Source organism: Glycine max, chromosome 19, assembly GCF_000004515.6.
Source record: "Glycine max cultivar Williams 82 chromosome 19, Glycine_max_v4.0, whole genome shotgun sequence".
Lineage (NCBI taxonomy): Eukaryota > Viridiplantae > Streptophyta > Magnoliopsida > Fabales > Fabaceae > Glycine > Glycine max.
In genome coordinates, this window is record NC_038255.2 from 44,691,558 (window position 1) to 44,763,646 (window position 72,089).

A 72,089-nucleotide genomic window follows, 5' to 3' on the forward strand; every position below is an offset into this window, starting at 1 on the left:
TTAACTTGAATATTGTGTGTGTGTGTGTGAATTTTTAAAATAAACTAAAATAACTTATCAAATATACTTGAAATAGTGTGCACAATTAATTCAAAGATAAACTTTAAAATAGGTAGGTGTGGTGAATGCCGAAAATGGCAGTTGTTGTGATGTTGCAGAAAGGAAGTCATTTTGGATTATAGCTAGCACCCTTGTTCATAACTTCATTCTCCATTCTCCATAAATGTCTTATATGCAATTATATTCACCTAATTGATTAGGTCATGGCGAACAGTATTCACCTGATACTCTTGGGAGCTCATATATGTGGCTTAATTGTGTTTATAAACATAATTAATCAACTCATAGTCTTAGATCATTTTTCCACTTGAAAAAAGGAATTTAAAAACAATGGGTTGAGCTAGGTGGGCTTGTAGTTGTAGCTTCGAGGCCCACTCCACGCATTCATTTGCAAACCATGACACAGAAGCTAACGGGAAACGCAAACGCATGACTCAGCTAGGCACCGTCGGTGGAATTGGAACGTTGTCGATTGTAATTTTAAGTCATTTTAATTTTGGAAACGTGAAACAGTTTCAGTGAAAATAATTCAACTAAGAACTTAAAGGCTTATTTGTGTACCTGAGTTCACCTCCTATGTTCGTTTGCAGTGAATATGTGATGGAAGAGAGTTGAATTCCATGGGTTCCAATGTCCACATTGAGGTGAAAGTTAATGAAAGCTGTTGTGAAAAAAAAAAAAAAAGCAATTAAAAATGAGTTCCCAATTCCCAAATACCCCTTAATATCTTGTGCTGCTCATGGTAACACTCCACATGTTCACTTGGTTTTTTTAAGGCCAGAATCAATTATGTGTCCTGTTTTTCTTATAAAAAAAAATTACCACAAGGCATATGATTGATTATGCCATGACATAATCCATTATATACCTATTAAGTTTTTAAAAAAAATCATATATATATACACGTGGGACAAAATTGAAACTATACAGATACTTTTTTTTTATTTTCTTACCTACTAAATAACTTTAATTCATTTTTTTATCATTATTAAATAATCTCATTTTTTTATTCTCTTTCGTTCCTTTTTATTTTTTACGATCGAAATTCAAATTGTAAGATAATATCAAACTATATATATATACAATTTCTAGTAAAAAAATACTAATTAATAAATTTGGTAATAATACTAGTTATATAATATATTAATCTTTTTAATAAATTTTGTTATCACTTATTATAATCTAATCCAACAAGATATATATAAAATTTAATAAATTCGATAAGAATATCATATCTATGACTTTTCATCAATTTTATTACCAAGACTAACTATACTTTGTGTATTCTTAAGTCTCATTTATCTATCCATATATATCTAATTATTAACATTATATTATAAATATTTATATATTGAGTAATATTATATCTTTTAATGGAAAGTATATACATTCTTTTTTGTTTTCTTACCGTAAATAACTTTAATTCATTTTTTTATCATTATCAAATAATCTCATCTTTTATTTTCTTTTATCTCTTTTTTATTCATTTTCATTTTCACTACCGAAATCCAAATTTTAATATCAAAGTATATATATATATATATGTGTGTGTGTGTCATTTCTAGTAAAAATAATAATAATTAATAATAAATTTGGTAGTAATACTAATTATATAATATATTAATCTTTTAATAAATTTTGTTGTCGCTGATTATAATCTAATCCTACAAAATATATATAATAATTAATAGATTTAATAAGAATAACATATCTATGACTTTTCATCAATTTTATTGACAACACTAACTATGATTTGTGTATTATTAAGTCTCATTTATCTATCTAATTATTAATATTATATTATAAACATATTTATATCTGGAGTAATACTATATCCTTTTACTTCATCCTCCTACAAATATTCCTATTATCTTTTATTTGAATAAAAAGTAAATGCATTTAATGCAGTAGGAGGATTTGTATGACATTGGAATACGAGCATTTAGAATTATTCTTAAAGTAAAAAAATAAATAAAAAACCACCCCTCCCTTCTTGATAGTATCTTAGACCCATCCTTTATCCTAACTATTGAATATTGTTGAGCTTATCAAGTCATCTGAATGTCTGATATTGAAATGTAATTGTTTTATAAGATTAAGTTACCTTCACTCCTAAATTCTAACAATTTTAACTTAGATAAATTAAATAGTTATTAGTATAATTTAAGTTTAATATTAGGATAAAATATATTTTTTACCCCTCTAAAATTTTCTAAATTTGATTTTAGTCCTCTAAAATTTCATGTATTATTTTCACCTCTCTAATTTAGAAATACTTCAATTTTAGTCTTCAAATATGATTATAGTTATTAACATTTAGTGACGAGTATAGCCACATATGTAAGATAAATAAAAAAGGAGAATGGATTAAAAAGATATATGTAAGATGCATAATATAACCACTAATGAATACAATGCTATTATTAAATGACATGAAATAGAAATAAAGAATTGGTTTTTTTTTTCTTGTTTGGTTAGTATGAATTGAAGATAGGTAAAGAGAGTTTACAACTCACATATTATACTTAATTAATTAAATTAGACTCCTCGATAAATAATTGGTTATTTGGTTTGAAGATTAATTTCCTAACTTAACACAAAAGCCCCCATCAAATATTGGAGGCTAGGATATGTTTAGTCATGCTGAAACTAAAAAAACAAGACAAATGTAGATCTTCACTCCTTACTTATGTTTTAATACATCAATGCTAGGAAATTAAATGCTCAAGATGGATCATCCGATAAAGAATACAAATGTTTGAGCTCGATCAAGATTTTGTATCACAGAACAAAGTTGAAAAGGATGATTAAGTATCCAATACATGCAACAATATTCAATTAGACAAATAAGTCTAACTCTTCCAGCATTTTACTTTTTTTCAGCAATAAGTTGCAATTCATTCACTTTTAGGAAGTATTTGACTTTTTTTGTTTTACTTCTTAAAAATAAAAGTTGGGTCAAACATTCTTTGTAAAAGCTCTTAATTTTTTTTAAAAAAAAAATGAGAATAAGGACCTTTTTAAAAAATAATTGAAAAAGTTTTTAAAGAGCTTTCGCAGAGTTTTTTCTTACATCGGGGGCCATTGGAACTATGCCAGTAGTATCCGGAAAAAGGAGTAGGATTGGGAAATGTTCTTCTATTGGCTTATTACAAAATTGGGATCATTTGATAAAGACATTCAAAAATAATAATGAATATACATGATAGTGTATTATTGGAGGTTGTGATGATAGATAACAACTATGGAAGAAACGAACGTGGGTTGCCATTGCCAAGGAGAACAAGAAACAAACATGGAATGAAGAATGCTCCTCTCACAAAGTTAATTCTCTGTTAAAACTAATGAAATTAGTGACATAGACTCAATAATTGATGTCGCTAATTCTAATTGGGAATTAAATAAGGAACTGAAATTCAAGAGAGAAAAATGTGAGTTGGTAAGAAAACACAAAAATGTAGAACATTATTTCTTAAATCGTTGGTCAAATAAGTAATTTTAACAATCAATGGCTAAAACAAATCTCTGTCAGGAAATTGTTTTAAAACAGATTCATATTAATATTTATTTTTTTATAAAAATGATCCAGAATGACCAATTAGCCGCCGGAAAGAAGATTGAGAATGAAATAAAGAAATGGGATGCAAGATTTTGATTCGATATAAAACTTTGTAATCATAATTTGACAGAATTAACAACTTACCACAATATTAGGTAACAATCTGGCTAATAAAGATTCTATACCACAATTACAATGACGTCAGTCCACCCAGGCACGACCATTTGGAGCGAAACCATAGGCTCAATCTCTAAAAAAACCCTACTTTGACAAGATCTGCGAATTTATTTACGATAACTTGAAAAGTTTCTGGAAATGATTTGTACATTAGTTATCAAATTTTCATAATAATAAATAAAATTATAGAACACAAAAAGGAAGCAGAACAAACAAAAAGAGGCTACAACAAAAAGTTACATGAACCGGATTTGTCAAGCCAGCCGGCCGTACCGCTCTCTACGTCATTAACCATGCGTTAATACAAAACTCTCTTTACGAATTTTATATAAAAATTGTTATTTACAGCCTGTCTATACATGAAAAATATTGAGAAACAAGACGTTGGCTCACATCACGGAACACGCATTGGGATTCTCATCGCTGAACATCTGTGGAGGAGGATGGTGAGGATTCAAGTAGAACGGGGGTGGTGGTTGTGCCATCATGTAATTATTATTATACCCTTGGTAATGGTAATTCCCGTAATTACCATCATACCCTTGATTCGAATACGAATTATACCCTGGTTGAACCTCTGCCTCGTAGCTACTACTTTCACCAGGTGCGTATCCACCGTGACCGTACCAGTACATAGGGGGAGGTGGGTACCCGTACCCGTACCCGTAGTGCTCCATTTTGTTAACCTCCACCTTCGCTGCACCGTCTTCACCTTCTTGTTTTTTTCCACCCTCTTTCTTACTATCTCCACCACCACCTTCCTTGTTCTCTTTCTTATTATCACCACCCTCTTTCTTGGGCGGGACCACTTCAACGTTCCGCTTCAACTTGTCGTTCAAATACGGTACTATTTCCTTCACGTCCATCGTCCCCTTTACGCTCACCAAATCCTTCCCTCCCTCAATGTTCACCGATTCAACTCCTGCACACCAAATGCGTCGCATTAATTAATAATTTTTATTGTGCCGCTTAGTTGAATATATAACATACGAATTTAAATTTTATATGGAGTATAAACTAGTGGGCTCCGGTATCATCATCCAATTATACTTAACTTGTATATTTTAATTAAAATAGTTAGGATAACGATTAAAAATGTAGGTCAAAATACACGCACGCCTAACCTTTGCTTTTGAGGATAATCTTTCGAATCTTCTGAACGCAACCGTCACAGTGCAATCTGATCTTCAACACCACCGTGCTCTGAATCAACCAAAATTAATTAATATAAAAATTGAACAAGTCACTCTAATTAATTAACTAAAATAACTCGATCAACACGGTAAAATTTAAGTTTCAATTAATTCGCGTTCTGCTTATTGACGAAGGTGAGAAAATTCGAAACTACGCACCTCTTTCGGAGCTTTCTCTTCTGCCTTTTTATCTTCCGATTTCTTCTCTTCGGTTTTTTTCTCTTCGGTCTTCTTCTCCGGCGGCTTATCGCCGGCGGAATCCTTCTTAGGCTGAGGAGAAACGAGTTCGACCTTCTTCCTAGTTTTCTCCGCTAGTTTATCTCGCACTTCGGCAGGGTCGAGTTTTCCAATAACCGTTAGTTTGTTACTTGATAGATCGGCCTTAACGTCTTCAACACCTGCATATGCATCCACAATCGTTAACGAATGCTCTGATCTCATTTTCAATTATCTCAACAAATTAGGAAAAAAAACTCGTAATCGTCTAATCGAGATATGAATAGTGATCGAGTACCTTCGAAATGGCGAACGGCGCGGTTGATCTTCTTGACACATCCCTCGCAATGCATGTCGAGTTTCAAAACGACAGGTACTGGTTCGTCGTTTTGCTTTGCTCCTGATTCAGGCTTCTTATCTGCTTCATTCTTCGCCGCTTCTTTTTTCTGCCACACAAGGAAAAGAAAAGGGAAAAATAAAATCAGCGATAACTGAAGTGAATGTGATTCGTGAAATACTGAACAGTGAATAGTGTACTGTGGTGTTTTGAGATAGAGAAGAGTATTAGAACTAACCTCTCCCATGTTATGGTGTTTTTGTGTTTTGAGGAACAAGAAAATGGAAGGAATGCTTTATAAAGAGAGGAAGAGTCGAGGGAGTAAGGATGAGACACACTCATGTAAGGGGTTGCGTCATGTGGCATGTATGTATGTATGTGAACAATGATATCGACATGACATGGCATGATTTTTCATTATTTTTGTTTTTATCTTTGATTCATTTGGTGTTTGGAGGAATATGCTTTTATGTGAAAACCTTGTTGCCGGTGTTGGCGCGTGGTAGGACTTGTAGTTGTCGAGAAAATTATAAATTTGACCAAACCCTGACTTGACAGGGAAGTGACTGATTTGCCCTTGGCTTTGCGGTGTGTAACTAGAAAAAAAAAAAAAAAAAAGTCAGTGACCTTTTGAGTATCCGTAGGAACCGGTGAAAACTAGAAAAAATAACCGTTGGGTTGGCGATAGGACGCAGATTTTGGAAAAAGCAGGAGTAGCTGGTATAATGTGCTGCAGTGCCCAATTAATAAAGGTCAATCCCGTTGGCTTTCCCCAAGGAAAGGGTCGCGGTTTTTCCAGTTTCTTAGATATTAGTTATTAGTTAAGAATTGGGCTTCGACGACCATTTTGCTCATAAAAAAATTTATTAGTTAAGAAGGAATGTTTTTAACACCCAGCATTCCTAAAGTATTCTGACAATTATTATGATAATATTTATTTAGGTAGAAATGGCAATGATTAATTTTTATTATTATATTTAAATAATTATAAATCTAAATTAAAATATTGTGTAATCATTAAATTTTTACGAGATTTATCTAATAAAAGTCAGTTTTTTTAAAATTTTTAATTATTACATCTTTAAGATATAATATTATTTTAGTGAGATCTTAAAATATTATTCTATTACGTGTCACAATATTCACATTGGTGTGTGTCAAGTAACATACTCGTTGCACGATACTTGTTTTCATTTCTTTAATTAACATCTCATTTTGTGATGTAAGGGAAGGGCATCCCTTGTTCCCATTATTCTCTTTCTCAGTAAAACTTGTTTGCTTATAAAAAACAAAGATTAAATGTAGAATGATTATGAGATTTTTTTTTAGTGTAAGTTTGCTGATTAAAAAAAGTAGCGTAAACTTAGACTTTGGTTCCCATGGTGTTTGAAGAGATTATAAATGAATGATTCTATCAAGTTATGGTAAGTAATTGCTTTTAATAACCTAAAATGTTTTATTGACAATAACTATAAAAGTAAAATTTGAGGTGAAATTATCTTAGTCTCGGTTAACTTCAAATGAAATGACACTTTTTTATATCTTTAAGTAAGATTGAAGATGTTTAAAGATGAATTAACAGGAGGATGATAAGAGTAAATAATAAACATCACTAAAAATGATTAATCAGGTTTTCAGTATTTTTTATCTATAAAAATCAAATAAATTTATAATAAATCACTTCCCCTCTTAACAAATAGTGATTAGTTTTTATATGTGTTATTTCACACAAATAACATGTAAAAAAACCTAAAAATGGCATGCATGGTGGACCACTGAAAAGTGATCCATTTTACAGCATTATTTTTAGCCGTAAGATCAATTAAGGTGTAGAATTTTATTCTACATCATCCTCCATCAGAACTTTCCTCTTCTTCTTCTTCATTGTACTCTCCCTCCCTCTCCCGCAGCCTTCAACAGTGCCTCCGACGCCCTCCGCCGTGAACCGCCGCTGGAGACGATTTTCGGTGGCTACACCATTCCCCCCTCCTTTTTTGCTTGCTCTCCCTCTTCTTTCGTCCCTCCATCCACAAAGACAATGAACTAAATTCCTTAATGAACTGCAACTGGATGCGCCGCCTGTCAAGATTAAATATGTTCTGTTTCTGTTTCTGTTTCTATTTGCAGTTGCAGTTCTATTTTTTAGGAAGGATAAGTGTTAGTTCCTATTATGTAGGGATCACATCCTAGGCATGTAAATGTGATCCGGTGCAGTTTAACGTTTCAAAATTCAGCTATATATAGCCTCTGTTCTTTGAAGATTAATGAGAGAGCATTCGTGCAGTTTCTTTTATACGCTTAGCTTGCTCTATCAGTTCCTCAAAATAGTTATAGGAATTTAACAATTGGTATCAGAGCTCCGCAAGGGGCCTGATAACCTAGTGAGAGTGTGTGTGTGTTTCCATATCGCAGCCTGTCGAATCTCATTGTCAATCCAGTGAAGTCCATCCAGGAGTGATACCTTCGTTTATTATCACAAAATCAAAACAATGGCAACCTCTGAAAAATTTGTGCAACCATCTATTCCTAAGTTTAATGGCCATTATGATTTTTGGTCAATGAACATGGAGAATTTTCTTAGAAGCAAGGAGCTGTGGAGTGTGGTGGAAGAAGGCATTCCCGCACCAGTAATTGGATCAGGACCAGGCAGTGAGGCTCAGAAGAAAGCCATGGAGGAGGCCAAACTCAAGGATTTGAAGGTCAAGAATTTTCTATTCCAGGCAATTGATAGGGGGATTCTGGAAACAATTCTTGACAAAGGTACATCAAAGGCTATTTGGACTTCAATGAAACAGAAATATCAAGGATCCATGAGAGTCAAGAGAGCACAACTCCAAGCTTTACGAAGAGAGTTTGAATTGCTTACCATGAAAGAAGGTGAAAAAGTAGATAGTTTTTTGGGGGCGAACTTGACTGTGGTCACCAAAATGAAATCCAATGGAGAAACTATGGCAGAGAGTACAGTGGTGAGTAAAATACTGCGCTCCTTGACAGCTAAATTTAATTATGTAGCTTGTGCTATAGAGGAATCCAATGAGATAAGTGTTCTAACTATCGATGAGTTGCATGGGAGTTTACTTGTACATGAGAAAAGGATGCAAGGACTACAAATGGAGAAGCATGTGTTGAAGGCAACTCATGAAGATCACACTCGCCAAAACACTTAAGAGGATTGGCCCATCAGAGGCCGGGGTCGAGGAGGACGTGGCAGAGGGAGAGGTAGACAATCCTTCAATAGAGCCACTATTCAGTGTTTCAAATGTCACAAACTAGGACATTTCCAATATAAGTGTCCTACCTTGGAAAAGAAAGCAAATTATGTTGAATTAGATGAAGAAGAAGAGATTTTGCTGATGGCTTACAAGTAGTTACAACCAGCACGTCTAGAAGAACGATGGTATTTTGATTCAGGGTGCAGCAACCACATGACAGGAAATAAGGCATGGTTTTTAGATTTGGAGGATGAACACTGCAGAACAGTAAAGCTTGGGAATAACATGCACATGACTGTGGTAGCAAAGGGCAGCCTCAGGATGCAAATTAATGGTATAACTCAGGTACTGTCTGATGTTTACTATATTCCTGAACTTAAGAATAATTTGCTAAGTTTAGGGCAGCTGCAAGAGAAAGATTTAGCCATTCTGGTTTCAAATAGCTCCTGCAAAGTATTCAATCCCAGGAAAGGATTAATTATACAAACTGATATGAGCGGGAATAGAATCTTCTATGTGACAGCCTCTATGCATCCAAAACAGTCCTTTTGTTTGCAAACAAAAACTGTCTCAGCCAAAGAAGCATACATATGGCACTGCCGTTTTAGACACCTGAATTACAAGGGTCTGAACATGCTGTCTTGCAAGGAAATGGTGGTTGGTTTACCAGCATTGGAGCATCCACAGAAAACATGTCTTACATGTTTAACTGGGAAGCAAACCCGAAAGAGTTTTCCAAACAATAGCTCATGGAAAGCATCTAGACAACTTCAGCTTGTACATTCAGATATATGTGGTCCTATCCAGCCAACTTCAAACAGTAGTAAAAGGTATTTCCTAAGCTTCATTGATGACTTTGCTCGAAAAACTTGGGTGTATTTTTTACATGAAAAATCAGAAGCATTGGCGGTGTTCAAGAAATTCAAAGCACGTGTTGAGAAGGAGACAGGAACATCCATCACTTGCCTCAGAACAGATAGAGGAGGAGAATTTCTCTCAAGAGAATTTGAAGTATTTTGTCAAACACAGGGCATAAGAAGGCAGCTGACTACCTCCTACACTCCTAAGCAAAATGGCGTGGCTGAAAGAAAGAATAGAACGATCATGAATGTTGTTCGCTCCATGCTGAATGAGAAGTAGGTTCCTAAAATTTTATGCCCAGAAGCTGTGAGATGGTGTGTGCACATTCAGAATCGGTGTCCGACAGCAGCAGTAGAGAACAAGACTCCAGAAGAAGCCTGGAGTGGTACAAAGCCAGCGGTGGAGTATTTCAGAATTTTTGGATGCTTAGCACATGCACATGTACTGGATCAAAAGAGGACTAAAGTTGATGATAAGAGCAGAAAATGTGTCTTTATAGGAGTCAGTGATGAATCTAAGGCATGGAGGCTATTTGATCCAATCTCAAAAACTATCATTATCAGTCGAGACTTAGTGTTTGAAGAAGACGAAAGTTGGGATTGGAGCAACACTGAGTTGAAAATCCAGCAAGATGAACTAAGTTGTGACGATGAAGGCGACGTTGAAGGAGAGAATAACCACAACGGTGGTGAAGATGCAGACGATGGAAGTGAAGGTGAAGATGAAGATGACGGTGGTCATAGTACCTCACTTGATTCATCTCAAGGAAGGGGTGAACGAGCAAGGAGAGCACCAAGATGGATGGCCGATTATGCAATAGGGGAAGGTTTTTCTGAGGAAGAAAATCTGAATGTAATGATGATGATGACTGAAAATGATCCAGTCTCATTTGAAGAAGCTATGCTGCATAAACACTGGCATGAAGCAATGACGAAAGAAATTGCCACTATAGAAAAGAACCACACCTGGAAGCTCAGAGTATTACCAGATGGAGTCTAACCAATTGGAGTTAATTGGGTATTTAAAACAAAATTGGATACAGATGGGCAAGTAGAGAAATACAAAGCAAGGCTTATAGCAAAAGGGTATGCATAAAGGCATGGAATTGACTACACTGAAGTCTTTGCCCCAGTTGCAAGACTTGATACCATATGGGTAATATTGGCTATAGCTGCTCAATTCAGCTGGGAGGTGTTCCAACTTGATGTGAAGAGTGCTTTTCTCCATGGGGAACTCAAAGAAGACGTATTTGTACTGCAGCCGGAGGGATTTATAAAGAAAGGAGAGGAAGAGAAAGTTTATCGGCTAAAGAAGGCATTATATGGCCTTAAACAGGCACCACGAGCCTGGTACAATAAGATTGAAGCCTATTTTGCCCAAGAAAAGTTTTACAAGTGTCCTAGTGAACACACATTGTTCACAAAATCACCGGAAGTGATAAAACTATGTGTGATGAATTTAAGCACTCAATGATGTTGCATTTTGATATGTCTGATCTGGGACAAATGCGTCATTTTCTTGGAATTGAAGTCAAGCAATGTGCAAATGGAATATTTATTTGTCAAAGAAGGTATGCACAAGAGGTGTTATCAAGATTTGGAATGCAGAATAGCAATGCTGTGAAAAATCCAATGGTACCAGGAACGAGGCTATCTTAAGACAAAGGAGGAAGGAGTGCTGATGAAACATTATTTAAACAATTAGTTGGAAGCCTGATGTATCTAACTGTTACTAGGCCTGATCTGATGTATACAGTAAGTTTAATAAGCAGATTTATGACCAATCCTACCACGGCACACTGGCCTGCAGCAAAGAGAGTCTTACGGTATGTGAAAGGCACAACTAATCTTGGAATCTTGTATAAGAAAGGAGCAGGCAACCCAAAATTAGTAGCCTTTACAGATAGTGATTATGCTGTTGACTTGGATGGGAAAAGTACATCTGCATTTGTGTTTATGATGGGAACAGGAGCAGTTTATCGGAAAACTGAATATTCCTGTATGATGTTTTATTTGTAGAAGTTGAAATTCAATGATCTACACACATGACACACTGTTAACAGGAGAATATATATAGACAATATAGAGTACAGGAGGCTTCTCATCACTATCAGACTAACAGACTGCTAACAGTTTTAATGCTAATAAAAGAGTGTTCTAGTATATTACTATTGGGAAAAACCTAAGTCTCACATCTGCTAGTGATAGTGTCAAGATAAAATATATAAGTGGGAGACAATCCTCATCCTATGAACTAACTTTTGGGGTTGAGTTAGGTCCAAACCCGTATTCTAAGAATTACAAACAAGAGTACAGCTATACACTATTAAAGCTAGATATGGCGAATGCTACTGCATGCTTCACTGTGAAGAGGATAATAGTGTAAAGGTTATGTTTGTTACAGCCACACAATTTTGTGGCCTTTCAGCAGTATTACTGACACATTTGATGTGGTATAATCTGCTTAGAGGTTACCAATGTACTGACAATGTTGCTGTTAAAATAGGAGAAAACAGAGGTATTATGGACAGAAAACCGTGTATCAGAGTACACAACGGATACTCTATTATATAGTGGTCCTTACAATAAATACTAATAATGAGAGGATATTTTGTTTCCTCAAAATCAGGTTCCTCTTTCCTACTAATAATAAATGTATATTATTTTATCCTGATTTTCAACAGTTGCAATGTACGTTTAGGTGAAGCTGCATTCCTTATGCTCCTTCTAAATATGTCACTGTCATATGACTACGGTACTTTTTTAATCTGTTTATACTTGACCTTAAGAGGATTAAAGATTTATTTACGCTGATCTTCATTCCCTTCCTTCATGTGGCATAAAGTTCATTTTCATTTACCCTTGTAAGAATTCATAGAAATAGCAAGAGAGGGTGATAACTTGGGATTTGCCTCTCAGGCAGTGGTGAAATTTGATTGTCCAATAATTTGATAAATATTTTCAAAATTATGTTACCTTTTTATTTTAATATTTTGTTGTATTTAACACGTGTCTTTATCCTTTGTTGATCATGGAACTAGCTGGTTTTAGAAAAGATAGAAGCCTCACAAGGTGTTCCCCTGTTTATGTTCATGAATATAATACTTATAAAGTTGAAATGCAGAGCTGACAATAGATAAATTTAAGCTGCATATTATGGACATGTATATACACACACTTCGATTCTGCTTGTTATGCTAATACTTATAAAGTTGAAATGCAGAGCTGACAAAAGATAAATTTAAGCTGCATATTATGGACATGTATATACACACACTTCGATTCTGCTTGTTATGCAAGAGCAAAAAGAAGTCCTGATACATGTGGATTGGTTCTACTAAGTAGGTAGTTTTAGCTACTCTCACCACCATTTCTATACTTTGGATAGCACTAGTCAACTAGTTTTGCGAACTAACTGAGTAACATATGAATTTAATAATAGTCTGATCATTGCTTTAAGCTTTAGTAGGGTACAATTGTTCCCACTTGCCCAAATCCCATTGTAAAGAAAGCTCCTGCCTGCAACAACAGATAGATAAAGAAATGATCGTGTCCAAATAGCAGGTCGTAGATTGCACAGTGCAGCATATACATCCCCACTATGATCTCCAATGGGTGGACCCTGAAGATTTAAGAAAAGGGTTAAAATATGCATTGGATGAATTAATAGGGAGTAATAGTCAAATATTGTAACCACTTTCTTTACCTTGCAGTTTAATGTAATCTAAAACATCACTAAGTCTAAAATTTATAAAAAAAGAGTAATTAAAATATTGTAATTGTGTAGCTGTTGCTCTTTTTTTCTTCTCCTGCAGGCTTAAGTTTATTTTTCAATGGTTGTATTAAGTTTCCTGTATATAATTCTAGAGCATTTCAATGATAATTTGTCCTGTTGGTTGAATTAATTACTTTATTTAGACAGACTAGCAGCATAGCAGATGGTACCTGTCTATAATTCGGAACCATGAAGTTCTTGATGGCCGAGCATTCTTTCTCTGTTTCATGGCATTTCCAAGCTTCTCAGTCACAACCCATTCATTGACACGATTTGCTTCCAAGAGTCCAATAATTGCTGCTTTAGTTCGATGGAGGGACATGACATTCTCAAAGAGTATCCAGAGTACTAGTAGATGCATGGATCTGTCCCATGTATAAGTGGATGTAGAATAATTAGGGTAGCATATGGAAACTGATTTGATTGAGCATGAATAGATACATTCAGAGGGAAACTGGATAAATTTTACACTGTTGTTGTAGTCAGGACCAGTTACCTTGGGGTGGAGACTGCATTTAGAATTGTAATGGTTGCTGGGATGTATATGGCAATCTGCTTTTTGAGACTGACTTCAGGAACTATCACACAAGCTGGTATAACTATGCAGTAAAAGAAGAATGTGACCCAATGTGCAACTATTTTCCTCACAAAGAAGAAAGCATAGACAAGATGAAGTCTCTTGAGAAGCGGTACCCTCTGGATTATACATACAGGTTCAATCAATATAAGATTTTGTAAATCTTGGTTGAATTTGTAAGCTGTTTATGAGAAAATTAAGAGGTTACATACATGGCAATAGAGGATTCCATGGTCATTTTCTTAAAGAGATTAGCTGGACCACATGACCACCTGTGCTGCTGATATCGGTATGCTTTAAATGTACTTGGCAGTTCATTTTTTACCTAGGAAGCATCAAAATTGCCCCACATGGGTATGGGGTAGTTTATGAGTTATTCAAACTTACAAGATATTATATTAAAGGAATTAGATAAGTATGGATAACTCACTTTTATGTCACCCACAAAAACAAATTCCCAACCTTGCAGGCTTGCCCTAACTGCAAGGTCCATATCTTCCACTGTTGTTCGGTCTTTCCATCCTCCAGCATCTTTTATTGCTTGAATCCGCCAAATTCCTGCTGTCCCTGTATTTAATAGAGGAAATTTGAGCAAGCCCCATATGCAGAGGTACTTGTCTGAATTTTATTCTATTATGTAATAGAGGAAAGTTGAGTAAGCCTGTATGCAAAGGTGCTTGTCTAAATTTAATAAATGAGCTTTAACTGACCATTGAAACCAAAGAATGAGTATGTTGAAGAGCCCACTTCCTGTTCAACACTAAAGTGATAATCGAGTGACATCTCTTGAAGCCGTGTCATCATACATTCCTTGGAATTCACTGTATCAGCATGAAGAAATGATTTTAAAGAACTTTGATTTGCTGGACTCATTAATAAGGCATGCTGTCACATTGATGTGGTTGGAATAATTTAACAAGGTGTTATTGGAAGTTACGTACCAAATTTCCATCTTGCTTGAACCAATCCCAATTTTGGGTTCTCAAGCAGATAAGGAATTGTATTCCAAAGAAAATCTGCATCTGGCTGGAAATCTGCATCAAATATTGCTACAAACTCGCAATCCTCAACATATTCCTTCTCCAAACCCTCCTTCATGGCACCTGCCTTGTAACCATTGCGATTTGTTCTTGTTTCATATTTGACATTCACACCTTTCTGCATCCATCTCTGACACTCTATTTGGACACATTCCTGCATATTTGAAAACACATGATTACTATAAATTTGCACAGAACGCATGCATATGGAATCTGCAATGAAGCTTTACTGGATTAATTGGATACCCTTAAGGATTGATTTGTTGAGTCATCAAGAACCTGAACTATAAATCTGTCAGCTGGCCATGACAGCCCACATACTGCTCCAATTGAAAGCTTGTAGACCTGGAAGCAGAATTGAAATTTTTTTGATGAGGTAATTTGTCTTTGTTCTCTTATAGTTATGAAAATTATTGTGGCCATTTTATTCCACATTCCTAGTTTGGACAAACACAACCGATTTGTGTGTTCCTTTACTTTGTCAGTTTGCTGAGATTTATTATGAGTATGATTGTTCAGAATTTAGAATATATTAAAATAATGACAATCTGAAAGGACAACCTCAGTGGTGGATCTTTAAAAGATGCTAGATTTTTTTGTTAAACTGAATAGTGCAAAACAAACCCCATGAAAAAAGAATTAATAAAAATAAAATGTAGGATTGATGGGATAAATTAATGACATGTTTGAGAACAGAGAATCTAGTTGATTTTTTCCCATTTAAAGCCATTCTTAATTTTTTACTATTCACAAATTATTAAAGAATATGGTTGGAGTTGGTGTGGTCATTCAGAATTGTAAAACACTAGCACATGATTGGGCAACTTAAATAGCATTTTAGGATAATTTAAATGGTAACTATGTAGAAGCATCATGTAACACTAATTTGAGTCTGTACAAAACTTCCTAATAAAAAGCAAGTTACCTCTTTCTCATTATACATGGGTATTTGGATCAGAACCATGGGGAATCTTTTGTTTCTCTCAAGCTTCTGTTTCATGGCTTCCAAGTTGTACTTGGTGTATCTTTTTTTCCCCAGCACTTTGACAACTAAAATTACAATTGCCATTGCTACCCTTTCAACAAATAGCATGATTGACATAATTGAGCATAGTATGACAGCTAGTTTTAGGACTGGTATTATCACTGGGGCTCGTATTGATTCCCAGGCATAGCGCAGACTGCTTGAAGTGTCTCCTGGAACCCTGACTTCAGGCTCTTCAAAGATTAGGTTTCTCATGGTTTCTAGGGTTTGTAGTTAAGAAGGAATATTGAGCCTGAAGAGAATGTCACTGGGGACAGAGGAAATTGGAGGATGGATCTGTTATTCGTTGCAGGAGTGATCAAGTGGTTGTGATGTGTGTTGGAGATGAAACCTTTACTTTAAATAGGAATGAAATGCAAGGAAGGAAGATGAGGACATGCATTTGGGTTTAGGTGGAAGAAAGTAATGTGATGAGTGAGCTATTGAGAGGAGAGATATTGTTTTTGAGAGACACACGTTATTCATGCAAGCAATGGTGCTGCAACGTAGCTACTTGATAGCTGGACATGTCTTATGTTGCCGACAATTTGATCAAGAATTTTACTGTCAATGGTTTTGATCTGAGTCATAACTTTGCTCGTGTTTGATCAAATTTATGAAATTGTTATATTGCCAGTGAATATTGTATAAAAGCCCATGGAACCAAACTGGCATTTTTGGTACTTCTCCTAGGATTTAATAGTCTTTTTTTGTTGAATTAATTTTCACTCGTTTTCTATAAATCTTCTAAATAGGATGTTTCTGTTATTTCGTGAGCAGGAGCATATTCAGTCATATAAAACTTTATTTATTGGCTTTTGTGATTACTTTGTTTGGGAAAGGTCGATGAAAGATTTAAAGTACTTTACAGTTCACTACTAAATGCTTTGAATTCTTCATAATTTTTTTCTGACAAATTAATCATAAAAGAAAATCAACCAAGTTCTATGAGTAATTATGGTCTTGCTCTAAATGGTTTTACTGAAATTTTTCTTTCTGATGGAGCCAATGGTGGAACAATCCATATAAGCCAACCCTACATAGTAGCTTAGTGGTTGGTTTATAGTTCCATTTTTACTCTATGAAAAACTATAGGATTCTTGCATTTCCCGAGTTTATAAAACAGTCTGGTTAAAAAAGTTAAATATTGTTAATAGAAGAATATTTCTTTATTTAAAAGATGGGTATCATCAAGGTAGTTCTCAGGCTAAACAATATTTTTGAAACTGTGGTTTTTAACTGTGCCGGATGGCTTATGTGATCCGTGCAGCCGACCATACCTAGTGGAATAAGGCTTTGTTGTTGTTGAAAAGAGTGGAATCCCTTCTACTACTGTAATGAATGTGTTTGCTTGTTGCCATAGAATTGTAGCATCTTCATTTCTATCAAAACTTTTTAATGCATTTTCAAGCCAATATGGCTAGCTTTTTTCTTCCCCCCCACCCCCACTCCCACTCCCCACTTGGGTAGATACCTTATGTACTTCGTTGCTTTTATTTCAAATATATATATATATATATATATATATATTTCTTTTTTAAAGTATAACTTTGGCAAACAAGAGGTAATTAAAGGAAATGAGAGTGAAGTAGGAATGATGGAGACGGTGCCTTGTTAAAAAAGTTTGATCAAACTGAAAAGTGGGATAGATAAAAAGAAGAGGGTGTATATTTGTATTTTATATCAAAGTTTAGGAGTTTCGTGATGCTAACGTCTCTAGTAAGGAAATAATTGTAAAATAGAAAGCATGTAATCTCCTCTTGAACATTTGGCAGACAAAAAAAAAGTCCGTCTTTCCCGCAATAAATTCCTTATTAGATGAGATGGATGTCATTCTTTCCTTCTATTTTCTATATTAAAGTTTAGTTTCCCTAGACCTCCCTTTTCCTTTTAGAGATGGATGTCTTTTTGTTATTTACGTCTGGGATACTTTTGTAAAGTACTCATATTTATTTTCCTTTCTAATGTTTTCATAGTAAAGAAGGAAAGGCTAAACCGCTAAATTGATTGACTTCGGAAGACTGGAATTTAATGAGGCCAATTTTGAAGTTGAAGCTATTCCATAAAAGTAACCAAAGGATGTACTTTCCTTTCTAGATATTTTTAAATTGAAATTGCTTTACATTAATCCCAATTATAGTTGGATTATGCTCTCTGAAATGATATGAAGCAGATTAAGCTAAGAAATTACCACCAGAAAATCAGTCCTAAAAAATGACTTTTGTGTGTCTGGCTCAGATAGCATGTATTTCTTCTGCAACACATAATCATTTGGATTTATCAGAATTTTGGTGCACTCAAGTTCAATGTGGACAATGTTTTCTAGTATTTCAGCTATACTGTCGGCTTCCTTATCAATGGATTGTCCGTTACAAGTTATGATGGGGAAGGGGGAGTTATTTCCATGGTTGCTGCCCTCATTGTGCTAATTACTAAACACATCTCACTTCTGCTATTAGAGGTTGAAATAAAATATGAATTACCCAGATAATGTTTTGTGTCAGTTACAAAAGTAACGAGGCTTCCAAAATGTTTTGGTATGCAAGATGCATTGACAAGGTTGTTTCCTTTTCTGCTGTGAAGTTTATATGAATATATGTCTCCGTTATGAATGAAATGGTAGCCGTGGAACAATAAATATAGGAAGATGTTCCTGTGTCATTATTGAGCAATTATACTGTCAGGACTGTAGCACAGCCTCAGCTTAAGCTCTTGACATATAAACTTGATTAGCATGTGATTTGTTTGTGTATCAGTATCAGTTTTGATCAGTTTGTTATGCCTAGTACGAAACTATGAACTTCAGACAGTTTTATTATGTCTGTATCTTGATTTTGTGGTGCCGTTCAACTCTTTTACCTGTTTACTGTACCACAATTCATCCATGTATAAGTTTTTATCAGTTTTTCAGAGTTGTCATAGGCTTGTGTGTATCTGCAATATAGTATACTGTACCACATTTCAGCCACGTATCAGTTTTTGTTAGTTGTCATAGGTTTGCATGTATCTGCACTTTAGATATTTAGATATACTATTCACCAAAAAAAAAAAAAAGATATTTAGATGTACTATTCAATTCATATGCTACCCTACGGATATTAGTGGCTTGGCTACTAGAGTGTTCTTGCCTATACCTGCTTATACCTGAATTTAAACATGGATACATACTTGTGCAGGTAGCAATTTTAGTGTCTAATCCGGTACTCAATGGGAACTTATATATCCATACATGCATCTATTAAACTCATTTTTAGTTAAATGTGTCTTTTTTGGGACAACCTGGAAAATAAAATTATTATTTTAAAATTAAATTAACCATAAAAATTTTATAAAATAAAAAAATTAATTATATCTAACATAATTCAAAGATATTCAATGATCTTTTCAAACCTAAGTTAGAATACACACGTGCATGTGCACCTGTACATGTGCACACTGCGGCACACACACACAAGTTTAGACAAGTTGAGCATTATTGTATCCGTACAATCTTGTAAACTTTTGTAGGTAAATTACTTGGGACCAGATCTGAATTTGGTGGGTAAAAAGCATATTCATTGTGGGTACTTGTTGGATCAAAGTCTAATTGCCGTCTCTTATCTTTCCCAGTTTTACCCATGTTGAGCATAGTAACTCCGCCTTAAATTGGTTGGCCCAGTTTAATTGCATTATGTCTTGCAAGGAGTATTAGCATGCAGATTTTACTGCATAGTGACTATTGTTCGATGGTAAACTAGTGAAAAGGGGAGAATACATTTCCATGGTTTCTGACTTTGTTCTATCCCACTTATTTGGTTTCAGCCATTAGAGATTGCAATGGAAAAAATCACATGAATTACCCTGTTAATATTTCATTTCAGGGATAATAAAAGTAATTTGGTCTTTGAAAATGTTGAGTTTGTAGGATGGGTTACATAAATTCTATTCGTAATTGGTATTTGTGGAATGGTACCTGTCGAGTAATAAATATAGGAAGTTCATGTGTGTGGGCCAATTGTCTCAGGATTATGGAACAGCCTTGGCATGTGCCCTTGACCAATGTGTGTTAGCATGTGAGTTGCTGTTGTGATTAATTAAAGAAACTTCACTCTTTGTATATCCCACTCTTGATCATTGTCATACCCCTTGTACAAAACTGATGGATTCAGATACTTTTGTTTATATGTGCCTTATGTATATATTCATTTGGTCTTACCTGTCCATTTTCGTTTGCACTATATTGGAGTATTGTAAGAGAACTGCAGTTATTCAACTGCAGTCTCGGGTAGTTAAGATTAGTTAAGTCTCAGTGAGTTAGTTCACTAAGATAGTTAGTTAGTGACAACTAATTACAGCTGTCATAACTAACAGCTTTGTATATATACACAGTTTTGTATTCGAGTTTGTTGGGTTAATGAAACTAAAGTTTCTCTCCTCTTTCTTTTCTGTTATCAAAATATCTTCTCTTAAATTCTATTATGGTGTCTTGAGCCTAGTGTGATCGACTATGGCTTCTTCGAACAATTCGTTCACCTCCTCTTCCGCATTTCCAAACTCCACTGCTGAGAAGCTCGATGATTCCAATTTTTTGATGTGGCGACAACAGGTGGAACCGCTGATCAAATCTCATCATCTTCAACGGTCTGTAGCAAATCCAATAATTCCTCCGAGGTTCCTCTCTGATGAAGATTGTGTAATCGGACATGGAAATCCTACGTATGAAGACTGGGAGCTGCAGGATCAGGTGCTGCTCACATGGCTGCAGTCGACTCTTTCAAAGTCGATCCTTTCTCGAGTGCTTGGAAGAATTCACTCTTATCAAGTCTGGGAGAAAATCCATGACTATTTTCACAAACAAACACGAGCAAGAGCTCATCAATTGCTGACTGAACTACACGTGACAGTGCTTGCAGACGAGCTGATACGTGAATTCTCAAAATCAAGGCTATTTCTGATTCTCTAGCCTCTGTTGGAAGTCCGATCTTGCCTCAGGAGCACATTGATGCGATCCTCGAAGGTCTTCCTCGAGATTATCACTCCGTGATTTCTGTTATCGAAAGCAAGTTTGAACCTCTTCCGGCTGAAGAGGTTGAAGCGTTGCTCTTAGCTCATGAAGCTCGTCTTCAAAAGCATGCTTTCTCTGACTCACTGTCAATCAACTACACGCAGGCTAATCCTAGTTTTTCGTCTGCACATGGATCTGATGGCTACAATGTGGCAAACAAAGCATCGCAAACTAATTCTGAAAATTTTTCATCTAACTCTCACAGTGGTTTTGGTCACGGAGGTAACTTCAATCGTGGCAATCAACATTTTGCTAATTTTCAATGTCAAGTTTGTTTGAAGTACGGTCACACCGTTTCTCATTCTCACTATCGCTATGACCAATACTATCAGCCAAGCTCGTCTCTCACTCTGCACGATCCCTTGAACCCTAATTCCAATTCTCAGAATTATTCATCTCAGCAGTCTAATTCCAATTCCACTGGACAGACCTATGGTAACACTCGTCCTTCTAATGTGTGGACAAAGAATGGTTCATGTCCAGCTAATACCAATTCTGCTAGTGCTATGGTAGCCAATACCAACTCTTCTCAGCCAATTACATCCAATTGGATTCCTGACTCAGGTGCCTCCTTCCATGTCAATGGTGAAGCACAGAATATTCAGCAGCCAGAATCATTTAAAGGACCTGACCAGATTTTCATCGGTAATGGTCAAGGTCTGCACATCAAATCCACTGGTTCTTTTTTTACTTATAATTCTAAAGTCTCTTTTTCTCTTAACCAACTCTGATTAGTGCGAGCAAGTTTCCTCAGGATAATGGTGTATTCTTTGAGTTTCACCCTCATTTCTGTGCTGTCAAATCTCAGGTTTCCAGTGAAACTCTTCTTCAAGGGTCTGTTGGTCCTGATGGGCTTTATTCCTCTCCCAGTCTCAAGCTACAGCATCCTTTAGCTACTTTAGGTTCATGTTATGTTTCTAATTCTGTAATTTCTGATGCTGCACAGTCCAATATAAATGTAGGAACTAAGACTAGCTCCTTGTGGCATGCTAGGCTTGGTCATCCAAATTTTCATGTAATGAAGCTTGTTCTTCACATTGTAATATACTCATTCCTAACAAAAATTTTGTTGAGTTTTATTCCTCATGTTGTGTTGGAAAATCACTTGCAGACTTCCTTCTTCATTGTCTAGCACTGTTTATAATGCTCCTTTGGAATTTTGGTGTTTAGTGACCTCTGGGGTCCATCTCACATTACTTGAACTAATGGTTTTCTGTACTATGTCACCTTTATTGATGCTTTTTCTAGATTCACTTGGATCTATCTACTTAAAAACAAGTCTGATACATTCACTGTTTTTAAACAATTCAAAGCTATGGCTGAACTTCAATTTAATACAAAGATCAAAAGTTTACAAACTGACTGGGGAGGAAAATTAGACCCTTAGCTCCTTATTTAGCCAAACTAAGCATTAACCATAGACTTATCTGTCCTCACACTCATCACCAAAATGGTGTGGTGGAGAGGAAGCACAGACACATTGTTGAGCTTGGACTTACCTTACTGAACCATGCTTCTCTACCTCTAAAATTCTGGGACATTGCTTTTACTACCGCTGTTTATATCATAAACATAGTGCCTACAGCACCTCTTGACTTTGCTGTTCCTTATACTATCTTCAAAAATCCACCTGATTATCAGTTTTTGAAAACATTTGGCTGTGCCTATTTTCCTTTTCTCAGACCCTATAATAAACACAAGCTTGATTTTAGGTCTCATGAGTGTGTCTCTTTTTGGGATACTCAACCTCTCACAAAGGCTACAAATGTCTCTTTCCTTCTGGTAGGTTGTTCATTTCCAAAGATGTCATTTTTAATGAGTCTAGATTTCCTGACACTGAGTTGTTTGAATCCTCAACCATTTCTCCATCTACCTCACAGGTTTCCCTTAATCCCATACCTATTGTTGTTCCTTCACAGGTCATCTCTTCTCCTATTAATCCTTTCCATCCTGTTGTTTCTGTTGAAGCAAATCCTATCACTTCTGTTGAACCAAATTCAGTTGCTTCTGTTGATGATCAATCATCACCTTCGGTTGAGTCTCAACATCCTCCCTCCCTGCCTTTGTCCACTCCTGTTTCTACTGATCTACCTCCATCTTCTACCACTGCTCCTTCTACTGTTTGCTCTGCACCTACTGCAGAAACCAGTCCTCAAACTTCTGAAACTACTTCACCACCTAGAACAGTGAATGCTCGTCCTATGCCCAGCATTACTTAAAAACAAGACCTGGGATATGATTCCTCTTCCTTCAAACAGAAAAACAATTGGGTGCAAGTGGGTTTTCAGAGTTAAAGAGAATGTTGATGGGTCTCTTAATAAATATAAAGCGCGTTTAGTGGCTAAAGGGTTTCATCAAGTTCAGGGTTTTGATTTTTAATGAGACATTTTCTCTTGTCATCAAACCAGTAACTGTTAGACTCATTATTACTCTTGCTTTGACTCAACATTGGGATTTGTTTCAATTAGATGTTAATAATGCTTTCTTGAATGGACTGCTTGAGGAGTCAGTTTACATGACTCAGCCTCCAGAATTTGAGATTTCTGATTCATCCTTGGTCTGTAAGCTAAATAAAGTTTTGTATGGCCTTAAACAGTCCCCTAGACAGTGGTTTGAGAGACTGCTATTTACTCTCAGGGATTTTGGTTTTGTAGCAAGCAAGTGTGATCCATCCTTGTGTATCTACAAAGCTCAATCTCAAACAGTTTATGTTTTGGTTTATGGGGTTGACATTGTTATAACTGGTAGTTCACCTCAACTAATTTAACATCTCACTGCCAAACTGAACTGCACTTCCTCTTTAAAACAGCTAGGAAAGCTTGACTGTTTTTTGGGTAGAGGTCAAGACTCTTTCTGATAACTCCTTACTACTTACTCAAAGTATATCAGAGATCTCTTACAGAAAACTCACATGGCAGAGGCACAACCCATATGTTCTCCTATGGTTACTAACTGTAAACTGTCTAAGTCTGGGGCTGATATCTTTTTTGATCCTACTCTCTATTCTGTTGTGGGGGCTCTGCAGTATACTACAATTACTCGACCTGAAATAAGCTTTACAGTCAACAAAGTTTGTCAATTCATGTCTAATCCCTTAGACACTCATTGGGTGGCAGTCAAACGTATTCCAAGGTATCTCAAAGGGTCAATTTCTCATGGTCTTCATCTCAGACCTGCAATTCCACGCAGACCTCTCTCCATTCATGCTCTCTGTAATGCTGACTGGGCCTCTGATGTTGATGATCATAGATCAACATCAGGAGTGGCAATTTATCTGGGTCCTAATTTGGTGTCCTGGTGGTCCAGAAAACAAGTTGTGGCAAGGTCAAGCACTGAAGCAGAATACGACAGCTTAGCTCAGGCTACAGCTGAAACTTTATGGATTCAAACTCTTCTGACAGAACTGGGAGTTCCTTTCACCATACCAGTCATCTTTTGTGATTACCAAAGTGCTGTACCACTAGCACATAATCCAGTTCTTCACACTCAAACCAAGCACATGGAGACTGATGTTTTCTTTGTTCGGGAATGGGTGCTGACAAAACAACTAAATGGTTCATCATATTCCTGCTCTTGATCAGTGGGCAGATGCAATGACAAAGCCTCAACCACCTTGAGTTTGAGGGGCAGGGGGGGAGTAATCGGAGTATTGTAAGAGAACTGCAGTCTCAGGTAGTTAAGTATTAGTGAGTTAGTTCACTAAGATAGTTTAGTTAGTGACAACTAATTACAGCTGTCATAACTAACAGTTTTGTACTTTTGAGTTTGTTGGGTTAATGAAACTAAAGTTTCTTTTCTGTTATCAAAATATCTTCTCTCAAATACACTATCTGATTCTCCCCACTTTTTTAATGTGTTCCACAGTTCAGCCTATATTCAGATTTTATTTCAGGATTTTAATTAAAATATTAAAGATTTTTTATATTATCATTCAATTATGGATTGTCATGTATGATAAGATTGTTGACTTTTGTAATAATTACTCTAAAAGTCATATCTAGGATCATTTTTAATTGATTGACAGTGCAACAATCTTTACACTGTCAGAGTATCAAATTAAACTCTTTAATCTTTATTTTAAGGCACCTATGTATCCTCAATATTGCTATGCATTTTTACCTTTGCATGTTATCCCCAGTATGGACCAAGATATTTGTGGATTTGTTTTGCTGGTGCTCATTAACTGCTGTATGTCTTGCAGGGAGCATCAGATTGCACTTTTCATATAGTGATGTTTATTAAATCTGCCCCTCTGACTTAATATTCTTTTTCTCGTGTAAGCAATTTAGCTTTTTCTGCTGGATGGCTGGATGCACTTGGTCATATGCATCAAGCAAACAGGTCAGCGTTTTCTGGGAAAGAAAAGTGCAGTGGTCATCCTTTGTTGTTCTGCATTTCATAATTTTTTTTGTTCTTGTTTCTTTTTTTGTCCCTCATGTTATGTAGATAAGCTTGTTGATTAATTTATCTTGAATTGCAAAATCTGTGTATTAAATGTGGGACAGATCTTATTTTCTTACAAATTGGATGGCAAATCATGTGAAGAATCTTATATAGGTCTGCATGTGTTTTCTAATCCCTCATAAGGGTGTGGTGTGCCATTCCCTATCATGTCACTTCCTAGGGCTTGCTCCCTCCTGAATTATACACACACAAACAAAAGGTTATATTTTCTTGTTTAAAGCATGCATTTCCATGTTTTCACTTTCCAGAGGTGACTTACATGCATGGTGAAGAATTTGTCATACATAATGAGTGACTTATTTCTTAAAGTAAAAGTCTGTTTGTTTTGCCAGTGTCTGCAATATGTTGTATTTATTTGTTTGTCATAACTTTGTTTCTATTTCTATTTGCATGCATGATTCAATTGAGTTGGCGTGCTTGTTTTTTGGGTCTTTATGTTGTTCTCAAGTAATTGCTGCTGTTGTAAGGAAAACATTTATTGTTTAATGAGGAGTCTGTTAAATTTTCATTTTGGACTTGGTACAGCTGTTGAGCATGTAAAGGGAGCTGACCTCGTTCCACTTTCGTTTTCATTTATGATGTGTCTGCTTTGCTTGTTTATATATATACTTGCAATACAGTCTGCCCTCTTTTCATATCGTGTTCTATTGCCCTCATATGAGAAAATATAAAACCAGGATGCAATTGCATTAGATTATATGACTAAATTATCAAATAATATGCATCTTGCAAATGCTAGTTATTGGATGCAGCAATACATCCAAGGATGTCAGCTGCACACTGCGATGAATGACTATTTGGCTGTTTTATATTCCCAGAAACATATTTAATGCCATTACCAACATTTGGTTGCATTGGCATATGGTAGTTCACGTATTAGTAATCCCGTACGTGTTTTGGACTTTCTTAAATGCCATGCAATCTTGGTCGACTTGTATTATGGTATGACATGGTTGATCAGCAATGAACAATGAGTTATCGTCATGTATGAAATATGATAGTGTCAGTTTTTTCCTACTGTTTGCTAGAAATATCACCCAGTAGAAATGTGTATACTGTTCTAGGGCGTGACTATTATAATCGTTGATGTGTTGAGTAAAATTAAAAATTAGTGACTTCGCTCACAGCATGAGCGTATTTTCAATTTTGTATAGATATAGGAGATTAATGTGTACGGGCAAAGTCTCTAAAGTTTATATCAATTCACAGCTCAATGACATTTCTAAGCAGTAAGGATCTTTTTACATCAGTTGGCAGCTCAAGAGTCATCCATCGCAGTGTGCAGCTGACATCTTTTGATGTACTGCTGCAACCAAAAACTAGCATTTGGTAGATGCATACCATTTGATAGTTTAGTAATTTACTTTGTCATATAATCTACGTAATTGCACTAATCCTGGTTTTTGTACTTTCTCATATGAGGGCGATGGAACAGGATATGAAAATTGGGCAGAGTGCATTAAGATCCTAAATGAAAACGAAAGTGGAACAGGCTCAGCTCCCTTAACACGGAGGGGAATTGTATAAAATAATTACATCGAGTAATGAGATTCTTTTTGTAAGTTATTTCTTCTTTGAGAGGTACATATTTGCTAACTTGTATCTTTACTTTCTTTCATTTGGAAGTCCATATTGGCTTTATTTGTAGCAAAGGGACCATTAAAGCTCTGGTAGAAATGCACAATGAGTTTTTTTTATAACAGAGAAAAAAAAAAAGTCTGGTTACTTTACATTTGATTTCTTCTAAACTCCCAAGTTCGTATTCTCGTTATATTCCTCTTATTTACGAATTTCATACACCTTTTCTAGTGGTTTTCATGCAGTAGACACTTAGCATCTGTGCAGCAGATATTGATTTTTTTTCCTTCTTTTTTTGGTGTATAAACAAGTATCGATTGATTTTATTAAAGTGACTTGTTTTATTTTTTAAGACGATTCACAAAGTTTATTTAAAGTGGTTATAAGCTTCAACGTGATAAGCTCTTACTTATAATTCGTTTAATTAAGTTTATTAAAATAGACCAAATATTAGTCTAGACAGTAGATGACATTTTCTTGAGGTTAACTACCAAACCATTTTTTTATTTTTAATGAAGATTTATAATTAATCTTGTAACAATTGTAAAATCTAATTTTGCATTACTACGTAATACTATTAATTAGATAATAAAATAATTCTCTTTAAAAAAGGTGACAAAATAATTAAACCTACTTTTGGAACAGGAATTGAACATGAATATAAATATATTTTTATTAAGTAAATAGTTGATATATCATCAGATATTCCTAAGGGATATTTACCCTTCCAAATTAACTTCTCTAGAGTGATGAGATGTATAAAACGAGAAAGTAAAATTGTATCTACCATTGTTCTAAAATTGGTTAAGTTATTTTAATTTCAATTAATGGCTATTATGTCGTTATTTTCTCTCTATATATTTCGTTTTAAAGGAGTCAATTGCTTTCCTTCAAATTTATCTTTTCTTTTGGTAAAATATTATTCCCTTGTCGTGTATATATGACTGTTATGTTATTTTTATTTATGTTTAAATAATATTTTTGAAATTAAAGAATCACATAAATATATTTTTGACATATTTTATTTTAATATATATGGTTAAAATATATTTTTAATCTTTATTTTGACAATGCTATTAATATTAATGAATTAGTTATTTATTTCTTATATAGAATATCAGAAGAGTATGTTTTTAATATAATCAGTACAAAAGTCAACAAATACTAATCAATATAAAATAAAAAATGAAATAAAATATTTTGTTGAGAAGAAAACCCTAATGCACTATAAAATGACACTTGTATAATTCCACTTATCATCAATCCTCTTAGACATTTGTCTAGTGTAAAGAAATAATGGGCCCAGGTTCCACATTCTCAACTCAACTTGATGCTGAAGTAGCTGCACTGAAGGGTATGCTTTATAACGGGCTTCTGATTTATTATCCCTTGTTTTTTGGGAAAGTGAAGGGACGGTGAGGGGGTGTTTCAGAAGCTGAACTGAAAGGCTTTGTTTTGAGGGAAGATAAGATTTTGTCAACATCATCAATTTGCTTTATTCATAAGACATTATTATTAGCTATTTACAAAATCTCTGTTGAGGCTGTTAATAGATGTACCATGCCCTCATGCAATTTGATGCACCATGTCCACAAGCAACCGAATTTTGTTTTATGTTATGATGATGCACAACAAGGAAGATGCTTTTGTCCTTAACCCTAGCCCCCAGCAACTGCTCCAGCTGTTGCATTTGTTTTCACTCGGATATTTGGCTGGTTCACGTTACCAGGTGTAGTATCATTTTACTTTATGGCATGGCCATGCAAAATTTATGCCAGAAAGCAAGAAAAAAAAAGATAAGAGGATTAATACTCATCCGTTACTGCATTAAAAAAAAAGACACTCATCCGTTACTAGTGATCAAATTTACAATGATTTTTCCAATTTTGCATATAAATACTCTTAAATTGCTAGTTAGCTTGTCCAACCATAACTTCAAATAATATTTTTACTACCATATCCCCCTACAGCCTTCAATGTTCCTTGAATAAAAAAAAAAGCTTTTAAAATGTTTTTATTTGCATCAGAATCTGGTTTTAACACCCAACCCCCAGCCCCAGTTGGAGCCAAACGAACATGGGCTAGAAGTGTAATTTTGGGGTCATCCAGATTCAGGCATGAAAGGCCGTTTAATCAAAACACATCACAAAATTGGTGGCTGCCAAATCGCATAGTCCTTTTTTCTTTTCACACCGTCTGCACTAAATAAGTTTCTGAAGGGTACTTTTGTAAATAAAAGTTAAAAAATAGCTGGCTTTGGGAAGAGCCAAAAGGCCGTACAAAAATAATAGCAACTCGCCACGATTATTTTTTTGGTTAACCCTCACAATTTTTTGAACAATACCCAATGGTGTGACAAGGCCAGCGTCTCAATAGTCAGTCATCTAGTTGATAACACTGGTTAGAGATGTAAATAAGCTTAGTTGTTCATGAATTATTCAAATTTCACTAGTTAAATGTTCAATTATATTCGTTTGTTTAATTAAATAATCAAATTTAAATTTGAGATTAAGTTCAATTATTAGAATGAGTTAAACGTAAATTTTACAAGTTCAATATTAATAACTCATGATTTTTTTTGTACAAATAACTCATTTCTTTAAATTGATGATTAGAATTTTCACTAGCTTTTATCATTTATATATTTATTATTAAAATATGTAAAATTTTGTTGAGAACGTTCAAAATTAATTTTGAAGTTTCTTTTTTTTAATATTCAAGAAGTTATGAATTTTAATTTTCTGGATTATAAAAATGTAATTGTCTAGAATATTTGAATTTTGCATCCTGCATATTAAGCACATGTTTCAATGTGTAGATTGTCATATGGTATTAAAATATTTATTAAATACTAAACTGATAAAATTAAAAAATAATTTAAGAATTTTTTTTACTAAAGCAGGAAAAATTAAGTTATAAATGAGCTAAGTAGACTAAGTTTTTTTTTTTTTTACAACACTTGAGCTTTTTTTTTTTAACAAGTAAGTTAAAGCATTGATTAAACTCATTTAAATAAATGAGGCAAACTTAATCAACTCATTTTTTTACAAGCTAAACTTAAACTTTAAGTGCTTAATTTAGCTGAACTCGTTAACACCCTCACAATGAGTAATGTCATCTAAGGTTATTCATAAGATGCGATAACTTGGGTTTAATTAGTTTTTTTTAGCTGATTTAATTAGTTTTCTATTCAACCATAGAATTTATTTTGTGTGTTTGTGCGCTTGTATATATTCAATTAGAGAACTTGTTCAAATTTGCATTCAATCCGATAAACTTCAACAATTTCTTTATTCTACTTTGTTAATATAATATTTAATATTATGTATAATTAAATCGTGAATTGAAAATGTTTAAAATTAAAATTAAAGTATATTTATGTTATATATTGTAAAGAAATATTACTACTATAGTTCTTTCAATTTAATTTTATATCTAAATTTGGTTTGCATTTTAAAATATTCGTCCAATACAAATGAAACTTGCTAATTGTTAAAATAGAGATGAATTTTAGAAAAATACAAAAAATTATGCCATGTTATTTTCTTCTTGAGGGAGAACATCATGCCATGTTAAAAATAACATAGAAGGTATAATATAAACTCGAGTTAGTCATTCAAAAGTTCTTTAAGCATGTGATTATAGTTTGATCTTTGATTACCTGAATACAGCATTTATGAGCAGAGGATGGGTAAAAAAATTGTTTTTCAATTGATACTCCGGGCCGATCTTGGGCATAGGCTACAGAGGGGACGGCCCAAGTCCCACAGCTAGAAGGAGTCTCAAATAATAATAAAAAAAATTATTTATGTGATAAAAGAATTTATCTTATTTCGTGCTTATGAAGAACACTTTCTTGTTGTTTTTTTTTTCTTTTTCTTTAAGTTGCATCTGTAAATTCGTGTTAAAAAAATCTGTAACTTTGACCTATACATGTAATGAGCATATAATAATAAATAAACTAAAGGATTTTGTTATTCAACAAGATAAAAATTAAAAATCAAATTGTAAATAAATTTATTTTTATGTTATAAACTAAAATTCACCTCTCTCGCAATTAGATATTTTCAGCATATTCGTTTCCTTTTTTTAGTACATTTTCATACACCTTCTGTTACTATGCAAAAGATATATTTAAATACGCGTATGATAAAAGAAGCATATGTTATTTGTTTAGTATAATAAAATATATAAATTTCAATAAAATTATATGTTTATTTTATTTAATATATGCTTATGTTTTAAAACATTCATGTATAAGGACCCTTATTTATCACTTCTTTATTGATCAATCTTATGGAAGTCGATTGTAAAAATACCCTAGATCTACCCCTAATAAAAAATGTCATGTTGAAAATAATACAAAATATGGCTATATGAGTTAAACCCATTTCCAAAACACATGACATTTAATTTTTAAAAATTGAACTTGTTAAAATTACGTTGAGACTGAGCTGGGACGTAAGGGGCCTCAGACACCCTTAATGTTCCCGCAGGAAACCTCCCAACTTGACTAATGTTAGTACCGAGTGATCTACAAAATCTTGCAAGGAGATATCTATAATGAATGATTTGATTGGGTGATAACAAGTTGTCTATATTGTTGGCGGAATGGCACATATAATATCAAAACTATATCAGTCCCAGCATGTGTTGTTGTCCCAAAATTTGTCGTTAAGCAAATGCTTACCCAACTCACTATCATGATCCTCTTTATCGTACCTTGGAGTATGTAATCATCCTCACCAAGGCAAATGAGCCATCTTCAATCCAACCCCTTATGTTGCTATTTGAAACCTTACTTTATATTTTAACTAATTAATTAAAGCAACCAAAGTTTGGTCCCCATTACGGATAGCAAGCACTTGAGAACCATGCACACTCCTCTTTTGTGTCATTTTCCTGTGCCGTACCTCATTTTTATGCCACGCTTGTCCACAAACTCATCCCACATTTAGATCCTTCTGCGATTCTCACCCGTTGTCTACTTCAATGCCATGCACGTTTGTGCCACCATCATGTGATCTTTGTCCCCTTCATATTTATATATGCACTTGCCATATATCCCATTGGGATCAGAACCAACGAATATTTAGAATTTCCATGAAAGGGATGGTGCATCTTGTTGAGTACCTGATTGTGATGTGTCTCAAATGGTCAACAAGCTAAAGTGCTACTACTAGATTCATGGCCACCGCCACCACTGTGCTCATCAGAGTTGGAAAGTGATAGAATTTTAATTGGACCATTCACTGCCTCACCATGCACTTTTTAAAGTCCTTTGTCAGTGTAGTTCATTTTACACCTAGCAAATTGCTAGTGTATTAGGTATATGCTTACAAAACTCTCTTGTATTTTTCATTACCTCAAAACAAATACATCTTGTTGACAAAGAAATTCACCCTGTTGATGATGTTTTGTTGATTGGCACTTTAATAGTTACTTTAATCCTTATGCACTAACTAAACATTGAGTTGCCCATCAAGATATAGAGAATGAGAGTTGGTGACCCATTGGTGTTGTTGATTCTTTGGAGCAAAAGTGGCCTTGAATAAATTTAATAAGGATGAGCATCTATTCATCCATTTCAATCTCGTTCCTGTATTTTGTCATTTCCTTAGTAACATTCATAAAGACAAGAAGATACATTCTTGAATAGGAAGAGAAAGGGGGGGTAGGGATGATACACAAACTATACTATGGTCAAAACAAAAATGCCAATAATTATAATGGGTATATGGCTTATAATCCTGTAGCTGGTAATATCATTTGAATGGCTAGCCTTCTCTTTCGTCGTCTTTCGGTCTTGTTGAAGAGCTTGAACCTGAGGCCATTCCAATAACTTGGCTGTGGGTGAACCTTTGTAACTGAATCATGCGCGCATAAATCCCATCCGGGTGATTTTTCAACAACTGAGAATGTGAGCCTTGCTCAGCTACTTTCCCGTCATCAATCACAGCAATCAGATTGGCATTCCTGATTGTTGATAGCCTGTGTGCAACAATGATAGTTGTTTTTCCTGAGGAGGCGCGGTCTAGAGCCTCCTGAACAGACCTCTCAGATTCAGCATCAAGTGCACTTGTGGCCTCATCAAGAAGCATAAGTTCAGCCTTCCTCACAAAAGCCCGAGCAACTGCTATTCTTTGCTTTTGTCCCCCGGACAGTTGAACACCTCTCTCCCCCACAAATGTTTTGTATCCATCTGGCAAACCAGATATGAACTTGTGTGCATTGGCAAGAGTTGCAGCTTCAATTATCTCAGCTTCAGTGGTTGACTCATGTCCATAAGCAATGTTTTCATAAATAGTAGTGGCAAACAAACAAGGCTCCTGTGGTACCACAGAAATGTGCCTTCTTAAGGACTTGAGGTTGTATTTCCTGATGTCCTTGCCATCAATCATGACCCGACCAGATGTTGGATCATAGAATCTTTGTATAAGTGCAATAACTGAGCTCTTACCACAGCCACTAGGTCCTACAAGGGCAAGAGTTTTACCAGCCTTCGCACGAAGACTGAGGTCACGAAAAACTGGCATATCCGGGCGAGTTGGATAAGAGAAGTCTACATGCTTAAGTTCAACTTCACCACGAAGACGATCAGGAACAGGAGTAGCATCTTGATCATCAGGCTCAATTTCAGTTCTGCGGTCAAGGAGATCAAACACTGACCTCATGGCTCGGCCTCCTTTGATAAAGTCAGGGGCCAGTGTTAAAGTTTCAGCAGCACCATTTGCAGAAACCATTAGGACCATAAAAACTCTGATTGTTTTAGAGAAGTCAGAGATGCCATGCTTCACCAGCCAAGAAGCATACCAAAGACCAAGTGCATAGGAAGCATAAAGTGCAAACTGAGCTACACCATATCCACTTCCAGAAATTTGTCCCTTCCAAAAACAACGCTGTAGTGGAGCTTGGAGATTGGTGGTGAAAAGGCCAACAATTTTTTTTTCTGAATTGAAGGCTGCAACAGTCCTTACATTGGCTATAGCTTCTCCTGCAAGTTGTGTAGCCTTGGCATGAGCAGCTTCCAGGTCCCCAGAAAAACCAGTCATGAACATTTTCTGTATAAAACCCAACAAAATACAAATGAAAACACAGAATTGAATGGCAAAACATGTCAAGAAAGAAATCTACAAAAAACAAACCTGCAAAACAGTGGCTGCAACAACAACAGGAAAGACAGCAACGAGGACAAGGGCAAGGCGCCACTGCAACACAAACCCAGCAGTACAGGCAACTAGCATAAGTGCAGTGTTCTGCACAATTACTGAAATTCGATCTCCAATGGCTGATCTGACATTGTTGGCATCAAGAGCCAGCCTTGCAGCAATCCTGGCACTCTCATTTTCCTCCTGATCAAACCATGCCATTTCATTTTTGAGCACTGCTGTCAGCATTTTCTCTCTCACACGTTTCGTAAGGTTTTCCCCGACAATGTCCCAGAAGAAGTGTTGCAATGTGTTGAAGAGAAGTGCAGTTGATGAAAGGCCAATCAACAAGTAGCAGTACTTTTCTATTTCACGGATCATGTATCTGTGGTCTGGATTGTAATACACACTGAGGACAGCACTAAGAACATAAGCAAAGAAGGCACTAAGGGATCCACAAACTACAGACCCTATAGAGCCAATTAAAGCATAAAGCCATTCAGGAGAGTTCATTTTTGCAAGTCTCCAGAAGGAACTGGCTTGCTCTTTGAAAGCAAGCTTTTCGAGCCTATAACTAGGATGTGATGCATCAAGGGACAGACTAAAGTCAGATGTAGAGAAATCGGATAGCCTACGCGAGTATGGTGACCGTCCATAAGAAGAATTCCTAGCAATTATTGGTGAGCTTACAGAGTTTCTGGCACTCGACGGCCTGCAAATGAAAATGTCATGAGATGACATATCAGCTTGGAATATTCAGTAGCCAAAGGATTAATAAACTTTAAAAAACAATGAAAATTAACTTCAAACAGTTTTTTCAAAGAATGCCAATGTTAAATATTAGTGAAAGCTACCTTGCACTACTCTTTCTGGCATTATTCATGGCAGTTTCATGAGCCATCTCCTGCATCTTTATAAGCTTGGCATAGACTCCATTTTCACCTTTCGAGAAGAGCTCATCATGAGTTCCAATTTCAGAAACACTTCCTTGCTGAAGTACAGCTACAAGGTCAGCTTTGCGAATTGTGGAGAGACGATGAGCAATTATGAGAGTTGTTCTGCCAATCATGAACCGGTCAAGGGCTTCTTGCACAAGCTTTTCTGACTCCGAGTCCAATGCACTCGTTGCTTCGTCTAGGAGAAGAATTGCAGGGTTTTTCAGCATTGCCCTTGCTATTGCTATTCTCTGTTTTTGCCCTCCAGAAAGTTGCAGCCCTCTTTCTCCTACCTGCCAATGCAAAATAAATTCACTTTATCAGATATAAGTTTAACAAATTATCATTTTCAAAGGCTCTGTTCAGATTGATAGGAAGGGTGGAGTTAAATGGAATGAAATGAAATAATATTAGTTATCATTGTTCAGATTGTTTAAAAGAAGATGGAATGGTAAACAATCGAATATGTTGAGATTTATTCTATTCCATTCCATATAATATCTATTCGTATTTCTTCTACCAATTTGGGGTTGTGATGAAAACAGTTAATTCTTCGTTAATTTCCATACCATTTCATCCACTTCCGAAACAATTGAATGAAAACTTTAATTCAAATTCTCTATCATAGAATATTCAAGCAATGGTGTGTTATTTTTAATCCATTCTGTTACATTTCCGTCGTACTCCATCCTTCATTTGATATCCAAACATAGGTTAAGACTCTTGTTCCCAAATGGGGAGCAAGCTTATTCTCAATTAAATTAAATTAGTCGAGGACTAAAAATTGTGAATCTATTATCAGTTTCTGCTTCATCATCTTTAAATTATCATATATTATATTATTCCATCTGTCATTGATAATTAGTTTATTAAGTGTCCTATGGATAAATTATCTATTCTTATGGAGGCTACATAATTGATGAAGAACTTTTTCGGTGCTCTTCATTTTTTGTTATAAATTCTGGTTCTGGGCATTTCCATGTTGGTTGTTTGTCTAGTGTCCTTATTTAAGAATTGAACATGCACGAGTTGACTGAAGCATGTTACCCTCTTGGTCTTTTTCAGATGCAATGCATAAACAGGCATTTCCTGGCTTTGACTACTGAACAAATCTCATTTAAAAAAAAAAGACAAGTTTTACTTTTTGACCAAATAAATAAATAGTCTAGACAAAGCCCTGTTTCTGTATGGTGCTAATTACCAATTATAACAATTGTGGGTATAAAGACAGGCAGGAGATGTTTAATTTGGTTGTTTTCTATTTTTATTTTGGTTGTTTTTTATTTTTATTTTTACTGGAAATAGAAAATGGTAATGAAAATATATTTGATTGGATTTCTGTTTTCATTTTTAGTGAAAATATTTTTCCAAACGAACCAAAAATTGAAAACAATAAAATTTCATTTTCAATTAAAATCAGGAATCTCATTTTGGGTAAAATGAAAACGCCGTAGTAATGAATGTAATTTTAAGCAAATTTAAAAATATATTTTCTTTTGAAAACACATTTTCAGTGTTTTTATTTTTTGAAAAAAAAAATAAGAAGTCAAACCAAACATGTTTTCAAAATTCTAATTTTTAAAAAATGAAAACAATTTTCAAAAAATAAAAATAAAAAATGAAAACACAAAATGAAAATGGAAAGTAAACTTACCCTTGTATTTTTATCATCCACTTTTTTCTATTTTGCAAACTGTATTTTATTTTACAATATTAAAAAGTAACTGGCAAGTGACAGGCATGGAACAATCCAATGCTTCTTCTGTAGTTCCACGCCAAAATTCAAATCCAATGATGTGACTAGTTTAAAAGGGCAATCATCAATTCATCACTACACATACAATTCCAGGAGCCATTTTCATAAAACAAAGATGACTAACCTGGGTTTCATAGCCATCAGGAAGTTTAATGATGAAGGAATGAGCATTAGCAACCCTGGCAGCTTCTTCAATCTCAACCTGGTCTGCATCAGGCCTACCCAACAGTATATTTTCTCGTATTGTGGTAGCAAACAAAGCAGGTTCTTGACTCACTAGTCCTATCTGCTGCCTCAGCCATCTAAGCCTCAAAGTTTTAATGTCATGCCCATCTAGCAGAACTTGCCCTGCACACAGATTATGCTCAACAACCAACATAACTAGCACAAAATTTCAATCTTAAAGTTCAAACAAACAAGAAGTCAAACTTTTCATACTATACTAAAAGACTTTAATTTTCAAAGTTTACCTGAAGTTGGGTCATAGAATCTCTCAATGAGGGAGACAACAGTGCTCTTTCCAGAGCCACTGCTACCCACCAAAGCTATGGTCTTGCCAGCAGGCACATTCAAGGAGAAGTCATTGAGGATCTGAACCTCTGGCCTAGATGGGTAAGAAAAGTCCACGTTTTTCAGCTCCACAAGTCCAGTAACTGTGTCTAGTTCAACGCCAGATTCGCTATTTTGATCAATACTTGGCTTGTGATCAATTATACGGAAAATCTTCGCAGCAGCAACTCTGGCCTTCGTAAATGCAGCCATGCTTGGTGCGGATTGCCCCAAACCCCTGTGTGTATCACAATTGAATCCTTAACCACGTTACTAAAATAAACCTTAAATGAATGGTTGTATGTTTCAATGACTAAAGCATGAAAATGCACACGAATACTCACAATCCACCAATCATAACAGCAAACATGGTTGCAATGGCAAGTCCTCCGTTGGTGGCGTGGTGCCTAACCAGATAGCCTCCATACCACAACAGAAGCGCGTAACAGCAAAAAACAACAAAGTAAGTGGCACCCAATCCCATTCCCTTTGCAAACCCAGTTTTGTAGCCAATCTTCTGTGCAACTCTCAAGGCTGATGAATAGGCCTGCAATGCTCTGGACTCCCCAACAAAGGCCAGCACTACCCGGATTTGTGCAATCGTCTGCAATGCACAAACAATAAGAGGTGATGTAATGCCAATCAAATCAAATGCAATTAACAAAAAGTTTATCAACTATGTCATTTCTTGATTCTCACCTGTTCCACAATGTTGCCAGCTTGAGAAAGAGCTTCCTGGCTCTTACCAGAGAGCTTAGCCAAGGTGGTGGTGTGAATGCCTCCAATCACAGCTATCATAGGGACAACAGCAAGAGTGACCAAAGCCAATTGCCACACAGCAGTGAAACCCACAACAAAACCAGAAACAAAGGTAGCCATGTAGTGAATGAAATTCCCCAACTGCACAAGAACCATCAAAAAAATGAAAAATGAAAAAAAAAAAAAAACTAGTCCAAATCCAGTAACAGAAACAAAGAATGAACTTGTTGAATTTGGCACTGCACCTTCTCACTAATGGCATCCTGGACCATGACAGCATCGGTGTTGATTGCGAAAACAACGTCGGATGTCCTAACCTCGGTGTCGAAGAACTGAATGTCCTGGTTTAAGGCAGCCTCCAGATACTTGATTCTCATCTTGGTCGATTGCCGCTCCCCGCTCCACATCCAACACGAAATCTCTGCAACAACAACAACTCCAAACCCATCAATCAAAATCCAAAGCCAAACAAACACAAACAAAGAATTAGTGAGTCAATTCAATTCAATTCACTAACCTGCCCATGAAGAAGCCCATATAGCAGCCCCCACCACCAAGAAGTAAAATGCATACTGCAAAAAAATCATACAACACAACTCACTCACATTCACTCCAAAAACAGAAAGAAGAAAAGAAAAAAAACACCAAACTTTAATAACACTCTTGAGTTCTGTTTGTGATGTTAAATTGTTACCTTGACCACTTCCTGAGTCATCTTGTCGACATCATTAGCATTGGAGCCAAAGGAATTGACAAGATCCGCAAAGAAGCGAAGAAAGAGAGGCAGAGAACAACCGTGCACAACTGCTCCGACCGTCCCAATTCCCATGAGAACATAATCCAACCCATCAGCGAATCTGAAAAGCTCTCCAAACCCAACAGAGGGAACACTCTCTTTCTCTTTCTTCTCCCCACCACCGTTACTAGTAACTGCTGCAGAAGAAGCACCAACATCTTTGTTGGGTGGTTCAGAAGTGTTCATTTCCCTTGGAACTTGGTGTTGTGAAGGTGCAGCTGCACCACCCTCCTCTGGAACAAGTTCAAGGCCTTGCATTTCGGACCATTTCCACTGCTCAATGGTTTTTATCTCCTCAGAATCTTTTGACATTTGCAACAAAAATTGTTTTTCTTTATGCACGACTTCCCACCCTCCTTCTCTACTTTATTGTCTCACTCTACCACTCCTAATTCATGCTAACTAACTATTCTACTCTCTCTTAATCACTTTCTCTATTATTATTTATTATTGTTGGTGTTGTTATTTTGATCTGTGTGGGAAGTTAAAGGTTCTCAATTTTACTCTTTTTATTCTTCATTCTTCTTGTTGCTCGTGTGAGGGGGTGTTGTGGGCACACTCATTCCTCACTCACTCCTAACTAATAGCTAGTATTATCTTCTGGAACTCAAGAGAGTGAGACTGTTAAGTTAGGTGGGTTAATGTTTGAGTTTTTCTTCTTCTGTAAAAAATAAAAAACACCGAAAGTGACACATGGTGAGAACCTAGACAGAGAAAAGTTTGGAGACATAGATAGAGAGAGAGAGAGTTTTGAATTTCCACCCGACAATCAACACTGTTCTCACAAAACTTCGAGATCAATTTTTGACTCACTTATGTTCAATAAAAGAAAATAAACAAAGGATCATATTGTTATTGTACGTATTTTTTACAATTTAAATTTTATAATGAATATAAATATATACTCAAAATTTAAATCATTTATTTATTATCGAGTGTTATACAAGATTATTTCACTTAATTAGTTGTTTCAAATCTATATTAAACACTTCAAAAAAGAATTTATCATCTATGATGTTATTACATGAATGGAATAGTAATATTTCCAATAAAAGATACATGATCTCTACAAACAATCAAAATTATTCATTTATTTAATTATAATTGATCATATGTTATAATTTCATAGACTTTTATATCACATATAAAAAATGATTAAGTTTCTTTTAATGATAATGTACGTGCATTAAATATTATTTTTCATTCTTTTATATTTTTTATTTCTCCCATTTCATTTTATCTTTTTCTTAGTTGTAAAAATAATTGAGGGAATGATTTTCTTAACATAGTTCCTTTTTTAATGGAATAATTGTTTGGTCAAAAAATAATTATATGGTCGCCTTGGCTTCAACTTGAAGTTAATAATTTACTAAAATGAAATTAAAAAACAGGGTTTTAGGGGAAATTACATCTACTTGTCCCAATCGCAACCCAGGACATTGCTTTGCACCTTTGTCACACAGTCTCCTCTTTGTGCGCCACTTTTTTCTACTCCAACCCACAAAACAAAGAGAGAAAAAAAAAGGAAAGTAAAACGAAAGCACGTCACATAAAAGAACATCCATTTTTTTTTTTCCAAAAGAAAGCATTTGTGCACATGATCTACCACTTATATTTTATGCGTTTATCTTAATAAATAATTTAAAAGGGGAGTTGCGGATTTAAAACCTATGTGCAACAACATGCTAAAACATGGTTAAAAACCTTGAAACGTGTTTGTTCATAGGCTGCAAACCTAAAACATGGACACCCTTATTTCCAGTAACATTAAAAATCTTGAAACATTTTAGGAATCTTATGTACTGAAATTCAAGAAAGCCAAGTACTTGTACCACATTGTCAGGCAATCCTCAACGTATCTGGGGATTCCTCCAAATTTTCAGAATTGTTTAATGGAAAAGACAGCAAATAATGATTTTTTTTTAAGGGGCAACCATCTCTTATAAGAGTTTAATTAAAATATTAATATCATTATTCATATTTTAAAACTTGAAACAGTAAAATTAGCGTCTACTTCATCGGAGAGTGTAAAGCAGCATCTTACATCACGTTCTGGGTTTGATTAAGATCAGCAAACAACAGCAGGTCAGCTCCTCTTTTGATTTTTTTCCCCATACATACAACAACAAATTTTTTTTTTACCAAAACATATAATTCTTCTTATTATTTACATAAATATACATATTTATTCTCTACAGTGTAAATTTAGGTTAGACGATCCAAATTTAGACTGATTTGTTAATTTTTTTAATAAGGAAGTTGTATGTATGGGAAAAAAAATCCTCCTCTTTTAGCTTAAAAACAACAATGTGTCTGAACTTCTGACACTGTTAAATTCCTTTTAGTTTTTGATTTTTTTTTTGTTTTTAAAACTGTAATTACCACAGTGACATTTTGGCAATAATTAGATCAATATAATAGGTTTTCTTTCTTTCCTTTTTTTTCTAAAGTTTGACGTGAAAACGAAGGAAACTAAACTAGTAATGAAAAATAGTAATAAATACTACTACATGAACATATTGCTATTATTATACAAATAAAGGAAAGAAAAATAAAAAAGGGGTATGTTGGATTTCTTTGTTTTCTTTCTTTCTTTTCACGCTTACCGTGCAGTCTTCGCTTTAGGTTATGTTCTTTCTGCTGAGTGGTCAGTACCCTCGATCCACGGGCACTTGTCGAACCAGAAAAAAAGAGTCTGGATTGTAAAACGGGTCAATTGCCAATGAGCATCACCACTGCAGTTCCTTCTATAGAATTGTAATTAATTTTCTCTTTTTTTTTTTGCTGAAAACAGTTGTGGGTATTTACTAGTATAGTATACTTGTAATTAATACGAAATATTTTTTAAATAAAATGAATTATTTTTTTTATTAAGAATCAAATTTAAATATTATTTTGAACGATTTAACTCTAATTATTAATCACATGGTAGTTTTATGTTTAATAATGATTATGTATTTGCAGTAAGAAAATAATGATTAGTATTATTGGTATAAAAAATTGTTTTTTTAATAAATAAAAAATTATTGTTAATATAATTTTTAAAATAATTATTGTAAATATCAACATACTTATTATTAATAATGATTTTTATTGGATAATAATATGAAATTATTTTATATTTTAAGAAAAAGAAAAAGAAATATCATCGATAAATTATAGTATTAAGGACATGAGATTTATTAGTCTAATTGAGATATTTAATTATAATTTTTAATGATAGATCGAATACTCTCAAATAAAACATTTATTTTACATTAAATTATACTACATCGATAAATTTTATAAAGGAATATGATCGATAAACATTTATTTTAATGATAGCACTATTCATATCATGTATTTTATAATAAAAAAATCTCAATCACGCCATCCATCTAATCATATTCATAAGACGACACCATTAATTCATTAGTATTTAGTTATATATATAAAATTGAGAAAGGATTGATTACTAAATGGATAAAATGTGTGTGGCACTCTAGCAAACTTTACAATAAAGCGGACATTGTTTATTTTGACTTTTTTAAGAGATTTTTTTAATAATAATTATTTATTAAAAAAAATCAGTTCCTAAACAGTGTATTTGCTAAGAAGAAAAAATAGGAGAGAAATAAGGTAAATAAAATAAAAAACGAAAGGAATAGAGTAAACAAAAATAAGTGAAAAATAAATATTTTTTGCTTAAGAGAAATAAGAAATAGAATAAAAAATAAAATAATTAATCATTTTTTTCATTTAACATTTGATTTTTCTCATTTACGTGATAGTTAGGATTTATATATCGAGTATGCAATGTAAAAAGAGAATGTATACACACATTGAATACTTGTAATCAAACGTGCACATAATCGATTATGAAATGTTTTTGGCCTCTTATCTTAATAAAGCCATAGTTTTAAAAAATAGTTTGATAATCAATTATCATTCTTGTGATAATCATTGGTACTGTTGTATTTCTGCATTGTTTTAAAGGAAAATAAAAGGTGAGACCACACTTTTTTTATTAATTTCTTACTATTTTGCTCTATCAAAAACATTATTTTTCTTAAACTTATTTCTTCTCTCTATTATTTCTTTACCATTTATCCTTTACCAAATGAAGAGTTTGTGCTTGGAAGAACTATTTTAAGAAAAACAACGTTTTTCAAAAAAAAAAATCTTAAAAATTATAAAAGAAATATTTTTTTTTTGTTTTTAACATAAGATATCATACATTGTTTAATGGGATGAAATGTCTATATAAATAACCAACTTACGAATGTAGAATCTATATGCTTGATATATTCAAAATCATGCATTGTGCACGATTGAGTAGTGAGTTGTCTTCGATTTTTATATATTAAAGAGTGAGAAAATAAATCATGTCAGAGAAATGTAGGGGAAGAAATTGAAGTGTCTGCAAGGATCACATGAAATGAATATGGCCGTAGCATTAGGGTGAGAGTAGTGGCTAGAGAGTTGAAAAAATCTGAATGTGATCGATTAATGGGGCGACTGAACCTAACCCCCGTCCCGCGGGTATTAACGTGGGTGGGAAATGGGAATACATTTACGTACACAGGTAATGTAATATGTACGCTACATTATGAATTTATAATATGATATATATGGAAATGTGGAAGACTGAAACTCAAACAGGAAAGTCGTAAATTGCAAATGGAAAAAGTCACTTCTGATCCACACTTGTTTCGCCTTTTAATCACTTCTTGCCAACGCCGTGCACTGCATGCATAAAGAGGGTCTGCAACAAGTTATCAGTTCACCAGGATAATTTATTCAATTCACAAATAAGAAAAAATTCTCATACTTTGTTTCTTAATATTTTATTTTGGTATAAGTTAGTATTCTTTTTTTTTTATCTATTCATACATTTATTAGGGGTGGACAAGTGAAGGAACAAATTTAGTAACTATTTAAGTACAAACTAATCAATATTAATTGGTTGAATCGGTTCGTTTATTTTATTTTTTAAGTAACAACTTAAACCATTAAACCAAACTAACCTTTATTTTACTCATAAACCAAACTAACCTGAACATGTTTAAATTGGGCCTATTAATGAAATAATGAAAAAAAAAACATGAAAAATTAGAAGAAAAAATATAAAAAAAAACATAATAAAATGGAAGAAAATTGTTATATTGTCTCAAAAGTTAGAATTATAAAATTACATAATATAAAAATAAAAAATTATTTAAAATGATATAGGTTTAGGTTGATTTAAATTGGATGAGATTCCATGTGTGGCTCAAACTCAATACTTGAATTGATATAATTAAATTTATAATTTGAAATCCAAACTTATGGTTGAAATCAACTTGAATTTTCTCTTTTAGTTTGATACATGTTTGGAAGGGCGTTGGCAATGAGGGTGTAGAGGGCTAGGCAGGTCCTTGCCCCCCTCCCACTCTCTTAATAATTCTTATGTATATACATATGTAATTTTTTAAGTTCGTGTAAAATTATTTTTCTATGGTGTAAAATAATAATGGTTAATGTTAGATAGTGTAAAGTTATGAAAAATTAATTATGTGTGTTGTTATTATGAAAATGGTTAAGATGATAAGTGACGTAAAATTATGTAAAACTAATTGTATGTTTGTTATTATTATGATAATGAATAAGATTATTATCATTTAAAACAAAAATATGTTTTAATTTTATGTATAAAAATAGTAAATATTTTTTGAAAAATTATTATTTATAAAAAATTAGATATTTAAAAACTTATAAAGGAAGAAAAAAATTCAATCTCTCCTCTAATATATTTTTGGATCTGTCCCTGCGCATTAGGTGATCACTTCAAGCACAAAAACCATGGCGAAAACCCAAAAGCTAGAATGATATGCATTTGAAAAATATGGATAAGTAGGACGCAACATCAATACAAATACACACTTAATTTAAGTTTTTGGATAGACTCGGCCTCATGACCAACTATAACATTTGAGTCTCCATTCTCAATAATATTTTTTTATATATCGAACAATACCCGAACTCGAAATCTCGTCTTAAACAAATGTTGATTAATCTTATAATTTAGTTAAATTAAATAAATTTATCACAAGCATAAAAAATGACTTCTTCTTATTATTATTTTTATTCTACTTATTCAAACAAAGTAGAGATTTTTTTTTCTATATCATAATCATACTTCTTCTCTTTTATTTCTTTTGACCTTATTTCTTTCCCGATTCAAACAATGCATCAAAAGACTTGTATTTCAACTACAAACCTTGCTTAATTCGTTCCACTTTTGCAGCTTATTTTTGTTTCTCTTTCAATACCAAAATTAGTATTTACAGTTTAAAACAATAATTTTGTGAGTTGACGTCTGATACATCCATGATCCCTCTAAAGATGACACTTACTCTTTTTCTATCACTTAAAAGTTAAAACGACTGAATGCATTTTACCGAATATAATTTTTTATATTGTTTTGTGGATATGTATTTTTCCAAACTCATTTCCAATCACTTTTCTCTTATCCGATAAAATACTTTCGTTTAATTAGCAACGTAAGTCAGAATGGGTGGGCTTTGATGATCGCCCTAAAATCCTAAATGGCATGCATAGGATTCATATAATATATGATTTGATTACCCAAAATTAAAGGTTAATAGGAAATCAGAAAATGCAATATATCTTAATGTCTCCCAACTCTAAATTGAGGATTATGTGATTTGGTCCCACTAATGGATAGGATGAAGATCCCTCAGAGCTAGGATTTGTAGGACACACAAAAGCAGAGGGAAACACATTAATATGCTATGGCGAAGAATTCCACTTTGAGAACAATTTTATCAATCAATTCCTTGTCTTGAGCGTTTCATATATATAACAAGAAATAAAATACGGGCTTGATGATAGAGATATGGCCCTGCCATTTTATTAATGAGAATGAAATAAAATAAAGGGGAAAAGTCAAAGAAATTTCCATATTGTTTGTTAAAAGATTAGGTGAAAAGAAAAAGGGGTCGGTGATCAAACTTCCATAAAGAAAGCAAACTAATTAAACAAGTTTCACAGCACAATCATACTTTATTCACTTATAATCGGCCAAATTAGGGGAGGGAGAATGAAATTGAATTGAAAAGGTCAAAAAGAGGTAACACCCTCTCTCTCTCTAATTTGAGGGAGGTAAACTATCATGGCCGTAAGGCCTAAGGGTGATGTCCATAATGGGTTTTGCATACTTGTGCCATAGGTTAGACGATTAAAGTTAACCCAAATGCAAAAAATACTCGAGTATCCACTCAAATACTTCTCTCAAAAGTGGTGCTTTGTGACACTAATTATGCCATTCCATTGTCTCTCTTGTGGTTAGTTGTGCACAAATTTTGTATATTTAAACACCAAAAAAGAGATCATGTGATCTTAATTATTAAGTTACGTTGATTCCATGCGTTGCACACACAACTTCTATCGCAAGATGGTTCCATTCGCATCTTAACTACTGGACTTGTGACAATAGTGCTCCTGGACCCACCCTTTATTTCTTGCAATTAATTTTTCATAACCTTTTTCAACATCTTTTATTTCTTGCAATTTTCAACTTATATAATAGTCTAGTCTTGCGTGTCTATGTATGTGCAATATCCGCCTAAAAATAATATTTTTCGCAAATAAAAAACAAACTTGATTAACAAACATCCTTAGGATTATTAATTGTAGGAGTCATGATTGTAGGGATCATATATATTATTTATTTGATGAATACTATCAATGAGCTCCAAGTTGAGAAACAAGAAGAGTACAGCGCAAGCCAATTTAGCAGAGCTTTTCCATTTCTTGAGCAGTGCAAATCAGAGTTGAAGGATTGAGGCTGAGTTGAATCTCATTACTGGTCAAATTAAGATAATGTCTTAAAAGGCATAAAATATGTTTGCAATTATATGTATGGTCGGGCTTCACCCTAGGGATTAGTGAGATTGCCAAAGTTTTAACTTCCAGAGCTGGTGTATGTAAGGAAAAAGGATTTCAGTATTATAAACAACTTCCAGAGTGGGTGTATGTAAGGAAAAAGGATATCAATACTATAAATAAGACTTAAATACATTTTTAATTTTAGATATATATTAATTTTATATGACTTAAATATATTTTTAATTTTAAATATATATTAATTTTATATGACTTAAATATATTTTAATTTTAGATATATATTAATTTTATATGTGATTTCTAATATTTTTTTCTTTTTAAATAGATTTTTAATATTTAAAATTTTTTATACGAGATCTCTACCGTTAAAAAGAATTCATTAACTATTAATATGATTGTTAACTCGATGTGTCAGAAAATTACATGTGATACCAAGTCAAATTAAGTGTGACATGTAGGTTAATCATCTGTCAAACACTATCACACACCGACCTAATCCCCAATCACATGCTGCGGAACATGATATGAGTGTGGTGCTGCGAGTAGAAGTCACACGAATGACGGTTTCGTTTTCGGTCAACAAGCTCAAGGGAAATGGAAAGGAAAATAATGATAATGTTAAAGTTCCTTTGAGTGTTGAAGACACAAACGACGTCATTTACGAGCTTTGTGTGTTGGCAAAGACAGATTCGGATAACTGAGCCTGCATAGCCGAAGCAAGAGCAACTCTGCTATTGGTTCGGTTCCTTAATGCGGAGGAGAAATCCGAGCTTGCAAGTTAACGTCGTGACGACGAATAGGGGTTTCGATGACGACGATGTCAGAGGAGAGGGTGACGATTCTGGAGACGGTGGTGAAGAGGGTAGGTTGGTGGTGGTGGCGGCGGTCTATGCCGGGATTAAGAGATTGGGGGTGGAGCTAAGGGAGGGGATCAGAGAGGGCGAGGAAGAGGGGGAATGGTGCTGTTCTAAAAAGGTCCATTTTTGAGATTGGATACACAGACCCATTGGCACAGTTAAGGAATCCCTGAAACCAAAATCATATTTTGACAATGGGGTTTAGATGGGCATGTGCCGATGTGTTCTTATCCAAGAGGATTTTGAGTACATAAGAGATCTAGTGTGTAGGTTGATTTAGGGTCTAAAAAGCAATTGCAACCAATTCACAGCGAAACACAACAGTCTGAAGTCGACACTACTACCATAGTTCTCAACTACCGTGGTTGCTCCAACCACCACCAAGTCGAAACCCTAATCTTTTATTTTAATTTAATTGAAATATGATGTTATGTCAGATACTATGTGACTAACTTACATGTTTAATCTTAAGTGTGGACGTAATAACAAGTAACTTGTTGACATATCAAATTATTAACGTTACATTTAATAGGTTACTTCTAAGGGAGGGACTTTACATAAGTTTTTTTAAAATATTAGACATCTTAAAGAAAAAATTTATTAGAAATCAAATATAAAATTTGATTATATATAAAAGATAAAAACATATTTAAGTCTATAAACAATTACAAGTTTAAGAGAAAAAAAATTTAATTAGATTTCTAAACTAAAAAATTTATAATTGATTCTTGATCTTTTATATTTTTTTAATTAGGTTTTTAAAGTTAGTAAAATTACCCCAAATCATAATTCTTTTATGATTTTAAATCGTCATAAACTAATTCCAAGATCCAATTACAAAAGTTTTACATAATAAAAATATATGTTTTTTAGTTCATGACCTAATTACAAATTTACAAAAAATTTAAGCATTAATGATATATTAAACCATAATAAAATTAAAAAGAATACATTAATATATACAAAAAAGAATTTAATTTTACATTGTCGATTAAATAGAAAGTATAACCGATAAGATTTTAAGATAACTATTATAAAAATTAATAAATTTATTTTACATAATTATAATTAAATAATAATTTTTTATATTGTTAGTAGATAAATTATTTTCTTTATATAATTTTTTTTTAATTTAACTTATAAAATGATTTTTTTTAAAATGGAAAAACTCTTATTAGGATTTAAATGAAAATAGAGAAATGGTGTGGAGGAATAACTAATTAACAACGGCCTTCCTTAGTCTTAATTAAAGATTAAAAAAGATACAACTTGAGTCAAGACGCAACCAAGTCAAATATGTACATATTTGCTTTTGTTTTTATGTTCAAATTAAAGAATAACAAAACAGAACACAAATCTGTTTTCTTCTTCTGATTGTTTTCCCTCTGCATAGGTTATAGACTTATGGTGGATTGATTATTTCTGTTTAATATGAATGTTTCCCACCCTTGACAATTTAATAGTGTGTTTCTTTACCATTTTTCAACTGAGACCAGACACGAACCTCGTTTCTGGTGTGATATTTTTTCCCTGTCCTGTTCATGTACTTGTACAATTGAAATTTGCCAACGAGTTCACATCCAACAATTGACAAGTAGAGGGTGTTTGAAAATCCCAAGTTCCCAGCCTGGCCATTTCACTAGAGAATTGTCCAACAGTCTCAACAACCAAGCATGACTTTCTAAACCAAGCTTTTGGCTTTAATAATTCGTTTTCAACCTTTTCTTTGATTAAATTAAGTGCTGCCTAATAATGACAAATAATGTCAAAATCCTAGCAGTTTTGAGTGGCAAATATTGTCATCAAAACTTGGATTTTGTTGGCTGATTTCTACCAACAGACATGCATGGACAACCTTGTGACAAGGTAATATCTATAATCTTAGTTGCTCTTAATTATATATAAATTAATATTTTTTATTGTAACTGCAGCGAGGTAAGTTAAATATAATTATCAAATTTATTCTTGTAAAATAAATTAAAATTTTGACTACATATATTCCCTATATACAAATATGAAAGCCAGGCCATGTTACAATTAAGAATATTCTCTTCCTTCGTGTCATGAATAGCGTGTTCGATAATTTTTAAGTCTCTAGCCATCCTTTTAAGCTAAATGGTCCATGCATGTTTGATCATCCCCTTTTTCTAAAAAATACCATGTTCTTAGAAGATAACGTTTTTTTTGTTTAACTAGTTGAAACAATCCAGATAAGATCTTACTTCTTAAGTGCAAGCACTTGAATCTCTCCTTTAACTAGTACTTCTTGATAGTCGACATCTTTATCTAAAGAAATCTCTTGGAACCGAGTTAGTAGTTGAGTAGTCATTTTAAAGGAGAAAGAAAGAAAAAAATCTAAATTGTTTGCTTTTGTTTCTCTAAAATTAATTTGAATTAGACATCCTACATACGGGTAGGTATTGGAATAACATATCATTTCTACTATACTTTTGATTAAAAATAACTCATTAAAAAGGAACAATAAAAGTAGATTTGTGAGAAACCATAAATTACTACTCCAATTGGATAAGCTAAATACTGATGAAAAAGAGGGGAGGCAACTCATCGATAAATGCACTTATTTTATACCCAAGAATAATATAATAACTAATATATTTATGATATCTAATAAATATTTGAATTTTGTATTTATTTTTTAATAATTTTTTATATTAAATTCTTAATAAAATAATAATTTTATTTTTTTTTCTTGATATTTTTTAGTCCTAAAATTAACGTATTTTATATTTGTTCCTTGATAATTTTATTTATTTATTATTATTCTAAGACTAATAACAAATAAAAAAAATTATCAAGAAACACATATAACATTCACAAATTTATCAAAGATTAAAAAAGAATGTCAAAACTAAAAATAAAATTATTATTTTATCATAAAATTAAAGCAAAATTTTTTTTACTAGAAAACAAACATAAAATTTAGATATTTATTATACATCATGATACATATTGATCTAATTTAACCCTATACATATAAAATAGAAAGTTATGCAATGCGGGTTCATTTCACTATCACAAAAAAGAAGCGATTAATTAATTAATCAAGTAAGCAAAGGAATATTCCAGCTTGTTGTGAGCTGCCTCAAGTATAAACCCACCAACGGGTCACTGAAAAAAGAGTGATTCAAACTAGGATACAAATTAAAGATCTTGATCACAATATGAAGCTTCCATGCTCTGTTATTCCATATAGCTGCCAAACACAATAAAGCTGATATCATGATTAAAGAAATTTTATTTACAAAAAAGATAACACATTATTACCAACTCATTTATTCCATTTGTCAGGATATGCAAAGGCTTCGTGTTAAAGTAGGTTACCTCTTCCCTCTAGTGGGGGTAACAACATATATTTCCAGCTGGTTATGATAGGTTCATATGCTAATGCAAATCGTACACACAAGAAAAGAAAAAAATCTCTCACTCCCTTGCCATTAGGCTTTTTAATTTGGTTTTCAAATACTTGAAAAAAGCTTTGGTGGATTCCTATTGTGAAGAATCAAAGAAAGGTCTTCCTTTTTGTGTAACAGGTGTCCTGAACAGCCGAAGACTACATATATAACGATTAAAGAAACTATTTTTCTTTTTGAGAAAAATCCCACATAGGATATTGCATTCGCCCTAAAGTGGTGTGTCCACAATATCTCTTCCCATTAATTTATGTGCTTTTCATAACGTGGGTTGAGACATAAAAAATTGTCGAAGCCACATGGCTCATCAGGCATCTTATGTAATTCCTCCGAGTACAATTGTTTCATTTTAAGCGGATGTTTAAAATTTAAATTGATTTATTGTTGCACATGCCTGTCCTTGTAATTTAAGGTAATCTAATACACAAAGAATAGTTAGTTATGATGGTCAATATGGACTTGCAGGTGATAATGAAATTACAAGTTCTATTTCGATAGGTGTTTTATTAAATTCAGTAGAAGTGAATTAATATGCCATTAATTAATTTTAATAGCTGAAAATCAATATAATTTTTTTCAGGTTTAAGATTTTGAGTCTAATAAAACTCAGATTAAGTGACTGACTTCATGTTATGCATTGAAATTTAAAAAAATCAGTTTCAAATTCCAAGTTCTATTTTTAGTAGAAAAATGTTTAAGAGAATCCTCTCTTCTAAAGTTTTCAATCACTAAAGGACCACTATCAAAAATTGAACCCAAGATCATTGAGTTGATATTCAATCATACATGTACTAATTCTAAAATATACCCACATAAAGGTATTTTAGGGTAAAGGGGGTATCTATACGTATGGTCTACAAATAATTGCGCTTTGGTAGTCCTTGGATGCCTTGTGACGCGGTATAGAAAAATTGGTTCGAATAGAATAGGGGGTTAGTTGGGCTTTTCGGGGGATGAAGGAGGGTTTCAGAAAGGAAATAACCGAGATAAGTAAAAGTTATAAAGAGTCAATTTTGCCAGAAAAAAAAGGGTTTATAAAATGGGTACGATTGCTTGGTGAGGTGAGGCCAGAGGGACAAAATAATGTGAACATGACAAAAGGTAGGGAAAACCCATGGAAGATGGCTTAGTGGAGGTATGAATGGATCCATATATATATCATTCACGGGGTTGATGTAAGTTGACCTTTATAGTAACTTGAATGACAAAAAGGGTGGGTGCTAGTGTTGTTCATTTTAATGATGAAAGTTTATTTGTTTCATAGTGGCAGTTGGTTTTGGTTTCCATGTGGTGCTAGCTAGTTATCGTATGCATGTCTCAACCCCCTGTATCATCACTCTCTGCATTTTCCACCCCATGCTTCCGGGCCCATGTCCTTTCGTCCGTTTCACTATTTGCTCAGTTTCCCTCCCTCTTTTGCTTGTTAAATGTGAATTTAATTTTTTTTTATTGAATTTCTTTTTACTTCTTTCCACTATTTTTTTTATTATCCGTAAAATTGAAGACAGATGTCGAAAGTTTATAATAGCTTGTTCAACCAATTTTGAATTAAACTATCTTATTGCTCTTTCCATTAATATTGAAAACATACTTATTGTTTTATTTATATCAATTTTAAACTATTAATATTGAATAATATAATTTTTTTGGAGTTCAAGGTATTCTTAATCAAAAGTCAGAAACTAATTATTTGAGTTATATTCAAGCTGACCTTTAGCTCTTAACATATTTCTTTAATACAGACAAATATTTAGAGATTAAATCTTGGACTATATATTTAAAAGACATAATTATCTGATTATAAAGAATCAACCGACATTAGTTTGATGGTTGGTTAACATGATCGGAACTCGAATCCATTTAAAAGGAAAAAAAGAAGTATCGGGTATACTTAATTAACACACGAATCAACTTGAATTGATCATTCAAATTTATTTTAAAATGTAAACAGTCTAAAGTAATACTAATAGGTAAATCACCTGCATTGCCTGTGATTTGAGGATGGGTAAAATTTGGTCAGTAAGTATATGAATATATTGCTCTTTTTTTTTTTTTTTGTGGTACATGCAAAGAATTCATGGTTGCTCAAAGGTAGTAATTTTGACTTGTGTGCAATAGTCTTCTTTGTTCAGTGACTCGCGGAGATATCCTTTTTGATTGTTTGCTTTTACTGTACAAAAAATATTGAATAACAAGTAGGTTGATTCACCCATTTGGGTCATTTTTACGAACAATGGGTATGTTACAAAACTAATTATTGGCGCGGGTATGTTTTGTACCCTCCCAAGTTAAATCGCAATTTTGGCTAGTGGTTTTAGTGTCACAATTTTTATTTATTTTTATATAGAAGTTAGTCAATTTTGGAGCTGATGTAATTCACAGTAAAAATTGATCTAACAACGTGGGTTTACTGTATCTTTCCGATACTGGTACTTCTTGGGACAGTTGAGGTTCTTTTTTTAATAAAACTTTCTTTATTCTTTATAACTTAATATTTTTTGGGTTTAAATATTTTTTTATTCTTTATAACTTAATATTTTTTTGTTTTTGTAAATTTTTTCTTTACTTTTAGTCTTCATAAATTATCATCTTTTGAATATTAAATATTTTAATTTTTAAAGTTATTGATAGATATGATTTTTGGGTTTATGAAATATCTACTTATTTTATTTATGATTAATCTTTGTTAAAGAATCCACTTAACCAACTTTAGTAGAATCTCTAGTTTTAATCAATTTTTTTTAATCCGTGAAACTTGAACTCATCTTACTCGACAGATTGAACATAATATTACTCTTATCAATAATTTATTAGTTATTGATAGGAATGTGGTAATTGTGTATGTATATCACATTTTTTATAAGAAAATATGATACTTAAGTTTTTGTTTTTAAAAAACTAAAAATAGGCACATGGTGACTATAGTGATTTTATTTTTAGTATTTTGTGGTATACATAATGTTAGTACGTTAATTATTTGTTAGTTTTCAAAAAATATTTTTTAATTTATATTTAATCATGATTTGATTTTTTTTTAAAAATAAAACATCTTATAAATGTTTATGTAACAATGAATCTTTGGTAAAAAAAAAAATGCAAATCCAAATGCTTCAATATTTTGTAAGAACTTTTTCAATCAAATTGTTTGTAATTTTTTAACTTTTTAACTCCTAATTTATAGCTTATAAGCTTTAACTAGTTTATAAATTTTCAGTTAACTTATAAATTATTTTTACCAAATACATTCTTTGACTGTTTGGTATGTAACTTGTAAATTACTATAAAATACTTCAAATAACTTATAAAATATTTTGATCAAAATTAAATTTTAGACAATTATAAAATAAACTCTTATATAATAAGCATTTATTAAAAAAGATCTTAATTAAACCATTTTTCCAAACAGCCCCTCAGCCTCATAGTTCCTTGGATTATCTATTTTTTTCTATTATTTTTTAAGAGGTTTTGAGTCATTTATTATAAATTTTAACTTACTTTATTTTCAAATATATTTACCCTAGTTTGAAAGTTTTGAATTTGTTCACCCAAGTTGAGGTGTGAAATTTAATAAATTTAGTATACATGTGATTTTTTGTTTGTTCAGCAATACGAATATTTATATTAAAATGAATGCACCAAAGGTGCTGTAAGTATTACAAAAGTTGTGGGTGACAGAACACAAAATTTAATAACATGAAGAAGGCCTGGACTATGTCTGTTCCAGCCCGAATTGTAAAATACTGCCCCCGTCCAACAAGATATCATAGCTGGGGAAAACACTCCACTAATTAGAAAGTGTGGCTTGACCTATGCAATTAAGGATTTGCATATGAGAAGATACAAATTCTAAGAAGTAAAATGACCCAACACCACTCCTCAACAGGTTGCCAAAGTAATACTTGGGTCAATTTGTCATTATTGAAAAGATACATCAAAGTCAATTTGATATGCCTTTAACCATGACCAAATCTCAAAAAGAATTTTATGCCATAGCTTCTCATTCATACCTTATTCTTCAAAAATCATTTTATTCCTTTATTGCCATAAATTTCAAACAATGAAACTCCAACCTATTGCCCACCACATGTTTGGCTTTGTTCCTTGTAAGCCATGAGAGATTTGTTGAAAATGATCAATGGCCATAAAAGGGGAAACGATTGGATTTTCAACAATCTATATCATCTCCGTCAAATAATTTATGCCACTTTGCATGAAAATAACACATTGAAAATATCTTCATGCATTCAGTTACACCAAACACAAGCAAGACCATCATCTAGAATTTGTCTCTTATGAAGGTTAATCTTTTTAGGTAACCTAACATGTAAGATTCTCCAAATCATAAAAAAGATCTTATTTGAGATTTTAATTTGTCATAACCGCTTGAACACTTTCACCTCATGAGATCCAATCTTCAAGTTGTGCAAGGTGAGATAAGTGAATTTTAACTTGAAAGAATTTGATAAGTTCACGGTCCAAATCCAATAATTTTCCCCAATGTCCTCAATATTAGCATTATTAATCAAGGCAAATAACTCATCAACCATATGTTTCTCTCACTCAAACCATTCTCTCTTCCATCTAAGATCCCAAACCCATATCCCTTTCACCACCCATGTTAATTATCTACACAATCATCTTTTTGTTCTGAATTAAGGAACAAACTAGCAAATTTATGTTGCAATATCTCCCTCCCACACCTCATATCCTTTCAAGATCTAGTATGTAATCCATCTCCAATTTTCCACTCCATCATATCTTCAAACCACATATCCTCCTCCCTTCCACACATCCTTTTTAAATCTTTCCACCAAATAGATTCATAATGTGTTGCACCCCTTTACTCAACCTTTGTCAACCCGAATATTTAGAATCTAAAATTCTCTCCCACGACTCCCTTTTATTGTCAAATAAATTTCATCTTCATTTAGCAAGTAAGACACTATTAAACAACAAAATGTTCTTTACACCAAGGCCACCATTCTCTTTTGGACAACAATTTTTTTCCCTCTCCACCCAAGATATTTTCCCCCTTCTATCCTCACACTCCCACAAAAATCTCCTTTGGATACTCACCAACCTCCTAGAAATTGGTTCCAGCATTTAAAAAAAAGATAAAAAAGGAAGAAAAAAAAGTAAGCACCAAATTAATCAAACAAATTATACATGCGATTGAATAAGAACATAATTTAATGTGTTTGTTATTTATTCTTATCATAATAATGCTTTGGTTTGTTTTGCATAAAAAATTGCTTTCATTTGAATAACTAAAATTAATAGTAAGGACAATTTTTTTAAAAGGAAGAACAAAACTTTTATTTTCTTCGATCAACAAGTCTATAATTATAAAATTAAATCACGATTCTTTAAAATTAGGTAAAATTGTAAATTTAGTCCTCCTATTTGTCTCAAAATTTGATTTTGGTCCACCTATAATTTAATTTATGAATTTAGTCCCCTAACTTTTTGCAATCCCGTTATTTCAATTTTTAACCTCGAAATTGGACGTTGACTGCTATTTGTCAACGTTGATCGCCACGTGTTGCGTTTTTATTGGACGTTGACCACCACGTGTCACGATTTTATTGGAGGTTGACGTTAATTAGGTGCACAAAATTAACGTTCAATAAACCTGCGACACATGACTGTCAACATCCAATAAAAGCGCGACACGTGATGTTCAATGTTGGTAGATAGTAGTTAACGTCCAATTTCGAATTTGAGGACTGAAATAATGAGATTGCAAAAAATTGGAGGACTAAATTCGTAAATTAAATTATAGCGGGATCAAAAATACAAATTTGAGACAAATAGGGAGACCAAATTTACAATTTTATCTTAAAATTATATATACCTTAGTCAAGTTTTGATTGATAACAAGCAAAAATTATTTAGTAGTTATCATGAAAATAATATTTCATTAATTAAACTATATTTTATATTTTTAAATTAAAAAATTTAATGTTTATGCTTTATTTACTGATAAAAATGTTTCCTTAAATATTCTTGAGTTTATATTTTTACAATTTAATTATATTATAAAGTAGCATATTGCACGAGATATTTGCTATTTACTAATTTTGAAAATTTCAGAGATTGCGTCGTTTAGAGGCACCATACTTAAGATGTGAGTGTGAAGCTCATAGATTTTAAAAGGGATGCATCAAATAAAGCCAGCAAAAATGTCCCTTGAGATCTTCCAGTGCCTTGGCAATGGTAAGGCTAATTAGGTCATTGCCTTAGGCCTCCCATCAAGCTTTTAATTTTATATGTATTTATAAAAAATTAATTTAAATTTAAATTATTAGGTAATGTATTTTATTATATTATTTATTGTTATTATTATTTTGTTAGTAAAATTATAAAATTTTAATATATGTATACACATAGATATATTATAAATCATTTGAGAAGTTTATAATTCATTTGAAAATTATAGAAAAATTAGTTTCTATTTACTTTAAATTAAAAAAAATCATATTAAAATTAATATATTGATTAAATTTTATAAAAATAATATGATATATATTTTGATAAAAATGAAAGTGGTGAGATTACACATTTTTCTTATAAAATTTAAAATTACTTTCTACTTTTTATTTGAATCATAATAATTGAGAATTGTAAAATAAAGTCAATTGAAAAAAAAATATTTATCTTGAACTAAATTTAAGTTTTAATGAAAATTAATATAATATTATTGGTCATAAGTTTTCTCTCTAAATTGAAGATATTAAAAGAAATACTGACAAAAAAGTTAATGTCTTATTAAAAATATTAAAGTTTATTAAAAAAATTAATCCTTTTTATATGCATCTAATGTTTATAAAATATAATTAATAATAATTGTAATAGTTGTCATTGTCAAAAAAATATTTAAAATTAATTATTTATAGATTTAATTTGAGATCATTTATATTGTAAGATATAGTAGAATAAATTACTATTGAATGAAATTTGAATGTATTATTTGAATATTAAATTTTAATTAACAATTTTTACAAAAAAATGAAAGAATAAATTGAAAATAAACAAGACTCACAGTACAAAATTTGCCTAAAACAAGGGACCATCTCAATCTGAAAGAGTCCATATCATCATCATACATACTTTCAATTACCTATATAATTTATAGCGCATAGCTTTTTATAAGTCATATCATCATCATATATATACTTTCAATTACCATAATAATAATAAAAAGAATAGCAGTAGCTAGCTTGAAAATGACGATCACATTGATCATTTGCTTCCTTTTCCTCCTTTTTTCCTTTATTGCAATTAAGCAAGAGTGTACATGGTCATGTAAAGTTAGGAAGATGTAACATTTCTAGCCAGCTATCTACATCATTCAATGAGAAAAACAAAGCCTGGCCCTTCAATGTGGTAGAAGAAGACATGTGCGACCTACAAACAACCCATGATTTGGTTAAGATTCATATCACTCAGCAAGGATTTAAAGAAGAAATTGAAGGTTGATGTTGGAGAGATTTGATTATGGCCTGTGGAGAAAGGGCGTTGATATGAAAATGATGTTTAAGAACACAAAAACATAATTGATGGCAGAAATAGACAAGTCTACTACTTTGTGTTTATTAGCACCAGAAAATCTTGATAAGGTTGCCGCATTGCAGGATCCTTATAATAGAGAAAGTCTTGTCTCTACATTTAAGTTTTCTGATAACAACCCGAGATGAACCATTCAAAGCATGTAATTTCACCATGGAGGAAAAAATGAAAGATGTAATTTTAGCCATTCGTAATGGTTAAAATGGAAAAGTGTGTTACACGAAAACTAGCTGACTCATGAAAAGGGTGTTACTATTGGACTGAATGAAGATTGAAAATGACTTCCTTACCAAATGCATTGCTTACGTACAAGACTGAAAAAATCTTTACATGTTAGGTTTCTCCAACAACTCAGATTAGGCAAATCCTGACTAGCTTTTTTGTTTTTCCTATTTTTTTTTTAATCATAGTAATAAAATACAGCATGTTTGGTTAGTTAGAGACGAAAGAAGGTAGGCATTTTTTCTGATAAAGTAGTTAAAGAGTTACTGCATGGATAGATAAGAACATTATTAATTTAAGAAAGCGATTTTTGTTTTTTTAAGTAATTAACAAAACAATACTACATTATTATATTTGTAAGAAACTGATAGAAGTAACATTTTGGTAGTTTCTGTATAAATTCTTATAAGAAAAGAAAAATGAAAATAACTAAGATATTTTTGTAACTACTAAATGAAAATGAAAACATAAAACGTATTTATCAACCAAATATGTGAGGGAGTGTCTAGATTTTGATGTTTTTGGGAGGAATATACTGGCGGGCAAAGATGTCAATCAGAAGTGGAATTGGAACAAGTTAGTTATAAAGTGGGATGGGATTGACAATTAATTGGCGGGGCCAAAGCTTGAAAAGCTGAAAAGTTTGGGGTCATGGCTTGGACTATGCATTGCAATGCAATTGGGTCAAGAAAAAAAAAGGGGGGGGGGGGGGGGGGGGGGATGAAAAGAAGGTGCCATGTGCTAAACTGAATTATTGAACCATAGAAGCTACAGGGACGTGGCGAAATAGCATCTCATGTCTCTTTAAGGTGGGTAGGGAAAAGAAAAGTGTCCATGTCCACCCTCATTTTCATTTTAGACCACTTCTTACCTCAATTGCTAGCTTTAGAAATGAATTTGTAACTTAACCAGGGCCACTTTGAACTTGAAGGAAAACAAAGAGGGTCAGGGGATGAAAATTATTGTTTATAGTCAACGTTTGTATCACCTTAAGTGGTCTCAACCTAACACAATTTTAGTCTCATTTTTTAGTGTGTTTTTTTTTAATCCAAGTCACTAGCTATTGAAGCCCGCTGAAATATAGTATTAACTGAAGGATCTGGGCTTGGACAAATTGGTGCAATCCCGTTTAAGTTAATTTCCTGATCCTGATAGCCTAAAGCTTGAATCAAGATTTGGTCTGACCTATAAAAAATTGGGAAAGATAATGGAATCATAATATTGTTTATTAGATGATCATCTAATATTGTATAGACTCGCCATTGAAAATTTAGCGTGTAACCCAAGAAACAACAAACAGATTTGCACATGTACAAAATTTAGACGAAGTTTATTTAGGCATTTTTTTGGTCAAAAATCGATACATGGAAAATAAATTTTTATTATACAGATAAAATTCTAATTCTAATCATATACCATGAACAGTTAAAGAAATACAACCGTATATCTAAAAAGCCATCTTGTTAAAAAAAAAAAAAGCAGAGATTATTAACTCAAGTGTGTGAAGTGTTGCTTGTTCTTGTTACTATTCCATGCACGGGTGGAGACGACGCAGAGAATGTTCCATAATGGCGAGTCTCTGAGATGAGCCAACAAGTTGTCAGAGAATGATGGCAAGATTGCAAAGTGGTAAAGAAGGCTTATTTGAAATTTGGAAATGTGTCTTCTCCATCACTCATGCACTCTTCCTTCCAACCCTAAATATGTTTCTCCGACATTGCATCAGCCTTTTTTTTTTTTTTACTTTGGTGCGAATTATTCCCCTGACTACACCCTGCCTCTTTTTGCCTATAAATCTTTGTTGTGTCAAGGAATATTATTACCTTTTAGATCATGAAACCAGCACATAAGCCATCAACACACTAGCTTATCATTCGGAATTTAATCCCAAGAATTTGTACTCTTTTACCTTTTTGTCGGATGTCGGAGGGAAACAACACTTTTGCATAGAATATTTTAAATAAAAATAACATTTGTAAATTTATCTGTACCCAAAATTAAAAATAAAGTCCTAAAAAAAGTCTCTTGAGATCTACAAAACAAGAAAGCCCAATACAAAATTGAGACCAAACTTTGGATCCAAGCATAGTTTTATATCAGCCCAATCAGAGAACCTGCATTGTTTACGACTACAACCAAGCATAGCAAAGCCGCGCAATGCCAAACCCGCAAAGCATTCCTTGCACCAGAATTTGTCTTATTACTTTTTTGGAGTAATATTATTACATGTTACACAAGCATTAAACTAATGTTTATGTTTAAGGGATTGAATTGAACTCCTTTGTCTCCATTTCCTATCCCCAAGACAGTCTTCCTAATTAAAAATTAACAACCAATAAAGAATACTATTCAAACACAAGCGTGTTGTTTTGCTAAGCTGTCAAATTTTGATTTGGTGACACGCTTGAGGACATGAAATGGAGTCATGAGATTTGAGTATCCATGTTTAGCTTCTGCATTCTACAGTGACTTTAGACTTAATATATTCCTCACTAGATACATTAGAAGCATATAGCATATGTCATTCATCTCTATATGTGGTGGATCAGACCTTTCCTTCCTTGAATGTTATTATATTATGTGATATTTATACCTTGACCTAATTTTCATATGACGTTTTCTTAAAACACTTAAAAATTGACATTGAATGTGATAATATGTAATTTTTTTAATCATCATGTTATATGTCATCGATTTTATTAATTGATTAATTTTTACTAAAAATTCTAACTAATTATTTTTAATAAGATTTTTTCTTTCAATTATATTTTATTTTATTTCTAAAGCTTAAATTCAAAATTTTGTTTAAGAAGTCTGAACTTTGTCCTACTTGTACCAACATGTTGGTCAATATTATATACACATTTTTTTCATCTCTCTTATTATATACTATTGGTATTATTTTTATCTCTCTTTTTTTATCATTTTTTTAGACAATGCACTTACAAAATATATTTAAAAGAAATTTTTTCATTAAAAGAATGTACCATTCAATGTTACAGAATATATTTCACTGTTATTTTCAAAACCTTTTACTTATTATTTCTTAATTATTATCCTTAAAGTAATAACTTTTTTTAAAGTGCTTAAAGTAATAGTTAGTGGATAATAAAACTGAATTTCGAATGCCACAAAAATGGTTGTGATATCATAGAATCACCCACGTATCATGTATTTCTTAAGTGGAATGTCCTTTGGATTTGAAGAACAAATGAATAAAACGAGCTTGAATGGAACTCGATGGTTAAGGTTATTGGGTGAGGGTATATAAACTGTTCATTAATTGAGAACTCCTGTAAAGTGGGATCTTTTTCCTCCTTTCTTTCCTTTTTTAATTTGTTGAGAAAGTGGTGTGAATGTGAGTATGCCTTGCTGAGGTTAGTTTTGGCCTTTTTGGACCACGTCACCGTCACAAGAATTAAGTAATACTGCAAATATGAATTGGTCTTTGCAACTTTAATTTGTTAGCTGCCCATTAAAATTATTGAAGACTTGAATGTACGGAAACAGACTTTCTGGGAACCCAGGTAGGTGACGGGCAATAGAAAACTTTGACATGCATTGCTAGTTCTTCAAACATAATTTCGTTTGATTTAGCGTCTTTGCCAACAGAAAAAGACGGCCTCTAAAACATGATGTTTGTGAATTGTTCAACAATAAGAAAGGTGTCTCTAATAGTCTAATTTATTTTCCCGCTTACAACTCTCTTTTTTCTGTTCATTTATTGTTATTTGTATTGGAATATTTACTTGATTTTGTTTGTACATAGTGCAAAGCACGGGATAAATTTGTATCATAATAAGTATATGAATTCCTAGTTAAAGTAGCTCATAAATTTATCAAATAACTTATAAGCTACCAGAGTTACTACAAACCAATTCGGCTATTTTCTATCCGTGTGTGCTTGTATTTTTGGCATCTCATGTTGATATGTGTTGTACATGACTCATTATATGGGCGGGTGTTGGAAATTTTTTGAGGCAAAGAGTGGCTATATAATTTGACATTTGCACACTCCACTAGAAAACGTAATCCTTGAAAGAAAGAGACTGGTTCCCATATTGCTTTAAGGCACTTAATTATCTGATATTTTAATTCCTATTAATTGATCTATAATATCTCAGAGGAAGCAAACAAAATGGCGAAAGTGGTCAATGCGTATTTATCTTCTATATTTCCATTGGAAAATTAAACTAATCTATTTTCTCTTATAAACAATTTACCAAATTAATGGCATATCCAAAGTATCATTATCTTAAGATCATACATTTTTAGAGCCTTTTGGACTCATCTCCCACAGCGATTTCTTTTATCAGTTGAATAATGTATGCATGCTTTAATTATTTAATATCTGTTCTTCTAGTTGGATTTGTTTATAGACAACTCACTTTCATATCAATTGACAGCCCGTATTGCTCTTACGATTGCAAGTACTAATCCTACGAGCTTTTAAAAATATATTTTGATGGAGGACTTATTGTGTTGTCTTATATTGAGGATAATTAAACCATGTGTAAAAAATTAAGAAACTTAATGATAATTATACCAAACGCACTAAAAATGGCATACTATATATTGCCTCTTCTAGATTGGCAATGTATGCCTCAATTATGGGATCCCATGTATATCACCATCATCATTATATAAAAGCAAGTTTCACATGTTTATAAAAACACTAGTGAAGTGATTTTCTTCTCATCATATATTGTTTTGGCTTGATCGGTGACGTGTCCTACATATCACAATTCTTGCCCCCTCAACGTGCATACATGTCACAATAAAAATTCAGAGAACACTCGTAATTAAGCACTTTCCGTATTTCATTTGTATACTTCTTGTCGCCTGTACTCCGTTTCCTCTCTTGTCTTAATCATATACGGAGTGAGGACCCTGATTTATAGAGAAAGTTCCAAATATTATTGGTGAAAGGAAGATGACTTTATCATGTTCAAATTTTGCAAGAAACTTGAACTCTAACTTTTTGTTACGATCAAACACTTCAATAATTACGCATGTATCGAGTATTTTAGTTGAAAAAAATTATAAAAAGAGGATAATTATTATTGTATATACAATACGTATTCATGAAGTAAAGTTTCATATAAGATAGGAATAAAAAAAATTAAATATCACATAAGAAAAAAAAATTATAAACCTAACCCTTAAAGTTTTAGATTAAAATATAATGTTTACTTTAAGTTTTTCCACATTACACAATAAGCACATTGCATTGATTGACTTTATGAAGGAAAAAAAATGAGAAATATAATAATGTTGCATGTGATACACGAAAAATATTAGTGGATGCTACCGCAAGCCTCTTTATGATGTTTGGAAGATGATGAAAGGATTACATACAGGGAACTCTAGTTATCAAAGGTTCCTAGTGTTCCTCCTTTTTTTATTATCTTCCTTAGGACATGTGTATATGGTTTGAATGTGAATGGGTAGGGTTACGTCGGCAAAGTAACTGCAAAAAGGAAACTTTTACAATGTGCTTTCAAACAAAGAAAGTGGTTCTATTTAATTCAATACTAAAAAGTAAAAACTAAAACTAAAAACCCATACCACAAAAGCACAAACAAACAGAGTCCAACAAGTCACAAGTCTGAAGAAATCTTCTTAATTTTTAATCACAGTCAGCATCATCAGAAGTAAGTGACTCTTTCTTGTGTCTTCTTGTCATCAAACAAAAAGTTGTTGCAACTGTTATTAGTGCTAATTAGCTGTTTAATTTCATCTAGACCATAATCCAATGGATTTTGTTCCCATAATAATCCATTTTGTTTGTCTGTCCACCCACTAACACTACCACTACCACCAGCATTGGAGAACATCATCAACTTCTGAGTATTATTATCTTCCAGCACCCCACTGTAGGGGTGAATATTATTATTAGCCCCACCAACAAAACTTGCATCACCAAACTCTGGCTCTATGACATGGCTTATCTGGTTGTTGCAGCTCCCATCAGAAGAGCTGCAACTAGTGGCTGTGGCTGTGGCTTCACCACCAAACAAAAACATGCTATTGTTGCTGCTATCTTTGAATTGGCACTTCTGAGTGGGGTCAATGAAACTCTCTTGTGCTTGAAAGAAGGAATTAGCAGAAGCAGAAGTGTTGTTACCACTCAGAAGATTTGACGAGTAGGAAAAGGAACCGTGAGGGTGGTAGTATGAGATGTTGTTACTGTCTCTGAATGACGATGGTGATGAATATGCTGAACTTTGAAGGATGGATAAAAGGGTAATTTGTTGAGGCTTCCTTTGGAGTGAAGGATTCATGGCCATCATTTTCTTCTTAAGCTTGGTGTTCCAATAGTTCTTGATATCATTGTCAGTCCTCCCCGGCAACTGAGATGCTATTATGGACCACCTACACTCAGTGAAAATATCTTCCACTATAAGAAACTTACTGGTACTAATATTACACTAACATTCATAGCAGATCTAAATTTGGCATGCAAGAACTGATGCAGATAATCTAAAAGTACACATCATATCCATATATGATCATATCTGTATTGTACTTGCATATTCTATTTCCAAAAAGTGAAAAAAAGACCCTTTGATTGTTTCTTCAATTGGAAATTATTGGTACAGTTTTCATGTTTAGGGAAGCTTCTGACAAGTGACATCAGAGTGGCAAAAGTGAAAGGTGTGCAATAATCAATCTAAGAGAATGAAGGGTATAACCTGCTTCCAATGCTAGCAAAGAGGCTACAGATTATTTTATCTTCTGCTTCAGAGAATTGACCATGCTTAATGTTGGGTCTAAGATAATTAAGCCACCTTAGTCTACAACTCTTTCCACATCTTTTCAAACCTGCGATAAACAAACTCAATCAGAAACACAAAGACAAAGGAAAAAAAAGAGGTAAGATAAGAATCCTTGCATATGAACATGCCATCATTAGCTTGAAAAGTGTAATATGACTCATCATCATATCTCTATTATGCACTTACCAACTTTTTGTGGAAGCGCAATCCAATTGCCTCCAGTGCCATGTTGCTCTATGTAGTCCTTTAGCTTTGCATCTTCTTCTGGTGACCATGGCCCTTTCTTTACATTTGCCTTGTCACAACAAGGAGCTCTACCCATCACTTTCTGTTAATCTCCCTCTCTCTACTTGGTTTCTGAAGTGGGAGTCTGAGGAAGGTACAAACTACAAGAATACTGAAGAATGGAACGTGGAGCGGGGCATCAATAGAAGTTTATTCAGAGAAGAAATGGCACAAGTCAAAGGGAACAGCCTCTGTAACTTCAATTGTCTTGTCAGTTTCCTAAATTATATCATTGATTAGCCTATAGAAGGTTCTATCACCATATACAAAGGAACCTTTTAAGAGAAGGAGCTTAACTTGGTCACAATTTTAAGTATCCAAAGTCTGCTCTAAGTTATAACGTGTATGATTTTTTTTTCCTTGAAAACGATGGTCTAGTGATACACATTTTCAAGCAATGGGCCAAGTCATGAGTAAACTATTGTCAAGTTGAAGGTTCAATTATATGCTGCTTCTTGCACTGCTGATAGCTCTTTAGACTCGATCCTTTTTTAATTGTTCTTCATTAATGTAATTTGGGGTCATCATTATCTATTCATCTACTGCGAGGAGGTGAATGGATGATGTAAATTCTTAAAAATGGGAATTTTACGGTATGATATTATATTACTAGTATCGCTATTCTTTCAATATTTCTTCTTGGAAATTAATTTAACATTTATTATAGAATCATATAATGCAACCTACCAATTCAAAAAACCAAGATGACAAATATCCTTTCTTATATCAGACATTCGGAAAAGTTCTGATAAACACCAAACTCTATTTAACACATAGAATATGTATAAATATAATAGGTGATATGTGATAAAAAAAAAAAAAGTACATTAATGAAATATTTGATAGGATAAATTATACTTGAGATTGCATATAACCCCTGACATCTCTTGAGATTTTAAACAATTAAGAAAATTAATGTAATATATAAAGAATAATAGTGTAAGATTTTTTGAACAATTAAAATAAGTTAGTGTAGGGATTAAAAGTTTAGAAGTATTCAAGAGAAAATTAACAAATCCTCAACAAGTGTCAATGTGATTATATATGATATATAGAGATGTCTATTATGATCACTTCATAATTCTATTAAATTTATGTTTATGATTGATAATTAAATATTGTTTTGAAAAAGTTGGCCTTAAAAATTATAATATATTACGACTATATCCAAAGATTACGGATGAAAACTGAATTTAAATAAAATATAGTCTTATATACAAGACAAACTTGTGACCATCCCCGCGTTATAAAATACTGTAATAAATAAACATGATAACTTTTTGTCCTATTCTCTTATAAATAATCATCTAATTAGAATGATAAATTTGAAGTATAGCTTAGGGATTCCACAATTTCTTAAACTAGTTACTTTTGTTTACATGAACATCCATGGATTAAACTTATCTTAATATTTCATAAGATCCACTTAATCTAAAAATCTACATAAAAGTTCCATGTTTTTTTGTACTTATAAAAAGATGCTATAACATAATTAAAAAAATAAATAAAGCCAAATATGTTTTATTTGTTAATTAAATTGTTATTTTATATATAAACATGTGGAGGTTATATATCATTGATATTCTTTGGAGTTTGGACCGATCGAGCATTTGTTTATGCATAAACCAAAATTAATTTATTGAAATTGTTATAATTTATTTTAAATTTATCTTTTGAAGTGTTTTAACTTTTAGGATTCAAAACCTGTGAAAAGAAAGAAAGTCGTAGATAGTATTTGGGCTTTTTTTATATCTTAAAATGTATTTTTTTTATTACATCTTAAAAGATAAATAAAAATTAGTTAAAATTATTTGATAATATTATAATTTTTTATCTTAAAACTTACTTCTAATCTAAAAATTATTAATTGCGCATTATATTAGAACTTTGCTAATAAAAGTCATTTTAAATTCTAACTAATTTAAATTAAGTTAAAAGAACCAGCAAAAATTTTTCCAAAACTTATTCATTTTATTTAAATTGAATTTTTAAAGAAAATTAAACTTCTTGTCATGTGAATGAATTTAATAAATAAAAAATCAATCGCTTAGAATTATTTTACAAGTTATAAAATGTTGAAATAAATTACATTTGATCGCATAAATTTACTTTTATTTTTACGAAATCAACGATGACCGAAACAACTAGTATGCAGGGTTTTTTTTCATTTAGTTGAAAATAAAATAGATATCAATATTTAATTATTCGAATGTTGCAAAAGTTTATCCTTTAAAAAAAATTATATATATATATATATATATATATATATATATATATATATATATATATTGTGGTGTTATTGATCCTTTCAATAACTTAGCAAGTTTTTAATTAAGTCTCTTGACAATGGCATAATCGTAAAGGAGAATTTTCACTATGGACCAATCCAAAGCGATAAACTTGTCAATGTATATACCATCGATATCTGCTATTAATGTCCCAGCTTGTTGTGTTGTAGAAGTCTTTCACAACTTGAAGTTTTTAATTTCGAAAAATCAAAATTTTCTGGACTTTCAACATACATTAACTTCAGTTTGACTGGGTAATACTAGTACTGTGCATAACAATTATTATTATTTTCGGTAAATGAGATTTGAACTCATCACCCTTAATTATACTCCATCTGGTCTTTGATATGAGATATTTGGAACATAATCACACTATCAATAAAAAATAGTTATTTTTATTTTTTTTAAATGTTACTAATGTATTATATAATTTTATCTTTATTAATAATCATTAATTTATTATGAGTGATATAAAACATTAAAGTTTAAAAATATTATGCATCGTTACCAATAAAAAATATACGTAGAGTATTTAACAAGGAAACTAATAAAAAAATATTATATAAGAATTATAAAATGCCTTATAGTAAAAAAGGACCATTAATTTTTTAAAATAGTGTCTAATATTAATAACGAGAGGTAAGTACTATTTAATTTGATAGGTAGTAATAGTTTGTGAACTTCAATATTATTCAGGAAATTACTAATATTGAAGGGAAAACACTATAAAAAAAACATGTATATTAAATTGGAAAAGTTATTGTTGATCTAACATTCACAATACATTATTACTCATGTTGATCCTTATAATAAGCCACTTTGGACATCAATAAAAATAACTAATTTAATTAATTTTTTGTTGAATTTTTTTTTAAAAAATATTACTATTGTATCAACTATACCCTTATTAATAATTATTAATTTGATATGGGTAATATGAAAACATTAAAGTCCAAGATTTTTATGTACCACTAACAATAAAAAAACATAAATATTTAGAATATTAAATAAAAAACTAATAAAAAAATCTTTCATAGAAATTTTAAAATATCTTATAAAAAGGATCATTAATTCTTTCTAAATTATACCTTATAATAAAAATCAGAGGTAATATTTTATTAGTGTTATTAGTTAGGCCATAACTAAATTTGAAAGGTTAATATGCTGACTTAACAAAATAATAAAATAATTATCACAAATCCAAAATAATTTATAAGTACATAAGAGTGATTATTTATAAATAATCTAATATCAGGCATGGTATAGGCTTATTATACTAACAATGAAAATAGATTAAATCTGCCTAAAGTTTAAAAATTAATAAGAAACAAGCTAATTGGAGAAAATTAATAGCATATAGGTATGTAAAGAAAGTTTTAGATTTGAGTTGTGAATTAAAAAATATAGTTGAAAGAAAAAATTTATTAAAAATAATTAATTAAATTTTTGGATGAAGATTAACCATTAATAAAATTAATGGATACTTAATGTAAATATTATGAGTTATTGCTTAGGTAATTATTACGGAAGATAATGCATTTATTGCCTTGTATTATTGTCAACCTATATGTACACATGACTTTACTTTCTGACTGAAAAAACAAGACAGGGAGAGAGAGGCTGTATAATTATCTTATATATGTTATTCACTCTCTCACAGGTCCCACATATATATAACAAGAAAATCTTCGTCTTTCTGTCATTGTTTATGAGAAAATTAACTAGATCGACTGTATATTTATGTTACCAAAAAGATCGACGGTATATTTATTGAGTTTCAACGTGGTTATTTTTTTAGACTTAAATTCAAAATCCCTAATTAAATTAGAATAAAACCATTTTTTACGTATAATCCCATACTTATGGACATAAATCCTTGATAATAAGAGCCGGCCTCTTTAAATAATATTAGTTATTATAAGATTTTGATATCATATTTTTATTATCTTATTTAAATACTTAAATCTATTAGTATATGAAACTATATTTATTAATTTATTAAAACATAAGATTCTCTATTATTTAAAATCTTAATAAAAATAAATCTTTAAATAAACTTTTAATTATTTTTTTGCTGAATCAAGCAAACTTTTAATTTAAATCATACATGAAAAAATCATACTTTAACAATTAAAATATATAAAAAAAGTTAATTTTTTTAAGGCAATAATTAATAAGGTAAACAATTTGAACTTAAATCTTAAATTTTAAAGCAATAAACTTTATTAAACTTAACCTACGCTAAGAGTAGTATGTGTGACGTTGCATGATATGTTCGTGGCTTTCATGCAACCCCACTTTCATTTGGAAGTAGCTATAGCAGGCTATTTTTTACTGTGACAATAGTCCAAAATTTTCTACTTTTCTCCAGAAAAAGCTTTTCGTTGGTGAACCCTATTCGCTTTAAATTCTTCAAGTTCAGATAAAAAAAATTCAACCTCTTTTTATGCTTTTAATTCAACCCCTTTATTTCTTCCTTTTTTTCTCTCCTATTTATCCAAATGTAAGTAAAGTAAGATAGTGCTTAGGAAAATTATCAATGACCTCATTATTAGATGATACCAAAAGAGAAAAAAAAGAAAGAAAGAATATATATATATATATATATATATATATATATATATATAATAAAGGTTAGAATATATTTTTTTCTTATAAATATTGAAAAGTTTGAAATCTATTTTTGTAAAATTTTTGGCATATTCTTTCGTCCTCGTAAAATTAAAATGTGTTATTTTTTTGCCTTGAGTTAGGCTTAGACAAAGTTGAATTTACGTGACATTTTTTTAAAACTTAAATTATAGTCTAAAATATGTTTTTTGTCCCTATAAATATTGAAATGTTTGAAATTTGTTCCTGTAAAATTTTGAGTCTTTTTTTTGTCTTCGAAAAATTGAAATTTGTTATTTTTTGGCCTGGACGTAGATTTAGATAAATCCAAACCTATGTATCACTCTTTCATTGGTTTCATTGATGACTATAGAAGTGAGTGATTTTTAGTGCTTAAAAACCGCCACAAAATCTAGGGGGAAAAACCCACAAATTTGTAAATCTATCTTCCCTTACCTCCTTCTTTTTAAACTTTTTTCATCTTCTCCATCCATCATGCTAATTCGAGAAAGAGGTGAATTTGAAAGTCAGGTTATTGAGTTTGTCGACGACATTTGATTTCGATAGAACATTGGAATTAATATTCGTCGTAACGTTGAGTTTGAGAGTGAAGATGTTATATTTTCGTAAGGAAGGAAAATTCAAAGAAAAAGAAGATGATGATGCTGACAAGGTTAATAAGGTGATACTGGCCATTGTAGTCGAATAGAACATTTAAAAAAAATTGTTTTTTGTTGAGTTTGTTAGCGACATTTGATTTTGAGAGTGAAGGTGTTATGTTTGAAGGAAGCAAAATTCAAAGAAGAAAATGATGATGACAAGGTTAATAAGATGATATTGTTCATTACAGTTAAATAGAACATTTAAAAAAAAGGAAATATTTATTTAAATTTAGAGAAGATGAAGAAAATTATAGAAGAATGAAACTAAGAAAGAGATATTTACAAATTTGTGAGAGAATTTTTTTATTTTGTGATGATTTTTAACCTCCTAAAATTAGTCACTCCCAAAATTATTAATAAAACCAATAAAAGAGTGATACATGTTTTTTTTAATTAATCAATAAATATATTTCACACAGTTAATACTTCACAATTATAAT

General features: G+C 32.4%; 4 protein-coding genes across 4 annotated transcripts; all 4 read right to left on the reverse strand.

Moving 5' to 3' along the window:
• Positions 1–3,715: 3,715 nt before the first annotated feature.
• On the reverse strand, positions 3,716–6,149 carry LOC100795652 (heavy metal-associated isoprenylated plant protein 6). The gene is made up of 5 exons (XM_003553509.5): positions 5,781–6,149; positions 5,504–5,651; positions 5,149–5,387; positions 4,921–4,999; positions 3,716–4,718 (listed from the first exon to the last, which is right to left on the reverse strand). The coding sequence occupies exons 1-5, from the start codon at positions 5,787–5,789 to the stop codon at positions 4,186–4,188; spliced, it is 1,008 nt and encodes a 335-aa protein (XP_003553557.1). The 5' UTR covers positions 5,790–6,149; the 3' UTR covers positions 3,716–4,185.
• A 6,697-nt stretch (positions 6,150–12,846) lies between these two features.
• On the reverse strand, positions 12,847–16,312 carry LOC100796175 (glucomannan 4-beta-mannosyltransferase 1). Its single transcript, XM_003553510.5, has 9 exons — positions 15,932–16,312; positions 15,253–15,351; positions 14,908–15,160; positions 14,677–14,787; positions 14,397–14,533; positions 14,175–14,291; positions 13,886–14,085; positions 13,560–13,754; positions 12,847–13,236 (listed from the first exon to the last, which is right to left on the reverse strand). The coding sequence occupies exons 1-9, from the start codon at positions 16,244–16,246 to the stop codon at positions 13,077–13,079; spliced, it is 1,587 nt and encodes a 528-aa protein (XP_003553558.1). The 5' UTR covers positions 16,247–16,312; the 3' UTR covers positions 12,847–13,076.
• A 16,356-nt stretch (positions 16,313–32,668) lies between these two features.
• Positions 32,669–39,707, reverse strand: LOC100814667 (ABC transporter B family member 1). Its single transcript, XM_003554341.5, has 10 exons — positions 38,958–39,707; positions 38,781–38,835; positions 38,509–38,684; positions 38,204–38,404; positions 37,849–38,108; positions 37,426–37,742; positions 37,080–37,303; positions 35,119–35,492; positions 34,262–34,976; positions 32,669–34,177 (listed from the first exon to the last, which is right to left on the reverse strand). The coding sequence occupies exons 1-10, from the start codon at positions 39,369–39,371 to the stop codon at positions 32,894–32,896; spliced, it is 4,020 nt and encodes a 1,339-aa protein (XP_003554389.1). The 5' UTR covers positions 39,372–39,707; the 3' UTR covers positions 32,669–32,893.
• A 24,577-nt stretch (positions 39,708–64,284) lies between these two features.
• On the reverse strand, positions 64,285–66,500 carry LOC778084 (transcription factor RAX2). Its single transcript, XM_006604517.4, has 3 exons — positions 65,991–66,500; positions 65,721–65,850; positions 64,285–65,400 (listed from the first exon to the last, which is right to left on the reverse strand). The coding sequence occupies exons 1-3, from the start codon at positions 66,124–66,126 to the stop codon at positions 64,674–64,676; spliced, it is 993 nt and encodes a 330-aa protein (XP_006604580.1). The 5' UTR covers positions 66,127–66,500; the 3' UTR covers positions 64,285–64,673.
• Between the last annotated feature and the right edge of the window lie 5,589 nt (positions 66,501–72,089).

Bases quoted from the DNA above. Each gene is read 5' to 3' on its own strand.
- LOC100796175 (XM_003553510.5), bottom strand. From the start codon at position 16,246: ATGAGAAACCTAATCTTTGAAGAGCCTGAAGTCAGGGTTCCAGGAGAC. The intron at 14,292-14,396 runs GTGAGTTATCCA...GATGCTTCCTAG, and splicing joins TTTTTGTGGGTGACATAAAA to GTAAAAAATGAACTGCCAAG. The intron at 14,086-14,174 runs GTAACCTCTTAA...TGTATAATCCAG, and splicing joins AATCCTCTATTGCCATGTAT to AGGGTACCGCTTCTCAAGAG.
- LOC100814667 (XM_003554341.5), bottom strand. From the start codon at position 39,371: ATGTCAAAAGATTCTGAGGAGATAAAAACCATTGAGCAGTGGAAATGG. The intron at 38,405-38,508 runs GTGCAGTGCCAA...GTTCTTGTGCAG, and splicing joins AGGATGCCATTAGTGAGAAG to TTGGGGAATTTCATTCACTA. The intron at 38,109-38,203 runs GTGAGAATCAAG...TGTGCATTGCAG, and splicing joins CTGGCAACATTGTGGAACAG to ACGATTGCACAAATCCGGGT.
- LOC100795652 (XM_003553509.5), bottom strand. The intron at 5,388-5,503 runs GTACTCGATCAC...ATGCATATGCAG, and splicing joins CGCCGTTCGCCATTTCGAAG to GTGTTGAAGACGTTAAGGCC. The intron at 4,719-4,920 runs GTTAGGCGTGCG...TTTGGTGTGCAG, and splicing joins GATTATCCTCAAAAGCAAAG to GAGTTGAATCGGTGAACATT.
- LOC778084 (XM_006604517.4), bottom strand. From the start codon at position 66,126: ATGGGTAGAGCTCCTTGTTGTGACAAGGCAAATGTAAAGAAAGGGCCA. The intron at 65,851-65,990 runs GTAAGTGCATAA...TGTTTATCGCAG, and splicing joins TGCGCTTCCACAAAAAGTTG to GTTTGAAAAGATGTGGAAAG. The intron at 65,401-65,720 runs GTTATACCCTTC...CACTGAGTGTAG, and splicing joins TTTGCTAGCATTGGAAGCAG to GTGGTCCATAATAGCATCTC.